This window comes from Nicotiana sylvestris, chromosome 1, assembly GCF_000393655.2.
Source record: "Nicotiana sylvestris chromosome 1, ASM39365v2, whole genome shotgun sequence".
In the NCBI taxonomy this organism is placed as follows: domain Eukaryota; kingdom Viridiplantae; phylum Streptophyta; class Magnoliopsida; order Solanales; family Solanaceae; genus Nicotiana; species Nicotiana sylvestris.
The window spans coordinates 125,719,237-125,791,325 of NC_091057.1; the positions used below are offsets into that span (position 1 = coordinate 125,719,237).

The following is a 72,089-nucleotide window of genomic DNA, read 5'->3' on the forward strand; positions in this document are numbered from 1 at the left end:
CAATCGAAATGGGATTTATTATTAAAGATTTAGAGTCGCCACTTGGGAGATTTATGGTGTCCCAAGTCACCGGTTGAATCCCGAATCAAGGAAAGATTGACTCTGTATTACAGTCCGCGAACCAGAAATCTGAGTAAGGAATTCTGTTAACCCGGGAGAAGGTGTTAGGCATTCTCGAGTTCCGTGGTTCTAGCACGGTCGCTCAACTGATATATTTGGCTTAAATTATCTGAGTTTAACAATTATGAACCTATGTGCAAATTTTAACCTTAACCGCTTTTATTCATTTTTAAAGAAAATTGCAACGTCATTAAAACAAGTCTTGAACCACGTCACATAAATGCACCCATGGTTTTTGGACATACTTTAACATCGTTGGGATTTGGATTAGGGTCACATAACTGCGCACCCGAGTTTAGGGAAGTAATGTTATTAAAATACGCGCCTAAAGAGACTAACGCATTATTATTTTGGGGAAGGCCGTGAAATTCGCTAAACGGCCCGTCCCGAAATCTAAGTATTTTAATATAAACAATTATTGAGGGCCCCGCAATTTATGTGTTTTGTTTAGCGAGGCTCATCTCGTTTTATTATTTTAAAGTGCAAACCTAGAGCAATCTATAGTTTTCTACTTAATTTGTCTCTAAAATAAAAGAAAGGCCCTAATTAATTTGTTATTGGACTGATGCAAACTAAGTAATATTTTTTGCACCAACATCCGACCATTGGGCTCCGATGTGAGCCCAGCAGAGGGAATTTAAAACCAGATATACACCATAAAATCGGCCAAATAGACCTTGGCCCAGGCTTAAATGAGAAAGGGGCCAAAACTGGCATGGGTCGTGCATCAATTATCCTGAGGCCCAGACGTTTAGGGACTAGCCTGTTAAGCCCTGTCTTTTACACTAAATGGAATTTCAATTTAACTAAGAACACAAATCTGATGAATCTACTACTAAAATTGACTAGCCAGTAAAATAAATTCAATGCAACATTAAACATGAGTTGGAAACTGATTTCAGATTTCATGGCTCACGTAAACTGTCTATGATCACGATTTCAAACACGGTGCATACTAGTTCAAATTTCAAATTCCCTACTATGACTCATTTTTATTAAAATGCTGACTCATGAACTTTGATTAAACACTAACGTGACCACATATGAGAATTGAAACTCGAAAATTAAGGATGCTGGACGAAAGTGGATTGCCTAAATTAACCTTACGAATTACATATCTCATATCTAATTTTAACTTTCTGATTTCGAACCCACACACAGCTACTCAAACTCAGAATTATAGATTGACTCACATCATCACTACTAAATATAAAGCTCCCATGATCAGAAGAAGTATCACACTACTTTAACAGTCTACAGCCTAATTAATCACAGCATGAAAATACCATTTATACAGATCTAGGAAAACCGAAAATTAACTAAACTAATAGAAACTATTCTGTTAGTCCAGCATGGAATTATTACAACGAATACTCAACTAAACTCATATGCATTTCTAAATATCTAACACACACTTAACGGTTCAAATGCACAAACTTATAATTAACAGTCCATCAGTACGGTTATTATAGTATAATGAAAGCAGTAAATCAACAATAGGCCTCCACTTCAACAATAGTCCTCCACTTCATTCATTTTCAGCTGGATATTTACATACATCGAGTTTCAGGACATGTACCTGGTATGTAGAACAGAAAAATGGGGTAAGTAATCAGCAACAGCAAACAACAAAATACAGCAGCAGAAAGCCCAACACAGTAGCTTCAACACCTCAACCCAGAAATCCCAGCAACACGGAGAAAACCAGTAAAAATGGAGAAGAAAAATAGTCCGAAAATCTCTCTTTGTTTTCTCTTTCTAGCTTTGAACTCTCTCTGGTGTTCTTCCGCTCTCAATATTTCAAAAAATTTGGTTCTATCTTTTTTACTCTCTCCAAAATGAATTCTGCCCCTGTATATCCAGTGTATCCAGAGTGTATATCGAGTGTATACCGCTCTCTCCGCTCCTTTCTTTTTTCTTCTCCTCTCTTTTTTTTTCTTTCTTTCTTCTCAAATTTTCTCTTCTATTTATAGCAAAATTTTCGAGATTTTTCAGGGTTTTTTTAAAAAAAATATTTTATTATTTTTTAATTAAAAGAAATCCCACCTTTCTTTACTTTTATTTTTTAAATTCCAACTTTAATTACTTTTATCTTATTTAAAATTTCACTTTTTTTACTTTATAAAAGAGAATTCCACTTTATTTAACTTTTCTTAAAAAACAATCCATTTTCTTTTGATTTTCTTTTAAAAATGCTACTTTCTTTTACTTTAAATTTTTTTAATTTTCAGATACCCTTATATTTGTTTTTTAATTCCAACTTTCCTTTACTTTTTATTTTTGTAAAATTTCCACAAAACTTTACTTTTATTTTTTTAATTTTCTACTTTCTTTTACTTTTTAAAAGAGAATTCCACCTACTTTTAGTTTTATTGTTTTTACTCAATACTTCTCTTTTTCTTATTTTTTAAATCACTCCTGAAAATTAAAAAAAAAATATATTTCTGAATTTTTTATTATTATTTTAAAATAAAAATAAAATAATATTAATAGTAATAATTCACCTTTTAAATTTTGTATTTTTACCCTATAATAAAAAGTGTAACAAAGCTAAAAATTGTAGGTTAAAACCCCTAAAATATTTACATATAAGAAGTGATAAAAAATTAAATATTATCAAAAATTAGGTGATCACACCCGTCACCTAGCATGTGCGTCACCTCAACATCAATCACATAATACATAATTCGGGGTTTCATACTCTCAGCACTAAGTTTAAAAGAGTTACTTATCTCAAACCGTGAAGTTCTTTACTCAGCTATGCCCTTGCCTCGTAAATCGGCCTCCGAACGCCTTGAATCTAGCCACAATTAATGTTATTTAGTCAATACAATTTGTAGAAATTAATTCCATGTGAAAATATTAATTGTTTCACAAAAATCTGAAATTTAACTAAAAATCATCCGTGGGGCCCACATCTCGGAATCCGACGAAATTTATGAAATTCGACAACTAATTTAATTACGAGTCCAATCATACCAATTTTACTCAAATCCTATTCCGGATCGATGTTCAAATCTCATAAATACATTTTATGGAATTTTAGAAAATTCCTCCATTTCTCTTGAAATATCAATAATCTAACTCCAAAAATGAAGATTAATTCATGGAATATAATCACAAGGGAGTCAAGAACACTTACCCCAAGTTTTGCGGTGAACTTTGCCTCTGAAAATTGCTCAACCCGAGCTTGGAAGTCCAAAAATGGAAGAAAACTCAGACTGCTCCTCTATACACTGTCCAGAATTTTTGCGGTAATGTTCACACGTCTTACTGTTCACAGTACTGTTCACGGTTACTGTTCACAGTGTTGTTCATAGTAACAGTACTGTTCGCAGTACTCATAGTGCTGTGAAAAAATGCAACAGCTTTTCTTCATGACTTAATCGATTCGTTAACCTTCCGAAATCCACTCGAGGCCCTCGGGACCTCAACAAAATGCATCAACCAGTCTTCAAACATCATACGAACTTAGTCAATGTCTCAAATTACATTGAACAATACTAAAACATGAATCATACCCCAATTCAAACCTATTCAAAACTAATAAATTTCAAATTCTACATTCGATGCCGAAACCTATCAAATCAATTCTGATTGACCTCAAATTTTGCACACAAGTCATAAATGATATAACGAAGTTGTTCCAATTTTCAAAATTGTATTTTGATCCCGATATCAAAAAGTCAACTCCCCGATCAAACTTCCAAACTTAAATTTCTTATTTTCGTCATTTCAAGCCTAATTTAACTATAGACTTCCAAAAAAAAATCCGGACACGCTCCTAAGTCCAAAATCACCATACGGAGCTATTGGAATCATCAAAAATTCATTCTGGGATGATTGACACATATTTTACCATCCGGTCCATTTATTCAACTTAAGCTTCCAAAACATGGATTGTTCTTTCAATTAAATTTTGAATCATCTGAAAATAAAACTTGACCACCCTCGCAAGTCATAATACACAAAACGATGCTACTTAAGACTTCAAATAGCTGAATGGGATGGAATGCTAAAAACGACAGGTCGGGTCGTTACATCCTCCCCCACTTAAACACACATTCGTCCTCGAACGTACCAAGAGTTGTTCCCAATGCCATCAAACCGACGTGTAGCCTTACCATGTACATACCCGGGGGTGATCCTACGTCACCCTATACTATCTAGGTCTGATAAACTCCATATAACTAAAATTTCTTAATTCAACCTGCCCTATAAGCCTTAAAATCCAAATTTCCAACCTCCGAAATTTCCTACAAGATATGAACCCCACATCTATATACTGTATAATTCTGAACAAGTTGTACCAAGTCGTAACCATAACTCAAATACTCCAACTCAAATACCACATATCTCAATGCTCGTAGCAATGCTTTTTAATTTCAGTATTTGCTCAAATTAACCCGATGCCGGCAGTAAACCTCATGCCAAAGAAGACCTCGTTCTAAACCTTCGTACATCGTCGAAAATGAAAGAAACATACAGGAACTCATACCACTCACTATATCAACATGTCATGGAGCTTTCTCTCGCTTAACAAGTACCATAGCCAATTGTTTATGTTGAATTCTAAATTATTTTTCCAGTACGGTATAATCAAATATCATAGTACACGTTCTAGGTCTGTTGATCTTATATTACTAAACACAACAATTCTAGCTATTTCGGTGTAATCCTGCCTTTCCAGCACAGAAAATTATTTAAAACCAACAAATTAGTTTTCGTGAGAAGACCATCTGTGTGTGCATACACATAATTTTCTCAAATTGCCCTGATCAGAAAATATCATAGCATGTAGAGGAAGGAAGCAATTAATCTGATAGACGGTCAAGGATATACGATTTCCACAACAATATAACTAAGCCTCAACTGTGCAATCTGTGCACCCAAAAATGGAAAATGTCTTAAAGAAGAGAACCGTTTCGCAAATTCAATAACCATCACCACAACCGCAATGTTATGAGCTCATCATTCATAGTATAACCAAGACATATGAATCTAATAATAGTAACTAACTCTCCTATAGCTCACACTAACAACAACCGTACGAGAAACTCAATTGCCAATAATATAATCCACATGTCATGGTCATAGGCCTCCCGTCCAAGCATACCATATAGGAGTAATCCAAAATTACACACGTATGTGCTAAATGAAATAGGATTTTCATACTCCTAGACTGGCATAAATAACACGCTATACTGTAGGCATGAGCAAGTTGCGCTATCACAGCTCAAATCGGCAAGTTAACGTAGAATTAGCAACAACCAAGTTTATTCTATAAATTAGCCTCTTTGTAACCTCAAGTATAGCCAAGATAGTTCTCACCAAAGGTACGAATACGATATACATTATAACTTTAAGCTTAACAGTCAACTCTAGGCATATCATAGCCTAAGCTTCTTCCCGAGCATGAATAATTACCCCGATGCTTGCACATGGGTTCAAACCTCACGTATATGCGCACTCACAACGAGTAGCTATAACAATCAATTAGCACAACTAGTGTCTCCACTAAGTTTAAGTAAAATACTCACATCAAGCATGCAACAATTCCTGAAATAGTATACTTCTGGGGACTCCTAGTCTCCAAATTCATAGAACACATGAATCACCGTAATTGATCCCAACTCCAGTACTCAAATGACTAAATCTTCCCTCATGCACGATCATCCCACTAAAAATACTTCTAAAATTATTCTGTTCCACATAGCAATTATTTGAATATCTGCAGTCTATCTTCCAAGTGAGTGCTACAATACCAATGAAACATCCGTAAGTCAAAATACAATGTCCCTTCTGAAATGCACACCCATTCTCGGGAAATATCAAGCAGTAATAACATTGATCTAAATATCTAAAATTGGCCATGTTGTCCAAAATTTGTGTCTTTTTCTTCAAAACTGAACTACTACCTTATACATGCAATTCTCAATCCCACATGACACACACCCATATTAGACCATCATATGAAAAGTACGAGTATTTCATATCAACTCTGGCTCATCAGTAGATTACATTCCCGATTAGTTAAAAATCTTCCATCTGCTCCCTTCCAGGAGGAAATCACAATACACCACGCATTCTTTGCACTGGTAGAAAATATTCGGCTCAAACACTTTGAAATCTATTTGCACATAATCAAGATATCAAAAATAAATTCCTCTAACTCGACCAAGCTGCATAGGTTGCCAAACCCAAGAATATTGTCACCAAAACATCTGTAAAGTATCACCATATCATTATTATAGAAAAGAACTGATCATATTCATTATCGTATTGATCCAACTTACTACCAAGCTATTCTATTTCTTTGATTTCTATCTGAATTACCCTCAAGTCGACACTTTTACTTGACGTACACCATGAACGTTACCCAAGCTCACTACTAGAGTTCCCAACATAAAACCACACTACCCTAAGGCCCATAAGCCATTGTATTCTTCTTAAGCACCCCCGTAAGTATTACAACTGAAATACCCACTATGAAAGTACCTTATGTGAATTTAAAATCGTTCTCTTACCTCCCTTATACTAGAATGTAGAACTCGAAGTCATACAAAATTACCGCAAGTTTCAATACCATCCAATGCAAACAATTGATTCTAGCGGTATACGAATCCGAAAAATTTTCAATTTCTACATATACGTTTCTGAATCCATAAGAATTCTTTCAAGAGTCATCTACTCTGCTCAAATCTAAATTGCACTGTCTAAACAAGCCAAATGGCACATATCCCATTAGCACAACAACACTCAAGGGAGTAACCCTACCTTAACACCACTGGTCGCATTCACGTTCCATGCACATTACATTCTTCACAATTAATAATTTAATCATACCATGATTTTAATATACTCATAAAGGGCAATATGACCAGTATTCAGGAATTTCATTATTCCAATATTCCCCGATTTCAACCTCTGCAGGTCATAACTAACCCATGAGTATGTTTCGAACCAAAACCTAAATTTAACATATAACCATCAAAATCTAATTGTCAATAGCAATATCCCCCACTTGGCTCAAAGCCATAGATCAAAACATTAAATAATTTTCTATACCCATATTCATTTACTATCATAACACCGCAGTGAGACTCAACTAAATTCTTCACAAGCTCATGCAACACAACCTATATGGTTTCTCAAATCGTCCACAAAGCTCACCTTCATTCTCGTGATAGTCAGGTCAGCTTTCTTGACTAATTCAAATTCAAATTCAAATCCCAATACCACTACCCTACCGGTAGTAAAGAAAAAACATTCTCCACACAATATTGTAAGGATCACACATGTGCAGTTTACCTCGCAGGTGATAACCTACCTGTTTAGGTTCAAACTGGCATCTCTCTATGACCTTTCACAGCCACAACTATTAGGCCATTAATTAATCTTTCTGAGTTTGGACTCATCAACAAGACATGAAAATTTTAATTTGTCCCACAATTTCACAACATGAAAGATCCTTCAACACATTCATAACTCGAGACTCTACGTCAAAATCGAGACAGGAGTCATATACTCAAAAGTCCCCTTTTTCACTTTCAACCCATCAGAACACATCCTGCAGTCATCTCGTACTCATCATATCACCATTCAACCGCTCATCGAGCCACATATTTCAACTCATAAAGACGGACACTACCGGACACATAAGTTTAATACACATGTTGTTACAACTGAAACTACTGAGCGTAAGTTACGGTCTACACTTGGCCTCAAGTCCTCCAGACAGGACCATTACCGAAACACAAAATACACATCTCGAATCTCGTTCATGGAATTACAAGCCTTCAATGCACAACTGTTATCGAGCGCTCACATGCACACACGCATGTATGTAAGGAATTCAAAGAGTTACATTTCAAAGCAGAATCAATTCTGCACGATAAGAAAAGAAAGATGTGAAGTTTATCCTAAATACCCTGTAGCCTATCGAAGATAGGTATGGACGCCATCATGTCGATCCGCAAGACTCTACTCGACACTTGCTCATGACTTGTAGAACCTATGAACCTAGGGCTCTGATACCAACTTGTCACAACCCAAAATCTAACTAGTTGTGATGATACCTAACCCATCCCGCTAGGTAAGCCAACTCATCAAGTCTAATACAATATAACTTACTAAGAAAAAATAAATGATCTCTTATACACCTCCCCAGGACTAGTAGTACAAATCATGATCTTCTAAGAATAGAGTTTACAAAGCTGATATAAAAAAACATACATCATCTGTTTGACAAATACATAAACAGAGTTTAAAATTCTAAGGATACCATGAACAAGAGGCAGCTACAACAGTAACGCTGGTACATTTTTCAAGTCAGCTCCCATCGAACACAGCAACGTCGATATCCGAAATCTGCACGCAATGTGCAGGAAGTGTAGTATGAGTACAACCGACCTTATATACTTAATAAGTAACCAACCTAAACTTAGGTTGAAAGTAGTGACGAGCTTGTACCAAGGTCAGAGTCCACACCAATATCCAGTAACATCTCATAACAATATAATTAAAGCATCACAAGGAATAACTCAATAATAAAATGTTCAGCTCGTCCACAGTTCCAAAAAAAATATTTTCTTTTCAAGTATAATATTAAAACTCAATTCTTTTCACCGAAATCACCAAAATATGAGTAAGTCTGAAAATCTTTCCCATAAAACTTTCTTTCAAAATAGGATATTTCATTTTTCAAATGGCATGAGAAAAGTACATCTCTATGCCTATATTTCAATGTGCATGCCAATGCAATACAAAATAGTGACAAAACCATATGCATACTCTTAGAGTATCAATTAACTCAAACCTCTCAGTCACTCAGTCCTCCCAGTCACTCAATCCTCACAGTAACTCATGCCTCACAATGACTCAATCATCCCAAGTCACTCAGCACTCGCACTTAGTAGGTACCTGCGCTCACTAGGGGTGTGCAAACTCCGAAGGGGCTCCTTCATCCCAAGCGCTATAACAAGCCATCTCGGGCATAAATCATTCAGGCCCTCGGCCTCAATTAGTCATAAATTAGTAACAACATGCTGCGGCGTGCAGCCCGATGCCATAATCATCCTCACAATTAGGCCTTCGGCCTCACTCAGTCATCAATCTCTCTAGTCTCTCGGGCTCAAAATGTCATGAAACTCAACCCAAAAATGATGATATAATGTATCAATAATAACAACTGAGACTGAGATATTATATGAATAAATGAATATGATTGAGTATGAAATATCAATGAAATCAGTGAGATGACAGCAATAAACGACCACTATGGGTCCCAACAATATCAGCATAAAGCCTAAACATGATATCTATCATGATGTACAGCTCAATTTACTTATCACATGGTGAAAACACAGATATCAACAAAGTAGGACCACTACACAGTGTCCTGGAAACAATAGAGTCACCATTCACAGGGTGCACGCCCACACGCCCGTCACCTAGCATGTGCGTCACCTCAACATCAATCACATAACACATAATTTGGGGTTTCATACCCTCAGCACTAAGTTTAAAAGAGTTACTTATCTCAAACCGTGAAGTTCTTTACTCCGCTATGCCCTTACCTCGTAAATCAGCCTCCGAACGCCTTGAATCTAGCCACAATTAATGTGATTCAGTCAATACAATTTGTAGAAATTAATTCCATGTGAAAATATTAATCGTTTCGCAAAAATCCGAAATTTAACTAAAAATCACCCATGGGGGCCACATCTCGGAATCCGACGAAATTTACAAAATTCGACAACCCATTCAATTGTGAGTCCAACCATACCAATTTTACTTAAATCCTACTCCAGATCGATGTTCAAATCTCAAAAATACATTTTATGGAATTTTAGAAAATTCCTCCATTTCTCTTGAAATATCAATAATCTAACTCCAAAAATGAAGATTAATTCATGAAATATTATCACAAGGGAGTCAAAAACACTTACCCCAAGTTTTGTGGTGAACTTTGCCTCTGAAAATCGCTCAACCCAAGCTTGGAAGTCCAAAAATGGAAGAAAACTCGAACTGCTCCTCTATACACTGTCCAGAATTTTTGCGGTACTGTTCACGCGTCTTACTGTTTACAATACTGTTCACGGTTACTGTTCATGGTGTTGCTCACAGGAACAGTACTCACAGTGCTGTGAAAAAATGCAGCAGCTTTTCTTCAAGTCTAAATCGATCCATTAGCCTTCTAAAATCCACCCACGGCCCTCGGAACCTCAACAAAATGCATCAACCAGTCTTAAAACATAATACGAACTTAGTCGATGTCTCAAATTACATTGAACAATACTAAAACATGAATCACACCCCAATTCAAGCCTATTCAAAACTAATAAATTCGAAATTCTACATTTGATGCTGAAACCTATCAAATCAATTCCGATTGACCTCAAATTTTGCACACAAGTCATAAATGATATAGCGAAGCTGTTCCACTTTTCAAAATCATATTTCAATCCTGATATCAAAAAGTCAACTCCCCGGTCAAACTTCCAAACTCAAATTTCCTATTTTCACCATTACAATCCTAATTTAACTATAGACTTCCAAAAAGAATTTCGGACACGCTCCTAAGTCCAAAATCACCATACGAAGCTCTTGGAATCATCAAAAATCTATTCTGGGGTAATTTACACATATTTTACCATCCTGTCCATTTATTCAACTTAAGCTTTTAAAATATGAATTGTTCTTTCAATTAAAATTTGAATCATCTGAAAACAAAACTTGACCACTCTCACAAGTCATAATAAACGATTCAACTAATCTTTTGATTTTTCATGAAACTAGCATAAAACACTTAACTATCACCAGCTAGGTCGGAAAACTGAAAATTCAAACTTAACAAATTCACCAAAAATCAGAACTAACGGACAATAACGAACTACTCAACCGACTAAGTCAAAGAACTGAAAGTTCAAACTTAACAAATTCACTCAAAACAGTCGACTTGTTAGGTCGAAAAACCAAAAATCAGAACTAACAGACAATAACGAACTACTCGACCGGCTAGGTCGAAGAACTGAAATTCACATTTATAAAGTAACATGTAATTGAAAACCGATACTACCCTAGCTCCCTTGCCCACAAATAAAAATAATAAGAATAGAAATTAAACCTTAAAACTAATACTAATTACAAAAGCAAACAGAAAAAATCAGAAAAGATAAAAAGGAATTAGGGTTTATACCAATCGAGGGCATTTGACACTATTCGAGCCACGAGAAAATGTCGGGGATGTGAAGAGGCGGCTGTCCTACCTTGGGGCATATGTTTTATTTTGGAAGATGCTAAACTAATAGATTCTGGCATCTTGCCAAAAGGAAACAAGTGCCTTTGGTCAAAAAAAAATTAAAAGATGGAGAAGCAGTAGCGGCGGATAGTAGGGGTCGCCGGAATTCCGGTCGCCGGAGTTTCGGGTTAATACCAATTCCAAATGATAGCCCTTGTCGAGCTATATACTTCTATGTAGGCGTTGGGTGAAGGGGGTGGCTCAATATTCACGGATTTCACACAAAAAAATGCGGCTATGGCTTTCCTAGATTTAAAATTCGTGGATTTTGAGGGGGTTTTGAAAGATTTTGTTTAAAAATATGGAAAGAGGTGGTTGAGAGGAACAAAGGGTGAAATTTTGGGGTGGTTTGGGGATACTGGCGGGCGGCACCGTCGTGGGGAGAGGCGGCGGCGGCTGGGGAAAAGAAGAGAGGAGAAGGGCTTCTTGGGTTTGGGTTATGGAGAAAATGGCAAAAATCTCATTTAAAAGGGCCTTTTATATGCCAAGTGAAATTAAATCTGGGCCATTGGATCAAGGATAAGGGGGGGCTAGGATTTCATCTTGATTTTATTAAACAAAGTGACGTAGTTTCACCTTGAAACTACGTCGTTTTGAAATTCAAAACTACGTCGTTATTCAAAACTACGTCGTTTTGAATTTCTCCTGGCAGCCACTCAATTAAACATGATATTACACTCTTAGCCACCAGATCATTTTAATATTAGCTCATTTTCCCTTAATCCTACTTATTAAATTAATTTTACATAAATAAATTAATTAAACAACTTATGCAAATGATCAATTAACTAGATTAATTCACCAATTGAACAGTTAGTTAATTCCTAAAATACACAAATGAAGAAAGAATTATATATATATTTTCGGCATTTTTATGATAGGAAATATGTAATTAAAGACACAAAAATTTAAGAAATACTAACAAAACACTAAGGACTTTTAGGAGATGTTAAAATAGTGCAAAAATTATGTATTCACAATAGTTGTTGAGTTAATTGTCAACATAGTTGACTGCTTTGAAAATACAAATATATACCAAATAAGGTAGTAGCAGTTGTGCAACGAAGGTTGATATCGACATCACGTTCTAAGAAACAACGCAGGAGTTTTCAATGACCGCATTTGTGGCGACCCTTTTTGTCGCCAGCAAAAGTAAAACTATATTTTGCCAGCCCCGATGGTGCCAACAACAACAACCCAGTAAAATCTCATTAGTGGGGTACGTGGATGATAATGTGTATGTAGACCTTACCCTTACTCGTAAAGAGACTATTTCTGAAAGACCCTCGACTCAAAACGATGATAATGGCGACCTATCTTTAATTTAATTTCTAGCATATTTGTTTACTTTTGTGGCGAGGTTAATTGCCTGAAAAGCTAATAATAAAATAAATTAGCTTACGTGATGAAGAATTTGACCACAAAAAGTAAATAAATGTATCATAAATAGATTTAACGTAGCCATTACTAAAAATAGCGGCATATAATTCGGCAACTTGGTGCTTATTTTTGGTGGCGACTAAAATGGTGGCTATCATTGTCATCGAAAACCATCGGTGTGAATTGAATTTCATGCAAATATTGTAAAGCGACATGATGTATAAACACAATTACTAAATTTTTTTTTTGTGAAGATCTCCTCCTTTTAGCTGTATGATATTACTAATTTTAATTAACATTACAAGTAGTACAAAATATGATATTAGAAACGACAAATCCACCAGATTTTAATTATTTTGCATTAATGATAATTAGCTTAAAATAATTGCTAAAAACATTAAAATAAAAAGGATAGCAAATCATGAAGGGAATTACGCTCCTTGTCACTTGGTCCAACAGTCCATCAAAAAATGCCCACGTTTGAAGTCCTTACCTAATATGGCCCAGGTCGTACATAATCTGAAAATTATTTTTCACCAGTTAGTCCACCCTATTTTTTTCTTTTCTTCGTTCTTCTTCTTCCTCTTTCACGACTTTGCACCCCAAAGTTTCTCTACCATTATATATATTCTTCAATTCTCCTTCCAGATTCAAAGTTGATAATCACTATTAAGATGAGAAGAAAAAAATACCACTTAAGAGAATTATTATTTTTGGAGTCACTATTAAAGGTCATTCGAAGCTTCAATTTCAGAAATTGGATTTTTCGATTTTGTTAGTTGTTTGGATTGAGTATTGGCCCAATTGATTAAGATCGTCAAGGGGAGTTCAAAACTCAAATTTGAAGTGATTTGGAGCAGATTTGAGTTGAATTTCAGGAGATGCCCAAAGAAGAAGAAGAACCAGTGAAGCTCCATTAATATGATTCATTTGTATAATAGTATATAATATTGTATAAGTAATGTATAGTAGTGTATAAATACCTCTTATACATTATTTTATACAAGGCTGATACATTATTTACATGTATTTGGTGGATTTCTTCTTCTTCTTCTTCTTCTTCAACTGCTACACCTATATACATGGTGTATCACTAACATTTTCACTACTGTACTTATACATTTTTATACACTTTTATACAACTATATATATAATATACCTCTTTATATATATATATATTATATACACTTTTATACAACTATATATATAATATACCTCTTTGTATAATATTGTATAAAAGTGTATAAGCATCTCTGACGAATTTTTTTTACGATTTTCACTTGCAATTCTTGATTAAGACTATTCCAAATCTCCACTAAATGACTTCAAATTTTGTATACAGTCTACTTAGACTAATTTTAATAAGTTCAAACAATATCCACTCTAAATTTCTCATAAAATCATATTCAAAAACTAACAAGATTAGCATTAAGAAGATGAGATTTTAGATTTCTCGCGTCTGTTTGAGAATTTTTGTAGTTGTGATAGGTATGTAGAAACTTGAGGAAAAATGAGAATGAAAATATTTCACGCTTGAAGATATAGAGAATAAAAAAACTAGAAAAAAATTCAGATTTAAGCTTATTATTAATATTTGGCTGCACGTTTGCAAATTTGTAAGTGAGCTAAAATAAGGCAAAATCAACTTAGGGCATTATTACGTAATTTTGTCAGTCTAATAAAAACTAAAAAGTACATCATGAAACCTGCAGGGATATCTAACAAACAATATTATATCACTTAATAAATCAATCTTTAACAAATATATATCGAGGTTGACTTGACTTTGCAACGACTGTGCTCCCTCTGAGCATCTTCCTCTGACTTTCCCCATGGATTGTTGGGGTTCTTCTTCTACACAGCTTCGGCTATGCATAATCATAGTCACAAAAATTCTGCATCCGAAATTTCAATCCAACCCAAAGCTGAAGCTTTTTCATCTGAAAAGCCAGGTAATAATATACAATCTCTCAAACTCTATTGCACCTTGAAATGTTTCAATTTCTGTCACTATGCATGTTTTTTAGCTATGGAATTCTATGTTATGTGGGTATGTTGTTACTGAACTAAATTGGCTAGTCTTCTTTGAAATTATAGATTTCTAAGAATTCTGAGCACAAAATATTTAAAAGCTGTGTATTTTAATTGCATCTTTCTTTCCTTTTTAGGCTTAGTGGGTTAGTGAATTAAATCCTGCCTAAGACTTTTACATTATCTTTATGTACTTTAATGTTGTGGAAATACTTAAAATCATGTAATGCTGATCATTGTAGTATCAGATACAAAACTTTTTCTTTTTGGGTTAGTTGAAGTATCATGTTAAATACCTGTTCCTTTTTACTTTTCCAAAAATTCTTTGTGGGTTCATTTTGTGACAACCTAGGCGAATCTCAGATGCCGGATATATAAGTAAACATGTCATAAACTCTAGTGACGCGTTTTAAAGCCGTGTGGGCCTAGACATAAAGCGAGTAATATTACTAGTGGGCTGAACTGTTATATATGATATCATATCAGTATTTTATGATTTAAGGCGGAAAAAAAACGTGCCGATGAATGGGATAAAACAGGATAGTTATGAAACATTGGATTAGTTACTAGGCTTTGCCTTCCTATGGTTAACTATTTGAGTTTGGGTGAGATTGAACCTGAGAAGTTGTTAGATCATTACAATAATTGAGTTTGTTCATTTAAATTGATCTGTTGATTACCTGTTTTGCTTTAAAAGTATCTCTCTTTTGTCTTCAAAAGTAGCTACTGTCTAAATTTTTTTTTTTGCTTAATAAAATCTCACGTTCATTCTAAAATTGGTGATGGGATTATCTATGGCATAAATTAGACAAAATTATATTAGAGTGAGCAAGCTTGAAAAGAAGCCTTAGCCTTTGGCTCCTCGTGCCTCAACTTTTCATGTCAAGTTAACAATTCTAATTTATTGGCACTATGGGGGTGCTTTATTCAAGGTGAAAATAGTTCTAATCTTCGCCGTTCAACCTAATTTGACAAAGAACTTGCAGCAATCCTTGAAAAAACCAAGAAGAGACTTTGAAGGGAACAAATGCTCTTTTGCCATTTCCAAGATTCCTACTTTGCAGATTCTATTGTGGTTTTCTCTTGAAGGAAGTGCATATTATCATCTTTACAATTTCTTACTAGCATTCCTAGCACAGTAATTGTGGCTGCATATGAATGAGGTTATATTATATAATATAGTGATTCTGTCAAAGTTTTTTTTTTTGTGTGTGTGTGTTGGGGGGGGGGGGGCTAGTCACTCCCTTCTCTCCTTTTAAGTAGAGTTGTCATTCCACTTATCAGCACAAGAAATAATACCCCCATGGTAATAGAAAAATTCGTCAGATCAGTTGCACGAATATGGTTCTGAGTCATCACTATAGCTAATATTAAAAGTCATCAATATTTGCATGTTGTACTTCTGAATGTATAGGACGTACACTGAAGAAAACCATTTAGTACTCAAGTCAGGTGTCCTGATGTCATAATCTGGAGTTAGCTGGTAGTACAATTTAATACTCAAGTCAAGAGTCCGGATGTTGTAATCTGGAGATAGCTTAGATAGTACATTTGACTACATCACTCTAAATCAGTCATTTTTGTTAAAGGTGTAAATAGAATCCATGTCAAATAGATACTGTTACTGCCAAAGTTATATATGCTAAAATCATCAATGCTGCTGCATCAAGCAACTGTGACGAATAAAATATCTGCATGTCTAAGCCTGATTAGACAAAAGATTGGCTGTAGTTACCCCTTCCCATCTTCTAATTTGAGATATTTTGTGTTTATCCATTCAATTTCATGAAATGCATGAGAGAACATTATCTTCAGTAACTTATATTGTTATTTTTCCTTCTTTCGATGAACTTTGCAGATTAAAGAGCGTCTTCGTTTAGACCTTTGATCCATGTTCATGATGAGAGCTGAAAAGGCATCGTTCTCCAGTCCTAGATGCCCTTATCATGTATACTTGAGTTATAGAGGCCAAGAGATCAGTATGAACTTCATCAATCTTCTGCACACGGAATTGACACGTGTAGGTCTTCGAACATTCAAGAAACATGGTGAAGCTAGGAAAGGAAAGATTGTTGGATCAGAATTGCAAAAAGCATTCAAGGAAGCGAGAATTTCAATAATTGTATTCTCGGAAGATTATGCATACTCTAGAAGGTGCCTAGATGAACTTGTGAACATCCTGGAAAGGAAGTTCAGTGCCGGTCATATGATTCTACCTGTGTTCTATCATATGGATCCATCCCATGTGAGAAAGCAGAAAGGATCTTATGCAAAAGCGCTTCATAATTATGAAGAGCAGATCATGGGGGGGAAGGGTGAAAGAAGGAATGAGCAGATAGCAAAGGTGAAGATATGGAGAGCATCTCTCAAGGAGGTTGCAAATATGGCAGGGATAGTTCTAGAAGACGGGTAAGCTAAATGAAATTTCGTTTGAAACATAGGTGTTCTTAAGTGTGCGACAAAACCTGCAATTATTTGGATATATATAATATTCTGTTGATTTACGACTTTTATCTTATGACATCAGCGTTGTATCCGGTCATTCGACTTCCATCTTGTTATTGTGACATATGCATTTCAACCAATATGATATATCTGAATGGTCCTTTTTTTCCTGTCAGGGATGAGTTAACGTTTATTCAAGAAATTGTTGAGGACATCTGGGGTAAGATGAGTCGCAAAGTTTTGAGTATTGCCCAATATCCAGTTGGAATATATCACCGCGTGAAAGAGATCAGTTTCTGGTTACAAGATAGCTTGACTGGTGCTCATACATTGATGATTTATGGAGAACCTGGAATAGGGAAAACAACCATTGCCAGAGCTCTTTTTAACCTACATTGTGACAGATTTCAGTACAGCAGTTTTCTTGCAAATATTCGAGAAATTGCAAAAGAAAGCAGCAGTCTAATTAGCCTACAGAAAAATCTGCTTTCAGATCTTTTGAAAGAGGATAGGATTGATCTATATGATATTGATGGGGGAGCTTCTAAGATCAAAGAATGTTTGGTTCACAGAAGGTTTCTTTTGGTTCTTGATGATGTTGATGATTTGGACCAACTGAAAGCATTACTTGATTCAAGAGATTGGATTCCTCCTGGGAGTAAAGTTATTATAACAACTACAAATAAAAGCTTGGTAAACCCTCACGATGCTTGTGTGATGTATGAAGCCAAGAGGTTTGACATTCCTGAGGCGCTTCAGCTCTTCAGCTTGCATACTTTTGGTCAAGACCATCCCGCCAAGGAGTACATGATGCAATCCAAACAGATAGTTAAACATTGTCGAGGGGTTCCTTTAGCTCTTCAAGTTCTAGCCTCTTCGCTACGTGGTGGAAGTATAGATTTATGGGAAGCTGCAATAAATAAATTAGAAAGATATTCTGAATTCCATAAACATAAAATTCTTGAACTAAGCTATGAAGCTTTGCCTGATGACCATGAGAAAAATGTATTTCTTGATATTGCTTGCTTCTTTGTTGGAAAGGACAAAGATTATACAATCAAAATTCTTGATGAATGTGGTTTCCATGCTACTGCTGAAATACAGAATCTCATCGATAGATGTCTTCTGACAGTGACTCCTGAAAACAAGCTAATGATGCACCAGTTACTACAAGAAATGGGTAAAGAGGTCATCTGCCGAGAATCGCCCACAGAACCTGGTAAACGCAGCAGAATCTGGCATCACAAGGATGCCCTCAGTATACTGCAGGAAGAAACTGTATGTCTCACCCATCTTGTAACAATTTGCTACTTTTTCCTGGTGCTCGTGCTCACTTCAATGTTACTTTCCATGTCAGGTTACAGAATCTATTGAGGGGCTCACTCTTAAAATGCGTGGATCAGATGAAAGCAAATCAGACAAACATGAAAATATGTCAAAAAGACCTCACTGTGATGATTCACCGAATACTTCAACATTGATTCTCAAAAACTCATCAAAGAGGCTTTGCCTACGCTTTTTCTCTTGGCGTCAAGTAAATTCTGTTTCGGCAAGATCACAGACTGCACCAAATGAAGCTGGAATAAGTTCTAAAGCATTTTTTAAAATGCAAGAACTGAGATTTCTTGAGCTTGATAATGTGCAGCTTTCTGGCACCTATGAAGGATTTCCAAAGAAATTAAGATGGATGTGCTGGTATCAATTCCAATTAACTTCCTTTCCAAGTGGCTTCCCTCTAGAAAATCTTGTAGTTCTTGAAATGAGCAATAGCAACTTGCACCAAACATGGGAGGGAGCAAAGGTTTGCTGACTTCCACTCTTGTCTAATGTTGTGGTTATTTGTGTCCTGGCAAACATTTTGGTACTTTTTCTTTACTGACTCTTTCTACCTCTCTATCTATTTTTCCTCAGTCTCTCCGATCATTGAAGATACTTGATCTTAGTCACTCACGCCATCTCATGAAGACCCCTGACTTCTCTGGACTGCCGAGTTTAGAAAGAGTTATTCTTGAACATTGCATAGGTTTGGTTAAGGTCCATGAGTCCATTGGAAGACTTCATAAACTTCTTGTTTTAAATCTGAAGGGATGCGAGAGCCTTAGGAAGCTTCCAAGGAAGATGAGGGAAATAAAATCGTTAGAAGAACTAACACTCTGTGGGTGCTCGAAGCTGGAGTTTTCCACGACAATGCGAAATCAATTTTTTTTGCAAGCACTTCTGCAGAATGTGACTAACAGAAATCAACTTGCCTCTAAGGGTGAAAAGCCAATATGTAGTGACTCTCTGGCTGCTAAATCTGTCTATTCAATTTTCTGGTCTTGGATGTCACCGTGGCCAAAGTCAGCACGTTCAATGTCAGAACTCTTTCAGATCACCTTACAAAGTTTGGATATTTCACATTGCAATCTGACTGGCACTTTTATTCCCTATGATCTTTCTGTCTTGTCCTCCTTAAAATATCTGAATTTAAGAGGAAATCCCATTACTACCCTGCCAGAGAGCCTGAAGAGCCTAACTGTGCTGCAGTCCCTTCAGTTAGCTGACTGCACAAAGCTCCAGTGGATCCCGGAACTTCCATTGAGTTTACAATTATTGAATGCACGTAACTGCATATCACTGAATAGAGTAACAAATCTACCCAACTTCATGAGGTCACTTGACTTGCACCTAGAGAATTGTGGAAATCTGGTTGAGGTTCAGGGAGTATTCAAGCTAGATCCTATTGATGATATTGTTGTTGTATCTTGCCTAGATAATTTGGAGGTCCGAGCAGTAGATGTGGAACTTTGCAACTATCTGACCTCAACGAAAAGCAAAGGTCCCGTTCAGGGACTCTATGAATTTGGTATACACAGCATTTTCATTCCTGGAGGCAAGGTTCCTACCGAGTTCAATAATATAAGCACAGGGAGCTCATTAGCTTTCTCTGTGCCTCAACTTCCTAACATCAAGACACAAGGATTAGAGATATGCATTGCTTATGTAGAATGTTATGACGAATGTTTCAGCCAAAGTCACTTCATAAAAGTGAGCAATAAAACCAAGAGGATCAAATGGAATTATGGTCCAACGGTTTTTGGGATTGCAACTCCTGGTAATCCAATGCTATGGTTAAGTCGTTGGAAGTTTGGAGATCAGCTAGAAAAAGGAGATCAAGTTGTTGTCTCCTTAAGCATGAGTTGCTTGGTTAGGGAATTTGGTGCCCATCTTGTATGCAGTGAACAAAGGGAGGAAGACACCCTATCTGAGAATACAAAGGAGGGATGTCGTCGTCCCTGCTATCCACTTCATCATGCAATTGGAGGAGATTTGTCTCCTTATGAGCTAAGCTCAGGCGTCTATCACCTCTCCATTTATTCTTGAATCTTGATTACAGAAAGTTTAGGTTCCCAATTCATTGAAAATGTCAACTTTCCCTCACCCATCAGTGCAAATGCAGGGATTATCAATCTTTGGGTTGTTGAAGTTAAACAGACATTGGGTCCACCAAAGGCAGTTTCTAATCTGTGGTTTAATGGAGAAAGGGGAGTGTAGATTTTGCATCGACTTAGAAAGTTATCTGAGCTATTTGGTGCTGTAATCCATTTTTGTACTTATATTCCATAATAGTATGGTGGCTTATGTGACACTGCTCTGGCCCTGAAGTCTGAAATACTGAATAGATCAACAAGAAGAATGAACTTCCTACCCACAACAACCATCATCAACCACCATAAGGGGTAGCAAGCGGGTCGGGTCGGGTCGGATATGAGCGGGCCAAAAACGGATAATGTAAAAATGAATAAATTATTCGACCAATTCATATTTAATACGGATAGAAAAGGGGTTAAACGGCACATAGTATGGATATCCATATTATCTATCCATATTATCTATGACTTCTTGAATATGATCATTTTTGGGAGAATTCTATTATTCCAAATTTGAGGAATCCTCAATTTGAGTCTTTGCAAATATAAAAGTTAACCATTGTTATTCATTTTTTAAGCGAATAATATGGTTCTTATCTATATTTGACCCATTTTTAAAAAATTCATTATCCAACCCATTTTAAGTGGATAATATGGGTGAATAATTATTTTTTTAATCTATTTTGCCACCACTAACCACAACCCTAAGCGGCACCAACAACCAACACCAACTACCATAAAAAGATATTTTGTTGATATAATATTATAATTAGTATTTAATCTGAAAATTTCTATCTATTAATTTTTAAAATAAAGATAAGTTTTATACCTTCAGATATTCAAAAAATAAACAATCTTATTATTTACTCTTATACATCTTATTCTTCATATATATATCCAGATTCAAGCATTTTAGTTTTAATACACATTTGAATATTTAGATATTTTAATCTTAAAAAAAATAAATGATGTCTAAGTCTAAATATTATTTTAGTTACATAGATCTGTAAATATAATATAAAAATGTTTGTACGATCATTTTATTTTATTGTGGGTTTGATTAAGAGATCATTTCCTCGACTTTAATTGATCGGCTTGATTAGTGGTGGCAAAATGATTTAAAGAAGAGAAATTTTTATAAAGCACTATCTTTTTGTAGTAATTAGTCATCTATAGATACCATTTGCTATATTACGGAATATAGATACATTTTTTGTGGTTATAAGATGTATTATGTATTTAAGCTATTGTATTCATGAATACAGTAGCAAAAATAGGCGTGAATTAGGGAAGTCTAGCTTATCAGTTGTTGTATTCGAGTGTATACGACTGTATTCATGGAGTGAAACATGGGATTACAGCTGGGCAGATTATTGTATTCGACAATATTCACGGCGTGAAATAGGGGATTACACTGTTTTAAAACGGAAAGTGAATCAATTAACGTAATAGACTCCTAATATAACTCAACAAACTCAATTATAACAAATTTTGTATTTTTTTAGTTATAAAAAAGATTCTCAACCGCAAAATACCCAAAAACATAGCAATCTTCAGGGAAATTATATAATACATCTGAATACATAAATTATATTAATTAAAAAAACATATGAATACATTCATGGCATATAGCGAGACAATGAATACAATGAAATAAATAGAATACAGAGGGATACATTGAAATACAATGAGAAAAAAAGACACTGAATACAATGAAATACATGGAATACAACGAGATACATTAAATTACAATGAAAAAAAAAGATAGTGAATACAACAAAATACATAGAAATACAGCGAGATACATTGAAATGCTATACACAAAAGAGCAAAATCATAACAAATCTTATTGAACGTTGTAGCTAATTGTTAATACATTATTGACCCAAAAAATTCAGAAAGCATCAGAAGAATTAGCCAATCTAGTATATCCAGGCTCTGTTGCCAAAGCTATATCAATGTTAATTGTTTTTTTTTTGGCAATCCGCTAGGCAAGCGCCTAGGGCTAGGTTTTTATTAATAAAAGAAAAGAAAAATACAACAATTAGGAAAAGTGCAAATAAGGGGGACAATAGCACCGGTATTGTTACCCATATACCTTGGCTATATAATCACTCCTCTGCGCCTCACATTTCCTTATGATGGCAGCCTCATGTAGAGGATTCATGGTGTAGCTGCCGGCAAAGTCTCACGAGGGCATATAATCTCATAGCCATGTGGATATTATTCCAAAGGCATAGGACCAAGGCAACTCAAACCAGGCTAAGCCTTACCTTACTAATCCTATTGAGGCAAAGAAAAGGCCTCACCTATTAACAAACATGTAAAAAATAAGAACTTGAACGGACCAAATATTCAATAATCATCACAGAGTTTATAACATACTCTGTGATGATATTACAAATGATAATACTTATAAAATGATAAAATAGAATGTAGTAGGAATTAAATTCTTGTCCCTTCTTGTCCATGCTCGCAACTTCTTCAAGTTGTACCTCTTTGTCGTCTTCATCAACCCACTTCAAAATGTATTGAAAAAACATCATTTCTTTTTTGAACGGTTGGACCTTGTGGATGTAGTTGGGGCAGTCTGCTTTTGTTTGACAACTCTCATTGGAAGTCGTCTAACATTTAAAAATTCACTAACCTTGTCGTCCCAACTATTTTTCCTTATATGAGTCTTCTTACCTTTGCCGCTATGCATAGGTGATAAATCTCCTTTTCTTGCTGCCTCTGCCCGGAATGTACTTAAGAGTTCATCTTCCTCTCCCTCTTCATATATATCTCTTCCCAGCTTCACTGAATTTGGCACATCTTGAAATGTACCCTGTGCCATCAAGGCATCTCCATCTTGTATCTTTGCCAGCGTTGCCTTTTTTGTTGTAATTCAATATCTTGCATTTTGTTCCTGATTTTATTCACATGACCAGTGCTAAACACAGTAGGTATTAAAGAATTTACATGTTTGAAATTTACCATTGCATCCAGTAGTTTTCTGTCCTCCGAGCTAATAAATGGCACCTTTAAAATCTGTTGCTGCTGTCCAGTTTTTGGCTTTGAAATTTCTGCATCTGGAGAGCTTGCGATTTGTTGTTGCTTTCCATGATTTGATGTTGTTGCTGCATATTGATCTGCCACACAAATAGCAGCTGAAGTGTTCGCAAAAATCTGCTGCTGTCCAATCGATTTTGCTCCAAAATTGTCTGCATTCAACTGTTGCTGCCCAGGTTTCTCAATTTTCTTTTTTTGACTATTTTGATTGAGATGTCGTTCATTACTTATAGCTGAAATTACTTCATTTGGACTGCCTACCAATTGGTGCTGATGTCGAGGGGTTGTCCTTGTTGTTGCATATTGTTCATTGTCACTCCTAAGAGCTGGAGTATTATTAAAAAACTGCTGCTGCCCAGTGATCGAAACCACATCTGTTCTGCTTTTTGCACCATGCTGTTGAATATTTTTAGGAACAAAAATTAGAGCCTTCGCATTGAGCTTGCTGCTTGAGTTCAATTTTGACGAGCTACCAATTTTTGGCAATGCAGGTGAGCCAACTGAACACAACTCCTCATCTCCACTACATTGCTCACCTTCATCTGTCGACTCCCCCGCAAAATCAGCACCCCAAGCTTCATCATCATCATCCTCTCGTTGGTGCTGCCAAAGTTTGGATTTAATTGCCATCTCCCTCACATTTGCCTTAATAAATTCATTATTGTTTCCAGTTGACAACATTAACTGACCAGGATCCCCACCATACTTTCCAAAAGACTCCAAAGATTGTGATGGTACTTCAAAAACGGAAGAGTTCAAAGTGACCAAAGGTTGTTTAACCATATTAGCATTCGTCATCATCGTAATCTGAGCATTTTTAATGATTTGTTCCAAGTGAGGGCTTGAGAATTGCAGTTTAGGAATATTCAAACTGTGTGCCTTACCCATTAGTTCATCCACCTGGTTTTTCATTGACTCAATTGGCCGAACAGTCACTTTGTCGGCTAATTTCGTACTGTTTTTGCCTTCTCTTTCAATGTTGGTGAAAAGAAATAGTTGCTTGTCCATCCCATCCTCTTTTGGAATTGTTGAATCTAGGTGTTCATCCTCCATACCTGCCAGTGCGTCAAAAACATTTGGGCTGGTCACCAGGTTAGAATCATTTGGTTGAAAACTTGCTGCTTTTTGTCTTGGTGATACCACCTGTTTCGTAGGTGATTTTTTTGCTGAAACCACGTTCCAAACCCCCTCTTTTGGATTTGTATTATTGCCCTTACCTGCACCAACTGATTTACCAGTGTTCACCTCCATAATAATACCCTTTTGCTCATGTCTAACATCAAATTGCCCAAAATTGGTTCGACCCCAGCATTAACTCGAGTACCAGTTGTATTCTGAGCAACATTATCTTCCAATTGTGAAACTGTAAGACCTGGTTGTTTTTCAACATTGTCACTTTGCTCTATCTCTGCTACTGCTGCATTATTTTTGGCAATAAAAGCTCGAACAGTTGCAGCTAATGCATTATCATCCATCAGTTGCCCAGATTCAATAGTAAGAGTTAGTAAAGCTGCATTCACATCCATATGAAACCTTGACAGAAATGTAGCGTCATGAACAACAGCTGCACATTTTGCATCTTCACTAGATGCAGCTCGATCCACGTTTGTTAGCTGCTCACATCTAGCTGGATTCACATCTAGTTGCCCTTTTTCATCAACCACTGTTGTAACTCGAGCATTACTCTACCAACAATCCTAGAGGCATCAGTTGAACCCACAACGACAGCTCGATCACTAGTAACACTCAATGGAACAATAGCTTCCAAATTTGACACCACAATAGCTGAGTGTTTTCCAGGTACTGCATTTTCATATGGAACATGTAAACTCTGTTCAACACCAGCTAATCCTCGATTACCATCTGCCAAACCATTCTCTACGTTACCTATTTTTGCAGAAACCTCATCTTGATCAGCAGTTGCAGCTTCAGACAACTTCTGCTTATCATAGGCTTGCACAATTGGATTCACCACATTAAAGATCCTTGCCAATGCAGTCTTAGCAGGAACATCTCGTGTAGGTTTAGGTGGACCTCTATCGATTATTGAAACTTCACCTCCAGTGGTACCATTACCTGCACGATTCGCCAGATTTCCTCCATCTGTTTGCGATACCTGCTGCAGGACAGAGTTTTCTTTTGGTGCTTCAACTTCCAGTTTACCACTATTGGAATCAGGTAATTCATTAACTCTTTGGCTAGCTCTTTTGTCATTCAAATAAGCCCTTGTATCTCCTTGCAGCTTTTCAACTCCATTCGTCTCAACAACAAGCAGCTCTTGCACAACCATGTTTTCTATTCCAACTCCATCACCTACCTTATCCTTTTCAGTCATCAAACGACATGTTCTTTCCTCATGCCCCTGATGCTTACAAAAAGTGCAAAATTTGGGGAGATTATCATACACCACCTCCTGATAATGTTCAACGAATTTTCCAGTCGACTTATCAACGATGTGCAGCTTCACTCGCTTAGGGTGCTTGTCTAACAGGTCTAATAAAACCTTTACCTTAGCAGCACTTGGCCTTGTTCGATCTTGTGTTGCCTTATCCACTGCAAGAGGCTTTCCTACAGCTGAAGCGATTGACAGTAACGATTTCTTTGCGAAAAAATTCGGCGGCAAATCAGGAAACGAAATCCACACCACAGATTTTGATGTTTCCTCCTTGGGATTAAATCCAATAGTCCATGGAAACGTTCTAAAAAAGAATTCGTCACCTTTATCTTTTATGTAACCAACTGACCTCGACAAGAACTGGACATAATCTTCAAACAAATCGAACCTCACCAGAATATGTCGAAATTCAAGCTGTCCAATATTACACATACTTTTAATGTCGTACTGTTTCGGGACGAGTTTACGCAACTCATGTACATCTGGTTTCCATATGAGAATTTCATAATAACTGCTTGGTGTAATCCCTCTTCAATGGTAAATTGATTTACCTCCTCCATAGTGAATTCTATAATTGGCTCGCCATGAACAAACTTCACAGGAATCAATTCAATTTTTGTCGAAGTAGCATCTGTTTTTAAGGTTTGTACACGAGCAGCATATGATTGTGACATAGCATGGGTAGGCTTTGGATTATTAAATTTTTGGTTTGGCACGATAGCTTCCATGGCTGCTCAAAACGTCACCATATTGACGTGAAGAACAGAAAATAACGACAAAATCTGAAAAATTCTGCTTGCTACAGTACTTCGCGAAATAGAATTTAAGATCTTGAAAAATTGGTTATGAATCATTATATTGACCCTATTTTTTAACAAAAAAAAATAAAAAAATCATAAGAATTAGCCTATGCAGTATGCCCATGTTCCGGGGACAACTGTGAGAAGATATCGAACTGGTACTCATCTTGCATCAATAAATCAAATTCAAAATCAACATCAGCAGGATTATTTTTGTTCCCAAATAGCCCATTGGAGCAAGGCTGTTCAATTGGACCAAGTTCAAGTTGTTGCAGTCGTCGGATGCGGGAGCCGGAGTAATTTCTGAAGTGGGCTTTGCACAAATCCGGTAGAAGGAGGAGGAGATCGGAAATTTTAATGGAACGGGAAAAGAGAATGGGATGTATCAAAGTAGGAAGAGAAAGAAAATAATGTAACTGATTAGCGTATTTAGTGGCTTAGGGCTAGGAGGTAACCAAAATTAAATATTTTGCTATAAACTTAAAAGATATCTATATAATATAATTTTTTTAAATGGTATTTATTTAAAATAAATAAGGTGTTAACATTTGCAATAGGAGTTAAAAATGAATCGATTCCGATAAATTTATCCGTTTTTATATTACCCGCCTATATCCGATCCAACCACGGCCATTTGACAACCCTCGCTTGTTAGATGATGACCCAGATTCATATAGGGTAGGTTGATCGACTCAAGTCATATATTAGTTTAAATTATAAAATGGCACCAATTTGAAGTTCTCGATTGGGGATTGGGGAATTCTGCAAACATATTGCCTTCGAATCCTACTTCTAGTATAATAAATATCACAGTATAAAACCTTACAGGAATTGCGGTTGCGGTGCCAAGCTAAAGCAGTAGTAATTAATGGCGCTCAATATCAATATTACAAGAAGGTTACTGGTATTTCTCATCCTCATTCATGTACTCATAGTTTCTGCAATACTACTATTTATCACTTTCAACCTAAAAGGCAGCAGCAAAGACGACGAGGATGATAAGCTGCCACTTACAGAGTTTTGCGTGAAGCACTATTTTGGTCCGAAGCGGCCCTTGAAACAAACTACTAGTGCTTATAATGCAATTCTCTGCAAAGACTTGTTTCGTCGTCTCACCAGGCTTCTTTGTATTACCGGAGAATTTGATCCTTCATACGTGCGAGCTCTCGGAAAATTTGTTCCTAAATTCAAGGACAACGAACATGCCCTCAACAAATTCCTTAGTAACATAATTCGATGTCCGCCCATTTATCCGTGATGGAAGAAGTTCAAGACTTGCAAAGGTCTTGGCAAAATTTAGGATTTTATGCAGTTCAATTTGATTTTTTTGTATAAGAGCTCGAAACTATATGTGACTAGAAATTCTTTCATGTTTTTAGAATTTGATTATTTTCATACTACAGTTTTTAGGTTTATTTATACGACAAAAATAAATAATCATAGTCTGCAGTTAGCTTTGGTTTTGACATAGTTATAAGTCATGTTTCACTTAAGATACATATTAGACCACACTTCTCCCGAATTCATATTCTGTTTTGTCCATAAGCAGATTAAATTGAATTTTCTTCCCCAAAATTTTGCGAGAGACAGAAATTTTAGATTTGTGGTGATGATATCTACCTGTAAAGCCAATGTTTTTCAGAAATTTATTTTTTATTATGGTGTGGGCTTGGAGTATTTAATTTCCCAATTCAGACCATATAATTTGTCAAGAGAGGTGGTTATTGTATAGCATTAGATGCTCTATGCAGAATATCAAATTGTATGTTCGGAAAGATTAGTGGCCAGTGCCACTGTCGAGTCCAAGCTGCTGATTCCTGAATAAACTAATCAAGAAGGATTAGTTAATTAAGCAGTAGACCCCTTTTATCTTTCTTTTTTATAATCAAACAGCAGAGACTCCCTTGACCATCTTTGATTAATTTAATTCTTTATATGTGATAATAGAGGCAAAAGTAGGTGGACGTTGAGTCAGATTTTGGACTTATGTTCATTGATCCAAGGCTGAGGATTTCACTACTAATTAAATAAAGAATCAGCTTATTAATTTATTAGCAGATAAAGGAACTAGCCTAATTAGCTTTCACTAGTCTGCATTTTCTTCTTGTTATTTCATACATTGGTTTTTTAAAGCATTGTGTAATTATATAACCATTGAATCCTTACTTAGAGAATTGGTCAACTTGATCTGATGGGTTCTGAAAGACCAAAAACATCCTCCTCTTTTGTTTCTCCATGCATTTATCATGTGTTCTTGAGTTTCAGAGGCGAAGACACCCGCAAGACTTTTACTGATCGTCTTTATGCTGCTTTGGTAGGTGCAGGGTGGCGCACGTTTAAGGATGACAATGAGATTGAGAGAGGGGAAAATATTAAGACTGAGTTAGAGCATGCAATCATACATTCGAGGAGTTCAATAATTATCCTCTCAAAGAACTATGCTACTTCCACATGGTGCCTTGATGAACTTGTGAAAATCCTTGAACATAAGAGGACCAAAGGCCATGCAATACTTCCTGTCTTCTATCATGTGGATCCCTCTGAAGTTAAAGATCAGACAAAGAGTTTTGCAGAAGCATTTAGAAGATATGAGCAGCAAATTGAAGCTGAAAGTGATGAAGGAAAGAGGGAGTGGATTGATAAGGTTCAAAAATGGAGAGCAGCTCTTGGAGAGGTTGCAGATTTGGTTGGTGTTACAGTGATCAATCAAGAGGATAGGTAAGGCTTTTTCATAGCCAGTAAATTCTTCATGCTGCAAAGTAATCAAGAATAGGTTGAGATTTTGTTTTCAAATAACTTTTTTGAACTCGTTCCCATAGGCGGATATAGGACTTTTATAAGAAGGGTGCACCACTAAAGAAAGGAGAAAAAAGAAAGTAATAAGTAGGAATTGATCCTTGCTCCTTTAAGTAAATAACTTAGTATTCAACTAAGTGCACCATTTAGTCTCTTTGGAGCATGGGTGTCAACAGATAATATTAGATCAATTCCAGAAACAACAACAACGGCCTCATGCATAAGCCTATGAGTCCGCCCCTGCTCGTTCCTCCTTGCATATAGAGATTTGAGGAATAACTTTTTCTTGTCTTGAGGAAATTATAAAATAGTAAAAGTGAAGCTAAAGCTATTTAAGGAAAAAAGAAAAGGGAGAGAGTAAGGTGAACAATGGGCTCTTCCTCCGCACATTACTATCCTGGGAAACATAAATCTGCTTAAGTCTCAAATATTATTGACGTGTTGGGTTGAGAACTTAAAGCTTAGGATCCTTTCAGTTAGGCATCAAAGTACTTGTATTGTACAGCTGATTTCATTAGAAAGGAAATGGAGTTAGAGGTTAAAGTATTTGTATGAATATGTTGGCATCGCTGGAATTTCATGCCGGTCTAGCTGATTTTCTCTTTCTCTTACTTTTTCACTCTGTTTTTGTAACAAGCAGAGAAATGATCATATATTCTAAATACTTCAGATTCAACAATACAAAAGCCTCTGCTAGTTAGTTTATTCAGATGTGACATTATGCCAATCAATTTGCTTCTTGTCAATTGATTAGGAAGGAGTCAAAGTTCATGGAAGAGATTCTTCAGCTCATTGAGGATAAATTGAACCGCACAATCTCTAGTGTTGCGCCTTACCTGGTTGGGATCAGTTCGCGGGTCAAAAATATTGTGTCATGGTTGCAGAATGGATCAAATGACGATAACATCATTGCAATTTGTGGGATGAGTGGAATTGGGAAGACAACTGTTGCCAAGTATATTTTTTCTACGAACTTTGAAAGATTTGAAGGTAGTAGCTTTCTTGCAAATATCAGAGATATTTCTCAGCAACCTGATGGCTTAATTCGCTTACAGAAACAGCTCCTTTATGATCTTACTGGGAAAAAGAGTAAAATACAGGATATTGATGAAGGGATAATCAAGATAAGAGATGCTATATGTTTTAGGAGAGTTCTAGTCATATTAGATGACATTGATCAACAAGAAGAGCTACACGCTATAATTGGAATGAAAAATTGGTTCTGTCCAGGAAGTAAAATAATTGTCACAACTAAGAATTCAAATTTGCTCCAGGTTCATGGAATTCAAAAAGTCCACGAAGTCAAGGAAATGGGTAATGATGAATCATTGGAGCTTTTCAGTTGGCATTCCTTTGGCGAGGACCATCCAGCTGATGAGTACATGGAACTATCGACCAGGGTGGTAAAGCATTGTGGAGGGCTTCCTCTGGCACTTCCAAGTTTTGGGTTCTTCTCTTCGTGGGAAAAAGATCGATGTATGGAAAAGTGCATTAGACAAGTTGGAAGCGATTCCTGCGAGCCAGATAATTAAAAAACTAAAATTGGGGTATGATTCGTTAAAAGATGACCATGATAAGAATTTGTTCCTTGACATTGCCTGCTTCTTTACAAGAAAGGATAAGGATTACGTTATTGCAGTACTAGACGAATCTTATATTTACACAAGAGTGGGGATTCAGAATCTCGCAGATAGATTCCTGTTGACAATTGAGGGTAACAAGTTGATAATGCATCAAATGCTTCGGGACATGGGCAGAGAAATGGTCCGACAAGAATCACCCAAGAAGCCTGGGAGACGTACCCGGTTGTGGCACTACAAGGATTCATTTAATGTATTGAGAGAAAACATGGTAAGCATTTCCATTCTGGTGTACACTTCCTTTTCTTTTGGAAACTGCTAAGCTCTTTTCAAATTATTATTTTCAGGGCTCAGAGACAATTGAAGGTCTTTTCCTTGACTTGAATATGGTAAAGGAAGACCAATCCTTCACGGGTAGTTCTAGCAGTGGGAGAAAGTTGCCGTTTACCGAAGTTGAGAGTTATCGGTTCGGTTTCTCCAGGCGTCTCATCAAGTTTTCTTCAAAAACCTTAAATGGGATTGAATTGGGAACAGATATCTTTACAGTGATGAACAAGCTAAGACTGCTTCAGATCAGTTATACACATCTAAATGGTGCTTATAAAGATTTTCCCAAGAACCTGAGGTGGCTATATTGGAGAGGTTTTCCTTTAAAGAGTATGCCAAATGATTTTCCATTGGAGAGCTTGGCTGTTCTTGACATGAGGAACAGCTGTTTGGAAAGACTATGGGATGGAAGAAGGGTATGACACTTGTTTTTGTGTTATTAGTTTCCTCCACTTTTAGTGAAAGTGTTACAGAATTAATATGGATAATAACTCATTACTCATCCTTTTCTTCTAATCTTTCTCATATTAGGTGCTTCCGCTGGTAAAAATTCTCAACCTCAGCCATTCTCGTTCTCTTGTCAGAACTCCTGATTTTTCAGGACTGCCAATGCTGGAGAAGCTTCTTCTTAAAGAGTGTGTCAATCTAGTTGAGGTTCATGAATCCATTGGAACCTTAGAGGCTCGGCTCATTTTGTTAAATATCAAAAACTGCAAAAGACTTGAGAAACTACCCAGAGAGATTTGCAAGCTAAAAGTTCTTAAAACCCTCATAATATCTGGTTGCTCAAATCTTGTAGAGTTGCCAAGAGATCTATGGAGGGTGAAATCCTTGACAGTGTTTCTTGCTAATGAAATACCAATGAGTCAACTAGCGGCCTCTACGAGAAAACAGAATGCAACATGGCATGCATTCATCCAGTCTTGGGTTTCTAAGCCGAAAAAGGCTCTACAGCTTCCATGGGTCTCTTTGCCAAACTCTTTGGTTAATTTAAGTCTAGCTGGGTGCAATCTATCTGAGGTTGCTTTTCCGAGGGACTTGAGAAATTTAGTGATGTTGAAGGACCTAAACCTTAGTAAAAATCCAATCAGTTGCCTTCCAGATTGCATCAGAACTCTTTCCAGGCTCAACACACTTGAATTAAATTCTTGTGCAATGCTCAAGTCTCTCATAGACCTACCTCGGGTCCATGATTTGCAGGTGAGATACTGCACTTCCCTGGAAAAAGTAACATATCTATCAGTAGGATGCCGTGCGAAACTTCACCCTTCAACTGGCTGTAAAAATCTCACTTATATGGAGGGAAGCTTCAAGTTAGAAGCCATGAGAGGAGTTGAGAAAACAATGAAGTCATTGGAATTAAGCATGTGGGATTCTGTGGGAAACTCTCAAGTGAAATTGTATAATAACTCAACTAATACAGAGAGTAGAGGACCAGCAAAGGTACTTTCTCCTCTTCCATTTTCTCCTTCCCCCAGAAAGGGTTGGGGGATTTACTTTCATGTATTCAGTCAAACTTCTTCATGTAACATCTGTAGCTATTGGTTATTTGTTTTGCTCGTTTTCTTATTTATTGAGTGTGATTCTTCATGACGCAGGCATTGTTTGAAAGAGGACTGATTAGCCTATTTCTTCCGGGGAGCAAGGTTCCTAATTGGTATTGTCACAAAAATGTAGGAGAAGCTATATCTTTCTCTGTCCCTGCACTTCCAGATCTCAAGATCCAGGGCTTAACTGTGTGCTCAGCCTACACAATTGACTGGAAAGTCTGGATTGAGGGTGTCCAATTCTATTTGATAATCCATAATGAGCAGAAGAACGTGAAACTGATTTATAGCCCGACTTGCTATGGTCTTCCTGAAGCCCACAAAGAAATGTTATGGTTCAGCCGCTGGAAATTTCGGAGTCAGCTGGATGCTGGTGACACACTGAATGTCACAGTGCTTACTATGACTGGTTTTAACATCAAGGAGATCGGTATTCACATAATGCATGGTGAGCAAGTAGACATGGTTTCTGACTCAAACAGTCAAGAAATGCAGCGAGATTATCCTTATCAGGGGATAATCCCTGCCGAACGTCAAGGGCTTGTAGATTTATACTGCTTTGGCCATATGGGGATTGGATTGGACTTCATTTTGCCATATATACCATGAGATCCATGAGTGGGAATATACCCGATCAAATCTTTGGAGGAGTTAGATGGAACATATGATGTCTTCTTAGCCATCTCCACAAGTATATTATTTTCTCTTTGATGCAAATGTAACAGAACTAAATGGAAATCAATCAATCTAGGAGCTGAAGCTCGAAGAAGGTGGCTGCTATATCAGGGAATTACCGAGAAAAATAGTTGTGATTAAGAAAGAGAATTGAGAGAGAAGAGAGTTGTTATTATCTTCAATGTAATGCCTCATTTACATGTTTATCAACTATATAAAGCTCAGCTGACGAATCTAGAATGCTACTGTTATTTGCTAACAACCTGTAACTAATCCTAACAACCTGTAACTAATCCTAACAACCTGTAACTAACATAACTAGCTGCCACGTTATCCTGCTACTGCATTTAAACTCTTTAGCTCTAATTCTTTTCCTCTAACTGCTTGCTTCCTTTACTTGTAAGGCAAACAGCCTTATTGCCTCGTTTGACTAACCTCCTCTCTAAGATGGACTCTGGTTGAGGGAAGTATGGTCTGGATAAATGGAGTACAAGAGGATGGTTGATAGTGTTAGGCACCTCATGGCACTTCTTCAATTGAGAGACATGGAATTTTGGGTGGATAAGAATATCAGCAGACATGAGCAACTTGTAAGCCACTGTACCAATCTTTGCTTCAACAAGATAAGGTCCATAATACTTAGCAGCCAATTTATTGAAAGGTCGTGTAGCCACTGAGATTTGCCAGTAAGGTTGCAGCTTAAGGTAGGCCCAATCACCAACCTCAAACAACCTATCAGATCTATGTTGGTTGGCAATATCCTTCCTTCTTTGTTGGGCTCTAGACAAATGAAACTTTAACAACTGTAGTATGGCCTCTCTTGCTTCAAGGGACTTGTCAACTATCTCAATATCAGTTTCTCCACTCAAGTACGGAAGATGTATAGGGGGCTTTTGACCATATAATGCTTCATAGGGAGTGCATTTGATAGTGGAGTGATCGGTAGTATTATACCATCACTCAGCTAGGGGAAAATACTTGGACCAATCCTTAGGACTATCTGAGCAAAAATACCTCAAATAGGTCTCCAAAGTCATGTTCAACACCTCTGTTTGACCATCAGTTTGTGGATGATATGTTGTGGATCTCTGCAACTGTACTCCTTGAAGTGAGAATAGTTCCTGCCAGAAGGAGCTTAAGAATACTGGATCCCTGGTTTGAATACTTGATCTAAAAAGCACTGAGCCACTGTCTGAGCAGTATAAGGATGCTGCAGACTTAAGAAATGCCCAGACTTAGTTAGCCTATCTACTACCACTAGGATCACCTCTTTACCATGTGACTTTGGAAGACACCTCAATGAAATCTAGACATATGTCAGTCCAGACACTTGTAGGAATTAGGAGAGGTTGCAGCAGACCTGGTGAAGTTTCTTTAAGATTCAAGAAAGAAAATTGAAAAGCCTCTCGTCTGTTTCTCTGTTCCCCTCCCGTTTTTCTTGTGATGAAGCTGTGTTTTTTTATATGCCTAATGAGCTAAGTGCTATTTCATTTGAAGAAGAAATATGTCTTTGACAGACATCACATTTATTCACAAAATCTCTGATATCAATGATAAGAGATTTCCAATGGAACAGTGACTGCAATCTCTTAATAGTAGCATCCATCCCAGAATGGCCTCCCTGAGTAGTACTATGCCAAAGTGTAATTATAGTCTTCCTCAACTGATGATCATTACCCACAACTAACCTAACCTTCCATCTAAGCTCGTTATTACACCAAGTATAGGATTTGTAAGGTTGTGTTTGTAGCTTAGTCATCAGTTCCTGCAAAGCTGGATCATTCATCCAAGAAGTTCTGATCTGTGAATATAATGAATCATTAAGAGTAAGCAAGGATATAGATAATAGTTCAGCATCAGGTTTTCTTGACAGTGCGTCTGCAGCCTTCTTCTCAGATCCTTTCTTGTACTCAATAGAGAAGTCAAATCCCATCAATTTGGATATGCCAGCAACTTGGAAATCAGTATGCACCTGTTGATCCAACAAGTGTTTTAATGCTTTCTGATCTATCTTAGCAATAAAGTGATTGCTAACAAGTAATGTGACCACTTAGTGACAACAAAAATGAGAGCAAGCTGGGAGCTAAGGACTTGCTTATATAAGCAATAGGATGTCCTTGTTTCATCAAATACAGTTTCAATTCCCTTGCCACTAACATCTATTTTTACTATGAAAGGCGTAGAATAATCTGGCATAGCTAACACAGGGACAGAGACCAGGACCTGCTTCAAGTTGTTGAAAGCAGTAGTACCTTCCTCAGTCCATACAAAGTCATCCTTCTTCAACAGATCATGAAGTGGTCTGCATATGGTTCCAAAGCCTTGAATGTACCTTCTATAATAGACTGCAAAACCTAAGAAGCACCTCAATTGTTTGATGTTCATAGGTATAGGCCATTGATGTACAACAATAATCTTTCTTGGATCTGTTGATACACCTTTAGCACTGATAAAATGTCCAAGATATTCAACTTTAGCCACTTCAAATGCACATTTTTGATATTTTGGCATACAATTGATGTTGCTTCATCAAGTCAAACACAGCCCTTACATGATCCACATAAGCAGTTACACTCCTGCTATGGATCAGAATATCATCAAAGAATACCAGCACTGATTTCCTTAATAATGGTCTAAAGACAACATTCATTAAGCTCTGAAATGATGAAGGTGCATTGGTTAGTCCAAAGGGCATTACCAAAATTCATAATGTCCTTCATGAATTTGAAAGCAGTTTTGTGAGTGTCTCCATCAGCCTTTCTCAATTGATGATATCCAGCTCTAAGATCTATTTTAGAAAAGATCTCGGGACCATTTTATTCATCAAGTAAGTCTTTAATAATGGGTATAGGGAATTTGTCCTTGATAGTCATTTGATTCAGACCTCTATAGTCTACACAAAGTCTCCAGCTACCATCGTTCTTTCCCGCTAACACTACTGGAGATGCATAAGACTAGTGCTAGGTTGTATCACTCCTTGATCCAATATTTCTTGCGCTAGTTTTTCAATTATATCTTTCTTTATCTAGGGTATCTATAGGGTCTCTTATTAATAGGATTAGATGCCTCCTTTAAAGGAATCATATGATCATAGGAACCCCTATGAGGAGTTAAAGTAGTAGGCAACTCAAAAATACAAGAGTACTGGCTTATTAGTGCTGCTAGTCTTGCAAAGTGTCAGCACTTGGCATAGCCTGTATACTGTGGCATTGAATGTCTTCATCCTATTAGTTACTAACGACATCATAAAGAATTGGACATGTGCTCCTTCCTTCTTTACCAAATTCTTAGCCTTAGCAGACTTGAGTTGAACACCTGCACCCCTGAGTACATATATCTTCCCTAGGTACATAGATTTAATGGTTCTCTTTCTGAAGTCAAACAATATCCTACCTTGAGTATTCAACCATTGAACACCTAACACAATATCTACATTACCCAATGGTTGGAGTAGGAAATCAGATAAGAATGTTGTACCTTATAGTAACCATTGGAGGTCTTTACAAACTGAAGCAGTCTGCACCTTTCTTCCATCAGCCACACTCACAGATTGTTTTTGGATAGAATAAGCCTTGCAGCCCAGTCTTGCAGCTACTTCCTCATCAATAAAATTATGAGTACTTCCAGTGTCTATCAACACCTGAATGGTCTCCTTTCATGATAGCTTGTAACTCTTATAGTTTGATAACCTGCTACACCCGTAAATGCTTGCAATGAAATAGCCATGAACTCATCTGAGTCTGCCAACAGTTCTTGTGTCTGATTTTCCTATTCTTCCAACTCTATTCCTTCATCTTCTATCACTTCTACCAAGTACAACTGCTTGTTGCCTCTACAGTTGTGGGCTGGTACATACTTGTCATCACAGAAAAACACAATCCCTTTGCTCTTTCTCATCCATTTCAGTTGCACTCAATCTCCTGCGAGGAATTCTAGTATGTTTATTTGTGGTAGGGGTAGGTAATAAGGTAGTTTGAGTTCTTGGATTAGGCTTAAGTCCCCAAGATTGAGCTTGAGCCTCAAATACTTCTTTCTGCAACCTAGCAATCATGTAGGCTTGCAGAAGAGTTTTAGGTGACTGAATTCTAATAGGTTTGTTCAATTATGGTTTTAGGCCTCCCAAGAAACAACTAATGGCATTCTCATTGGACAGATTAACCCCAGTTAACAACCTATTAAATTCACTCTGATAGTCCTTAACTCTACCAATTTGCTGTAAATTCTTTAAGGCCTCCATATGATCGTCAAAACCTTCACCAAACCTCTCATTCAGAGCTAATACATACTCAGTCCATGTAGGTTCTAAAACTGAATTAAATTATGGCCAGAGAATCGAGGAAATTCAAGCCTAGAGTATCGAGTGAAGGAATTATCATTAGAAGTCGTACCTTGGTGGACTTCTCTGATTCTTCCCTCTTATTGGATCTCCATTGAACCAGCTCGACCATAAGCAGATTCTGCACTAACTGGCTCTTTTTTCTTCCCTTTTCGATTCACAGCTCCCATTGTTTCCTTCAATTCCAGCAGTACCTTATCAGTCTATATATTATGTTCATTCAAAATCAGCATTCCGTCCATCAGCTTCTGCAACTGATCTTGAATAGTTGTTAATTTTCCTTCATTTCTTTAACATGTTTCTTTGTATTTTGCTGCGAGTCATGATCTATAATGCCAAAGATAGGTAGCTCTGATACCAATTGATGCAAATGTAACATAACTAAATGGAAATAAATCAATCTAGGAGCTGAATCTCGAAGAAGGTGGCCGCTATATCAGGGAATTACCGAGAAAAATAGTTGTGATTAAGAAAGAGAATTGAGAGAGAAGAAAGTTGTTATTATCTTCAATGTAATGCCTCATTTACATGTTTATCTGTTGAAGTTTGGCAAAATGCCAAAGTCCCACATTGGTTGGGAGTTAAGTTTGGGGGGATTTTTCCCCTATAAAAGAAGGCCTAATGTTTAGGATTGAAACACACCTCTCATTTGCCTTCTCATCTGTTTAAGGCATTTGTATCTTCTCTCTTTAGTATTATTTCACTTGTATTTTTGGAGTGAAATAAAATATTGGTTGTGTCCGAGGAGTAGGCAAAATTAGCCGAACCTCGTAAATTCTGGTGTTCCCTTTATTATTGTTTTATTGTCTTATTTATTATTTGGTGGCTGTCATAATTTTTGGTATAGTAGTTGTGACTTATTCACACTTATATACATTTGGCTTCCGCAACAATTGGTATCAGAGCCAAGGTACTGTCTAAGTATGCTCTGTGGTTGCAGCATAGTCTGATCTTCCACATCAGAAAAGATTTATCTTGGTAACTGAGTCAAGGTTCTGTCTGAGTATGCTCTGTAGTTGCAGCTTAGTCTGATCTTCTACATCAGAAAGGAAATAATCTTGATTTGTGTCGTCAGCTATTAAATAATATTTGTGTCAAATATGGGGGACAATAAACAAGAAGAATCTACATCAAGTGTCAACAATACGTCATCATTGGCATCTTCGCTTATGACAAGAATTGTGTCAAATGCGAAATTTGCGGTAGAAATTTTTGACGGGTCCGGACATTTTGGGATGTGGCAAGGCGAGGTTCTAGATGTCCTTTTTCAACAAGGGCTAGATCTGGCCATTGAAGAAAAGAAACCAGATGTTATTGGAGAAGAAGATTGGAGAATTATCAACCGTGTTGCTTGCGGTACCATTCGATCCTACCTTGCTAGAGAGCAGAAATATCCATACACAAAGGAAACTTCTGCAAGTAAATTATGGAAAGCACTGGAGGATAAATTTTTGAAGAAAAACAGTCAAAATAAATTGTACATGAAGAAGAGACTGTTTCACTTCACCTATGTTCCTGGTACCACGATGAATGAACATATCACCAGTTTCAATAAGTTGGTCACAGATTTGCAAAATATGGATACAACTTATGATGATGGTGACTTGGCCTTAATGTTGTTGGCGTCACTTCCTGATGAGTACGAGCACCTTGAAACTACTCTACTCCATGGAAATGACGAAATTTCTCTCAGAGAAGTTTGTTCAGCTTTGTACAGCTATGAACAAAGAAAGCGAGAAAAACAGAAGGGCGGAGAAGGAGAAGCACTGTTTGTGAGGGGTCGTCCTCAAAATCAAACGAGGACAAAGAAGGGAAGATCCAAGTCAAGATCCAGACCCAGTAAAGATGAATGTGCCTTTTGTCGAGAAAAAGGGCACTGGAAGAAAGACTGTCCGAAGTTGAAGAATAAGGCCAAACATAACAATGGAAAGGCTATTATGGATTCAAATGTAGCTGATTGTGATGATTCAGACTTCTCATTAGTTACAACAGAGTCATCAACATCATCAGACATATGGTTGATGGACTCGGCTTGTAGCTATCATATGTGTCCCAACAGGGACTGGTTCATGGAATTTCAAGAAGGAGAATATGGAGTCATCCACACAGCGGATAACAGCCCTCTTACCTCATATGGCATTGGTTCAATACGATTAAGGAACCATGATGGAATGATCAGAACATTGATAGATGTTCGATATGTACCGGATTTGAAGAAGAATCTCATCTCTGTGGGAGCCCTAGAATCAAAAGGGTTCAAAATCATTGCAGAAAATGGAGTGATGAGAGTATGCTCCGGTGCACTAGTGGTAATGAAGGCTAATCAGAAGAATAATAATATGTACCGCTATCGTGGCAGTACAGTTATTGGGACAGCGACAGTAACATCCAGTGACGACAAAGAGGCAGAAGCAACCAAGCTATGGCACATGCGCTTGGGACATGCTGGAGGAAAATCCTTGAAAACTCTATCAGATCAAGGATTGTTAAAAGGAGTAAAGGCTTGCAACTTGGAGTTTTGTGAGCATTGTGTTAAAGGGAAACAGACAAGGGTTAAATTTGGTACAACGATCCATAATACTAAAGGCATTTTGGATTATGTACACTCTGATGTTTGGGGTCCTTCCAAAACACCTTCATTGGGTGGGAAGCACTATTTTGTAACCTTTGTTGATGATTTTTCCCGAAGAGTATGGGTGTATACAATGAAGAGCAAAGATGAAGTGTTGGGAATTTTTCTCAAATGGAAGACGATGGTGGAGAATCAGACAGGCAGGAGAATCAAGTGTATTCGCACAGACAATGGAGGTGAATACAAAAATGATCATTTCAATAAGGTCTGTGAAAATGATGGCATCATCCGACACTTCACTGTTAGACATACACCACAACAGAATGGAGTGGCAGAACGTATGAACCGGACCTTGCTGGAGAAGGTACGGTGTATGTTGTCCAATGCTGGCTTGGGCAAAGAATTTTGGGCTGAGGCAATTACATATGCATGCCACCTCATTAATCGTCTACCATCTGCTGCTATTGATGGCAAAACACCATTTGAAAAATGGTACGGAAAACCTGCTGTAGATTATAACTCTTTGCACGTGTTTGGCTCAACTGCATATTATCATGTGACAGAGTCAAAATTGGATCCAAGGGCAAAGAAGGCTATTTTTATGGGAATTACTTCTGGAGTCAAAGGATATCGCTTATGGTGTCCTATGACAAAGAAAGTAATATTCAGCAGAGATGTTACCTTTGATGAATTTGCTATGGTAAATAAGGTAACAGAAGATACCAAACAAAATGAAGGTGCTTCTAAGCAGGTGGAGTTTGAGGGAAAATTTATTTTTCCTACACAAGAAGCAGAGGAGGAAACAAATGAAGATTACCCTCTGGAAGGAGAGCCAGTAGAGGAGATTCCAACTCAGGAATCTCAACAACAACTTGAATCAATAGCAACCAGCAGGCCAAAAAGAACAATAACGAAACCTGTTCGTCTCATAGAGACGGTTGCTTGTGCAACCTCAATTGTAGTTGATGATGTTCCTACTACTTATAAAGACGCTGTCCAAAGTTCAGAAGAAGATAAGTGGAGGATTGCCATGAATGATGAAATACAGTCCCTTCATCAGAATCATACATGGAGATTGGCCAATCTCCCGAAGGGAAAGAAAGCAATTGGGTGCAAATGGGTATTTGCAAAGAAGGAAGGATTTCCTAACCAAGTAGATGTTCGCTACAAAGCAAGATTGGTGGCCAAAGGATATGCTCAAAAGGAGGGAATTGATTACAATGAAGTGTTTTCTCCAGTTGTAAAACATTCCTCCATTAGAATTATGTTGGCTTTGGTAGCACAATTGGATTTGGAACTAGTTCAGATGGATGTAAAAACTGCGTTTTTACATGGAAACTTGGAGGAGGAAATCTACATGACTCAGCCAGAAGGATTCAAAGTTGCTGGAAAAGAAAATATGGTGTGCAAACTTGAAAAATCGTTGTACGGATTGAAACAATCTTCTAGACAATGGTACAAGCGATTTGACGAGTTTATGTTGCGGCAAGGGTACAAGAGAAGCAAATACGATCATTGTGTGTATTTGCACAAGCTTAAAGATGGTTCCTTTGTATATCTTCTCCTATATGTTGATGATATGTTGATAGCTTCCAAGAATTTGGAAGAAATTGATAAGTTGAAGATTCAACTGAAGAAGGAGTTCGAGATGAAGGATTTGGGTGAGGCAAAGAAAATTCTTGGCATGGAGATAATTAGAGATAGACGTTCAAAGAAACTCTGTTTATCTCAAAAGGAATATTTGAAGAGAGTACTTCAACGTTTTGGCATAGATGACAAGACTAAGCCAGTTAGTACTCCACTTGCTTCCCATTTTAAGCTAAGTACTACTATGTCGCCAATGGATGAAGCTGAACGAGAGTATATGTCAAAGGTACCATACGCAAATGTTGTTGGTAGCTTGATGTATGCAATGGTTTGCACAAGGCCTGACATTTCACAAGCTGTTGGAGTTATTAGCAGATATATGCACAATCCAGGGAAGGAGCATTGGCAAGCTGTGAAGTGGATTCTACGGTATATTCATAATACTGTAGATGTCGGGTTAGTTTTTGAGCAGGAAGACAATCAGTCTGTAGTTGGATATTGTGACTCAGATTTTGCGGGTGATATGGACAAACGAAGATCAACTACTGGTTATGTGTTTACTTTTGCAAAGGCACCAGTTAGTTGGAAGTCTACTTTGCAGTCAACAGTTGCTTTGTCTACAACAGAGGCAGAATACATGGCTATTACAGATGCTGTGAAAGAGGCAATTTGGCTTCAAGGATTGCTAAAGGAGCTTGGTGTTGAACAAAAAGGTATCACAATTTTTTGTGATAGTCAAAGTGCTATTCAATTAGCGAAGAACCAAGTTTATCATGCAAGGACGAAGCACATTGATGTTCGGTATCATTTCGTACGCGAAATCATAGAAGAAGGTGGAGTCACGGTGAAGAAAATTCATACTACAGAGAATCCTGCTGATATGCTGACAAAGGTGGTGACTGCGGTCAAGTTTCAACATTGTTTGGATTTGATCAACATTGTTGAACACTGAAGATTGAAGATGAAGACACAACCAAAATTTGTTATTGAGAGAGAATTGAAAATGTGGAATTTTGCCAAGGTGGAGATTTGTTGAAGTTTGGCAAAATGCCAAAGTCCCACATTGGTTGGGAGTTAAGTTTGGGGGGATTTTTCCCCTATAAAAGAAGGCCTAATGTTTAGGATTGAAACACACCTCTCATTTGCCTTCTCATCTGTTTAAGGCATTTGTATCTTCTCTCTTTAGTATTATTTCACTTGTATTTTTGGAGTGAAATAAAATATTGGTTGTGTCCGAGGAGTAGGCAAAATTAGCCGAACCTCGTAAATTCTGGTGTTCCCTTTATTATTGTTTTATTGTCTTATTTATTATTTGGTGGCTGTCATAATTTTTGGTATAGTAGTTGTGACTTATTCACATTATATACATTTGGCTTCCGCAACATTATCAACTATATAAAGCTCAGCTGAAGAATCTAGAATGCTATTATTATTTGCTAACAACTTGTAACTAATCCTAACAACCTGTAACTAATATAACTAACTGCTGCCGCGTCCACTTCTTACTCAGCTTCAGCTTCTGCTGATTTTAACTCTTTGGCTCTAATTTCTTGCTTCCTTTACTTGTATCACTCTTGAAATCCTATTTCTAGAAAAAAAACTAATAATGTGGAAGTCCCCTGAGGTCTTCACAGCCCGTTAGGTTCAACAGGAACAAATTATACAATTGCCCGATTGATTCATCAATCTCTATCAGCCTTGTGCGGTAATTGAGAAATAACCTCACAAGATTAGGAAGCTCTTTAAAGTTGGGACTTCTAGAAAGGTAACTTGAATTACTGAGATCAAGGATTCTCAGTCGTCTAAGGAACTATCAGGAACAAATGGAGGTGTTATCTGAAGAACATCGTAATTTAATTAAAATGAAAAGAAATATGTAAAATGGCAGTTTGAATACGTATTGCATAGTACCCTGGTTCCACCCCAAATCTGCTTCAGCCTGCTATAACGCATCTGTACAACAACAAGGCTCTTAGGTGGCAGATCAGCTGGTATCTGTTTGTATGAAAATTTGTGCCAGCATAGCCATCTTAGACTTCAGTGGAATTCCTTGTAACTTCCTCTGAGCTATGTACCATCAAGCTGCAGCAGTCTTAATTCATGCAAATTATTTACCAAGTTCTTATCCATTGTTAACACTTAAAACTGACTTGCTTCAATGAGTCGGCCCTGCCAAAGTGGAATCTTAGCGAACCAAACGATGAGAGTATAACCAACTACTCTGTGGACTTTTACATAATCAAGAAAAGCGACATTTGGACGATAGATGAAAAAGTAAATTCCTTGGAACGAAAATGAAGTGTTTTTTTTTCTTCTTTTTCAGAATATCTCATTACTCCATAATCTTGTCTCAGTTTATTCAGGGAATACCAAAAGTTTTTCTAGTCATAATTACCTTCTTGACTAGTTGATAATCTTGTTCTATTTTATTTGTCCACCTAAAATAAAATGTTATGAAACAATAAAAGAAGAAGAAGAGTATTGCAAAGAAAAGTACAGAGAGAGAATTCTTATTGATTTAGGGTTAATTATAATGGAATAGAAAATCCAGTGAAAAAAAATTCTAGTGAAGAAAAAAGAGCACACATATCTAACAATACGTCTTTCGATTGCCCTGTTAAAAACCTTACAAGGAAAACTCAGTGGGACAAAACCTGTCACACCTCCTTTTTCCGCACCCGCGAGGGTGCAAGGGAGTTTTTCCAATTAAAGGACAATCGAAACGGGATTGGTTTATTTATTTCAGAGTCGCCACTTGGGAGATTTAGGGTGTCCCAAGTCACCAATTTTAATCCCGAATCGAGGAAAAGGATGACTCCATATTACAGTCTGCGTACCAGAAATCCGGATAAGGAATTCTGTTAACCCGGGAGAAGGTGTTAGGCATTCCCGAGTTCCGTGGTTCTAGCACGGTCGCTCAACTGTTATATTCGGCTTGATTATCTGATTTTATACAAATATGAACTTATGTGCAAATTTTAACTTTTTACCGCTTTTATAATTATTATTTTACGAGAATTGCAACGTCGTGAAAATATATCTCGAACCACGTTACATCAATGCACCCGTGGTTATTGACATATCTCGACTCGGTTGAGATTTGGATTTGGGTCACATAAATGTGCACCCGAATTAAGAAAAATAAATTATTAAGACGCGCCTAAAGCAACTAACGTATTGTTATTTTGGGGAAGGCCGTAAAATTTGCTAAACGGCATGTCCCGAATTCTAAGTATTTTAATATATATATATATACATTCAGAGGGCCCCGCAGCTTTGTACATTTTTGTTCGTCGAGGCTCGTCTCATTCTTATTTTTAAAAGGAATTTGCAACGTCATGGACACGCATCTCGAACCACGTCACAATCAATGTACCCGTGATTAGAAACATATTTCGACTCCGTTGAGATTTGGATTTGGGTCACATAAATGTGCACCCGAGTTTAAGAAGGTAAGATTATTAAATACGCGCTTAAAGAGACTATCGCGTTATTATTCCGGGAGGGTCGTGAGATTTGCTAAACGACCCGCCTTGGAAACTGAATGCTTCGATATATACATTTAACGAGGGTCCCGCATCTTGTGCGTTTTTATTTGTCGAGGCTCATCTCGTCCTTATTTTAAAAGGATATCCTATAGCAACTACGTTTCTTGTCGCGTTTGTCTCTACTAATTGAAAACAGAGATAGTCCTAGTTAATTATATGCTTGCAGGTCATTTATAGCAGGATTCAGAATGCTTTAACAGAATAAGAAAACGTGGCTATGCACACGGACAACTGATCGAACATTATGGGCCCAAATCCAGCTCATGCGGGATGGGCCAGACCTGGGCCACTGTTTATCCGATGCGGGCCTGCTTGGTCTGTTTCGTCCTGGGCTCGACCCTCGCAAGGTTGAGAAGTGCAGACTTGCACTGTTTGCTTTTAAAGCAATGGTTTGCCAATTATAAGGAGGCAATTTATCAAAAGGAGCTGAAATCAACTAACATAGATAGTTTGACTCAGTTAAGGATATGCTGAACATAATTAGATGAAGTCTAAGCTACAACCTACTACATTGGGAATATTTTTATTTATCAGCCTACTTATACAAACCAACATTCAACTACTCTACATTGATATTTATTAGGCATGCAGGCTACTTCCAGTATCCAAACAGGGAAGAAAACTATTACACATTACATGATATTCAATATAACTGTCTATGTATAAAAACATTCTTCAGATCTTCTCTTTTGTATTCATGCTCAACTTTCAAATTACATTGACAGTGTATTAGTCGTGTACCTGGTATAGAAAAGCAAAAGAAGAAGGAGAGTGATCAGCTAAGTAGTATGCAACAAACAACAGCAACAACAGACAAACAACAACAACAACACATCAACAACACAACAACAATGCAGTAATAGTCCACAGGCAAACAGCAGCAGTTTCCACCACAAGGAAAACCCAATAGTTGGTCGAGCAACAGTCAAACAATCCCAGAAACATAGTAATGAACCAGCAGAAAACAACAGAGTATTCAATGTAACAACACCAGCAGTTCAACAATCACAAGCAGCTCAACAGGCAACTAACAGCAATTGGCCAAGACAGCTTGACCAACTTGAACTCTTATGTAGTTTTCAGACAGTGTTTGGTTACAAAATTCTGAGACTTTATGTTTCTTATTTTCTCCCAAGACTAAAAAATGTCCAGCCCCTTTTATGTTCTGAAACAGCTCTATTTATAGGCAGAAATGGCAAGCACTCAGCTGCCTTGAACCCCTCTCATCTTTCCTGCCCATAACTTCCTTTCTAAACTAATCAAAATATTCCCCATACCCATCCATTCGACAGGCTTTTAGCCTGTATTTTCTGCCCAACAACATGGGCACCCTTTTTTATTCAATCAGCCCCATGCCACAAAGTTTGGCTCCCCACTATTACCTTATTTTAATCCTAATCCAGTACCCTATTTGTCAGCTCATTTAAACTAATCATTTCTGTTCTTTTTAACACCCAAATTACCCCTGTTAATCCCTGGTTATCACTGTCTTGACCCTTTGCAACAGTAGGGCATTTTTGAACTTCTGAAAGTTCAGATTCAGAGCTTCCCTGGACTGAATCTTGTCAGTCGTTTTGCAATGTAAACAAACCAATTTCAAACAATGTCGGGCATTCAGTCAATGACAGGGTTCAATCAGTCATGTGAAGTTATTAGTCCATTTGATCTTTTAGTCATAGAAAATTAATCGACGACGTTTATCAGGTCGACTATACTAATTATAACCAGATATAACAAGTCGATTAAATAAACAATACGTACGGGGTCCTGAATAACTTCAGCTAACTTTGCGCAATACTGGGAGGCCATACGAATTATTTATATGACGACTAATCTAATCGAACATGGATATCACAGAATGCATTCATACATGCACAGAAACAATCGACCAAATAAAAGGCCTTACAAAGATGGATGAAATCGGAGTGAAAAATACCAGAAATACAAAACAATCATAACAGGTCATGCTAACAAACTCAATTGGTGTTCAAATAAAACAGAAACAAAAAAGGAATACTTACTAAAAATGTTCAAACCAAGCCGACCCAAGTCTGAATTAGATTTGACCATTTGAGGCCAAACAAACTTGAACCGGGATGTTCTCAACCGAGAACACCTTGATTAAGGTCTATTAGACCTCAAGCCCCTATTAAAACTGGTCGGATTCCCCAGGTTCTGGTGTTCTAGGGTTTGGATCTTTAGATTTGAGATTCTAGGAGTTGTGGGTAGATTCGGACCAAACCAAGCTTGGTTTGGTCACGAGGGAAGTCAGGGGGCTGTCTGGCGTGAATCTGGTGTGGTTTGGTGTAGGTCAAAGTTCGACTCGAATCTTCAAATGAAGATTCGAGAAACTAGGGACTGATTCGAAGCACAAGGATAGCAGATCCATGTTCAGGGCAGTGAGGTGGTCCTAGGGTGTTAAGGAGGTGGTCACCGGCGTCCATGCCACCGGTTTTACGGTGAAGGTGTATAGGAGCAGCTAGGGTTTCATAGGGTTCAGGGTTTGGTGAAGAAGACGAGTGAAGGGGGGTTAGGATAGGGGGCGGGGTAGTAAGGTTAGGCCTTATATATGCTTTAGAGTTTTAGATTCTGGCCGTTGGATCAAGGGAGATCTATGGCCAGGATCTATTCCTTTAGGTAGGACGTCGTCGTTTAGGTGGGAAGGTGGTTAAGACCGGGTAGGGAAATAGGTCGGATTAAATTAACGGGTCTTAAGGGCGGGCCTGGATCCGTTGGATCAAAGGGATTGGACGGCTCAGATCAAACGCCTTGAATGGCGTCGTTATGGTTAAATGGGCGATCTGATCAAGACCGTTCATTTAAATCATATCAACGGCTCTAATAGGGACGCTGATACGGCATCGTTTGAGTCAGTGCTTGGGCAGGCCTGGCTTGGACTGGGTCTTGCATTGGCTTTGGGCCTCATTTGGGGCCCAGTCCGATTTCTTCACTTCTTTTTTTTTCTTTTCTTTTTTTTCTGATTTTAAAATACAACTAAATTAAACTGAATTTAAAACACCCATTAATCAACACCTAAACAATTATCACACACATATTAAAATTTTAAAAATGGTTAAATCACAGCCTAGAATAAAAGCTGCATATTTTTGTGAATTTCTTTTAAAGACCGAATTACGGTCCGATTACACACGGCATACTTATTTTGTATTTTTGTTTGATAAGATTCAATGAAAAATGGATAGAAACACAAAGGACTACCAGCACATGTCACGTAAAAATTGAAAATTTGTACGGCGAGGCCATTTGCAATTATTTTGATTTCTTTTGGAGTGATTGTTCGTGAAGCAAAAATCACGTGCTTACAGCTGCCCCTTTTTGCCCGAAGACACGAAGGGTTTTCGCGCAAACATAAAGCGGGCGATTTTTGCTCGTCCGAGTACTCCGTGTGAAGCATTTTTTGAAAAAGATTTGACCGAACCTTTGTTTCAGAGGTTTCCTACATATCCTGGGCTGAACAGGAATCAGGTCAATGTAGTTCGGGAAGTTTTGGTAGCTGGGACTACCGTATGACTGTAGTGTTCGCTGCTGTTGTGCGCTGTTGCATGCTGCTGTAGGATGCTACCGCTCACCGATCTCCTTGTTACATCGTTCTAAAAAGGAAAAACAAAGAAGCTAAGCTAGACTATGGATCATAAGATATCATCTATCTTCAACTTGTTCTTGTCGCTTTGCTTTCTTATCGGCTTGCGCTTTCCTCCGACGCTTTTATTTTTGTGAACTTGGGGGATGACACTGGTCTTTTGCTTTTCTGAATGCCAGTTTTCATCACTTCGCTTGGTCCGCTGGGGACATGGCCTTCTTTATTAAGCCTTTCAGTGGTTCCTCTGGTGGTACGACTCTCTTCATCAGATCTGTTGCGCGGGGCATGATTCGATGTTCCCAAACCGCTTCTTTCAAGGCGCGACCTTTCTTCCTTTTGAATTGCGCGCTTGCCTTTGCAGCCTTCTGCTTCTTGGTGCTGGGGATTTTATTGTTTCCTGCTTGGGGGATCTCTGTTGTAACCTTCCACCTTCTGGTGGGGTTACTGACTCCAAAATCTGTAGTACAAAACTAAAAAGTTGCTTAGATGCAGAATTATGAAATGTATGCCCGCATTTTACTGGCGGGCGACCTAGAGCTGAAATGTATTCCTGCATTTTACTGGTGGGCGACCTAGAACAGAAAGTATTCCCGTATTTTACTGGTGGGCGACCTAGAACATGAATGTATTCCCGCATTTTTACTGGTGGGTGACCTAGAACAGAAAGTATTCCCGTATTTTACTGGTGGGCGACCTAGAACATGAATGTATTCCTGCATTTTACTGGTGGGCGACCTAGAGCTGAAAGTATTCCCGCATTTTACTGGTGGGCGACCTAGAGCTGAAAGTATTCCCACATTTTACTGGTGGGCGACCTAGAACAGAAAGTATTCCCGCATTTTACTAGTGGGCGACCTAGAACATGAATGTATTCCCGCATTTTACTGGTGGGCGACCTAGAGCTGAAAGTATTCCCGCATTTTACTAGTGGGCGACCTAGAGCTGAAAGTATTCCCGCATTTTACTGGTGGGCGACCTAGAGCTGAAAGTTCCCGCATTTTACTGGTGGGCGACCTAGAACAGAAAGTATTCCCGCATTTTACTGGTGGGCGACCTAGAACAAAAAGTATTCCCGCATTTTACTGGTGGGCGACCTAGAACAGAAAAAGTATTCCCGCATTTTACTGGTGGGCGACCTAGAGCTGAAAAGTATTCCCGTATTTTACTGGTGGGCGACCTAGAGCTGAAAAGTATTCCCGCATTTTACTGGTGGGCGACCTAGAGCTGAAAAATATTCCCGCATTTTACTAGTGGGCGACCTAGAGCTGAAAAGTATTCCCGCATTTTACTGGTGGGCGACCTAGAGCTGAAAGAATTCCCGCATTTTACTGGTGGGCGACCTAGAACAGAAAGTATTCCCGCATTTTACTGGTGGGCGACCTAGAACAGAAAGTATTCCCGCATTTTACTGGTGGGTGACCTAGAGCTGAAAAGTATCCCGCATTATACTGGTGGGCGACCTAGAGCTGAAAAATATTCCCGCATTTTACTGGTGGGCGACCTAGAGCTGAAAAGTATTCCCGCATTTTACTGGTGGGCGACCTAGAGCTGAAAAGTATTCCCGCATTTTACTGGTGGGCGACCTAGAGCTGAAAAATATTCCCGCATTTTACTGGTGGGCGACCTAGAGCTGAAAAGTATTCCCGCATTTTACTGGTGGGCGACCTAGAGCTGAAAAGTATTCCCGCATTTTACTGGTGGGCGACCTAGAGCTGAAAAGTATTCCCGCATTTTACTGGTGGGCGACCTAGAACTGAAATGTATTCCCGCATTTTACTGGTGGGCGACCTAGAACTGAAATATATTCCCGCATTTTACTGGTGGGCGACCTAGAGCTGAAAGTATTAAAATTGTTTCCTCGTTCTTCTTGAGAAATTTTTTGACAATCGGCAGAAAATTTTCTGCCCCGGTTTTGGTGATTTCCCTGGCATCGCGTCCTGCTGCCATCATCAATCCTTTGTTTTCCTGTAGCAGACAAAAAGGATTTAGTTAGTTTTAATCATGGTGGGAAGAGGTGTCTTTCCGGTGGATGATTTTTCCTCTCTTTCCCTTTTCTTGCTCTGTGCCCCCATAACTGGTTGGTGGACAAAGTTGCTTGCTGGGGGTTTCCGGCCTGCTGGGGATTGGTTTTCAATTTATCCCCTTTTCTGCTTTCTCTTTACAGTACATGCCGTGGGAGTCTGCTTTTACTCCCGGAAACACTCCCTTTAGGAGTTTACTTCCTCCAAAACTGCAGGGCACAACATTGCATTGCCTGGGGCTAGCCTTTAGGACTGTTGGGGTTACCCTGCATCGGATGAATCCCTCTTCGGTCTCTGGTAGTAAGCTTTGAAAAATCCTCTTCAAGACAAATTTTTAGAAAGAGAAATAAAAAGATAGAAAAGGAGAAAATCTTTCTGAACCAATACTTGGTGGGAAAAGAAATTCAGAAGAACTTATCTGGATGACATGACTAGTCCCCGTGATCATGACGTGCACCATAGATTCCCGACCCAGTCTATTTGTATCAATCGACTTTCCCGATGGTCTGACTTGCTGGGGATAAATGAGTGTCCATTTCTTTGCGAATGTGGACGCTTTTGTTGATCTGTCTTGTCGCCTCATAGTGCCCTTCGAGGGGTTTTCACTAATGGGACTCTCTCTTTTCTCTCAGCTCCCGGCGTCTTATGGTTCCTATGAAGGTTTTCACTGATAAGACTCTCTCATTTCATATCTCTCATCTTTTGTCGTCTTGTGGTGCCTGCAAAGGTTTTCACCGCCAAGACTCTCTCATTTTATTTCTTCATCGAGGAATCGGGGTGTTGTCGATACGACCCTCTCTTCTGGAGATCCCTTTTGACCATCAATTCATTCCCAGTCTTATGATCCTCTTCTTTGCTGGGGATCGGTGTATTATTCTCGGCTTTATTTGCCTGACTTGGCATCTCTTGGATATTGATCGGGAGGTCTTTTGGACGTCGATGTTGGTTTTGGTGTGGGGCTAAAAGAAAAGCTATCAAAAAATGAAATAACTTTGATGGGTGATCCGCTACAACTTTTGGAATCAAACCTTGGTTGGAATTTTAAAACATAACCTCAGCCCCAATTTTCTTGCTTGGGGGATTTTATTTTTTTACTCTATGTTGAGCTGTGTGCGTTACGCACACTGTGCCTATTACGCACACTTATGGGCGTTATGCCCCCCTATGGCCGAGCCGTGAGGCGCCTACGTATCCTCTTTGAGGAATCAGGTCAAACGTAGTTCCCACGGTTTGTAATTTTTACCTTCTTCTCTTTTTTTTTTCTTTTTTTTTTCTTTTTTTTTCTCTTAAAAATTTCTCTTCTTCTTCTTTCTCTTTTCATATCTTTTCCATTAGTGATTCCAAAAGAGGGGTATGAAAGAATAACTTAAGGCTCAAAAGGGGAAACAAGGGTTAAAAGTGTTTGGATAGAAGAAAGAATTGCCTCCGTCATCTCATTATCCAATAAATACCAAATACAAACAAACGAACCAATAATTGTCATAATTAAAGAAATTACGCATAATATCTCTTGATTGCATGATAGCCATGTCGACACATCTCCCCTCGACATCTGTCAAACACAAAGCACCGTTGGACAACACTCTGGTCACAATATAAGGCCCTTGCCAATTTGGGGAGAACTTGCCTTTTGCCTCAACCTGATGCGGGAGGATTCTCTTTAACACCTGCTGCCCTACTTCAAACTTCCTAGGGCGTACCTTCTTATTATATGTTCTCGCCATTCTCTTTTGATACAGCTGACCATGGCACACTGCTGCCAATCTTTTCTCGTCTATCAAGCTCAATTGTTCCAATCAAGCTTTGACCCATTCATTGTCATCAATCTCGGCTTCAGCGACAATCCGGAGGGATGGAATTTTGACCTCCGCTGGTATTACAGCCTCAGTTCCGTACACCAACAAATAAGGCGTTGCACCTACGGAAGTCCGGACGGTAGTGCGGTAACCCAACAAAGCAAAGGGTAATCTCTCGTGCCATTGTTTAGATCCTTCCACCATCTTTTGCAGTATCTTCTTGATGTTCTTATTGGCTGCTTCGACCGCTCCATTCGCCTTGGGACGATATGGGGTGGAATTGCGGTGTGTAATCTTGAATTGTTGGCATACTTCTCTCATCAGGGTGTTGTTAAGATACGCACCGTTATCCGTGATGATCACTTTTGGGATCCCAAATCTGCAAATGATATGGGAGTGCACAAAATCCACCACTGCCTTTTTAGTTACCGACTTGAAAGTTTTAGCCTCAACCCATTTGGTGAAGTAGTCAATAGTTACTAGAATGAACCTATGACCGTTGGATGCTGTTGGCTCGATAGGTCCAATGACATCCATGCCCCATGCCACAAACGGCCAGGGTGCCGACATCGTGTGTAACTCTGTTGGCGGGGAATGAATCAGATCTCCATGTATCTGACACTGATGGCACTTTCTTACGAAAGAGATACAGTCATTCTCCATGGTAAGCCAATAATACCCTGCTCGAAGGATCTTCCTTGCCAATACATATCCGCTCATATGTGGCCCGCAAACTCCAGCGTGTACCTCTGCCATAACCGTCGTGGCTTGACCGGCATCTATGCATCTCAAAAATCCCAAATCCGGGGTTCTTTTGTACAAAACTCCTGCGCTGAGGAAGAAACTATTTGACAAACGCCAAAAGGCTCTTTTTTGGTCTCCAGTGGCCTGTTCCGGATATGTCCCCATTCTGAGGTATTCTTTGATATCATGAAACCAGGGCTCGCCGTCCGCTTCCTCTTCCATCGTGTTGCAATAAGTGTGCTGATCATGAACCTGGATGTGCAGAGGGTCAACATACATTCTGTCAGGGTGGTGCAACATTGATGCTAAGGTAGCCAATGCGTTCGCAACCTCGTTATGAACTCTCGGGATATGTCTGAATTCCACTGATCGAAATCGCTTGCTCAGATCGTGCAAGCATTGTCGATATGGTATGAGTTTTAGATCCCATGTTTCCCATTCACCCTGAATCTGATGCACCAAGAGGTCCGAGTCTCCCAAGACCAAGACGTCTTGGACATCCATGTCTGCAGCTAATCGCAGACCCAAAATGCAAGCTTCATACTCGGCCATATTATTGGTGCAATAGAAGCGTAGTTGAGCCGTAACAGGATAATGGCGCCCTGTTTCCGAAATGAGTACCGCTCCTATTCTGACCCCTTTCGCGTTCGCAGCTCCATCGAAGAAAAGCTTCCAACCCGGTTCCTCGGGTAACTCCAGCTCGTTTGTATGCATCACCTCTTCGTCGGGAAAATACGTTCTTAAAGGCTCGTATTTTTCATCAACGGGATTCTCTGCCAAATGGTCGGCCAGCGCCTGGGCTTTCATGGTTGTCCTCGTCACATAGACGATATCGAACTCTGTGAGCAGAATTTGCCATTTTGCCAACCTCCCTGTGGGCATAGGTTTCTGGAAGATATACTTCAATGGGTCCAAACGGGATATGAGATAAGTAGTATACGAGGACAGGTAGTGTTTCAACTTCTGAGCTACCCAAGTTAGGGCGCAACATGTTTTCTCGAGTTGAGTGTACTTGACCTCATATACTGTGAATTTCTTGCTAAGATAGTAGATGGCCTGCTCCTTCCTTCCTGTGTCGTCATGTTGCCCCAGTACACAACCAAATGAATTTTCAAGGACCGTCAGATAAATAATTAAGGGCTTCCCTGGCTTAGCCAGGACCAACACGGGTGGATTAGACAAGTACCCTTTGATTTGGTCGAAAGCCTCTTGACATTATGTCGTCCAACTTACCGCAGCATCCTTTTTCAGCAACCGAAATATGGACTCACAAGTTGCTGTGAGTTGAGCGATGAACATGCTGATGTAATTGAGCCTACCCATCAAGCTCATTACCTCTGTTTTGTTCTTTGGCGGTGGCAAATCTCGGATGGATTCGATCTTTGATGGGTCCAGCTCAATACCCCGTCGACTGACGATGAATCCTAACAGCTTTCCTGATGGAACCCCGAATACGAATTTGGTTGGGTTAAGCTTGATATCATACCTTCGGAGTCTTTGGAAGAATCTCCTTAGGTCTGCTACATGGTCTTCCTGGCGCCAAGACTTTATGATCACATCATCCACGTACACCTCAATTTCTTTGTGTATCATGTCGTGAAACACAGCAGTCATTGCTCGCATGTATATTGCCCCGACATTCTTCAATCCGAACGGCATTACCCGATAGCAGTAAGTTCCCCATGGCGTAATAAAAGCTGTCTTTTCCGCATCTTCCTCATCCATCAGGATCTGATGATAACCCGCATAGCAATCCACAAAGGATCCGATCTCGCGCCCAGTGCAATTATCGTTCTGGATATGAATGTTGGGCAACGGAAAATTGTCCTTGGGACTTGCTTTGTTGAGGTTGCGGTAGTCGACGCACACCCTGATTTTTCCATCCTTCTTTGGAACTGGTACCACATTGGCCAACCACTCGGGATATCGAGTGACCTGAATGACCTTTGCCTGCAACTGCTTAATCACCTCTTCTTTGATCTTTACACTCATTTCTGTTTTAAATTTCCTTAGCTTTTGCTTGACCGGAGGGTATGCCGGGTCAGTGGGCAATTTGTGAACCACTAAATTGGTGCTTAATCCCGGCATATCATCATATGACCATGCAAAAACATCTTTGAATTCCACGAGGGTTTTGATCAATTCTTCCCTGACATTCGGTTTAATATGGATGTTGATTTTGGTTTCTCGGATATTATCGGCGTCCCCTAGATTCACAGCCTCAGTGTCATTTAGGTTAGGTTTGGGTTTTTCTTCGAATTGGCACAGTTCTCGGTTTATCTCTTCGAATGCTTTATCCTCGTCATATTCGGATTCATCGTCACAAACGACCTTTTGTATCATTGAGTTGGATTCAGATTGATTTATTAGACTAGGTCGAAGATCCGCTGTGCATGCCATGTCATTAGAACCAGTAAAAAGAGAACTGTTCAGAAAGAAAAAGAACAAAAAAAAATTAAAATGGGACCAAAGAAGAGAACTTTATTAAACTTGCGGGATAAAAGGGTTCACATTTTTACAAAAAGTAAACTTTAGATTACACCCTGGAATAATCCGAACAAAACAAAACAAACAAAACATAAATCAAAGCCTACTACCAAGACTCCCCTCGGACAGGAAGATGAGTAACTGTCCAATTGTTGGTTTTGGCCTCAGGCCCCACAAACTGTATCTCTGCTCTGCTGGAACCTTCTCCAGCTTCTACCATACTAACATCAGCGAATAGCTTCTCGATACTCTGATTCAGGTCCCCATCCATACCAATCAATGGTCCTAGAATCTTCGGGACTGGCGACCCCTTGGCACTTTCTCTGACAAAAGACCTTGAGAGACGTGGCACCGGTTTGGGCAGAAACCAAACCCTCTTCTTCATTTTTTGCGTTTGCTTACATCTGCTGCGGTTGGTTTGAACCCCAATCCGAAAGTTTCTAGATTTTTAGGCAGGGAGACAGGTTGGACAATCCCCTGAAGCTCGACTCCCAGGCCCTTTCCCGGCACAAATCCATTACCCAGCATTTCCGAGACCATCATGACTGTCGCGGCAGCTACCCTAGGGTGCGGGATGATTTCTCCTTCAGAAATTTTGTTTGCCGACACTGTATCGAAAATCTGGTAGACCCAAGGACCTTTGTCATCATCGGTCTCTATGAAAGGTACAATGGCGCCACCCATGGTACACGCCGTGTCCTCGTCGTGTAGCACGACCTCTTGTCTTTCCCACTCGAACTTCACCATCTGATGTAGGGTGGAGGGCACTGCTTTGGCTGCATGAATCCATGGTCGTCCTAACAGAAGGTTATAAGATACTGTGGCATCTAACACCTGGAACTCCATGGTGAACAGGACTAGACCGATGGTCAATTCAAGTACAACATCCCATACAGTGGCTGTTCCATTTCCGTCAAATCCTCGGACACAGATGCTATTCTTGTGGATTCTTCCGTGGTCGATATTTAACTGGTTCAGAGTGGATAATGGGCAGATATTGGCACTTGACCCGTTATCCACCAATACCTGAGTAACTACCGAGTTTTCACATTTGACAGTTAGGTAGAGAGCTTTATTATGCTATGTACCTTCCATCGGTAGGTCATCATCTGAGAATGTTACCCTGTTCACCTCGAAAATCTTGTTAGCAATGGTTTCCAGGTGGTTTATAGAAATCTCGTTGGGCACATGAGCTTCGTTCAATATCTTCATCAAGGCCCGACGATGCTCCTCAGAATGGATCAGTAATGACAGCAGCGATATCTGGGCCGGTGTTTTCCTCAGCTGTTCGACCACAGAGTAGTCCTGCACTTTCATCTTTCTCAGGAACTCCTCAGCCTCTTCTTCGGACACAGGTTCCTTGGTTGCAGCCGGGTTGGTTCTTCTTAGCTCCACCGGAGCAAAACACCGACCTGATCGAGTCAGCCCTTGCGCTTCACAACTAACTTCCTCCACCTGTTTTCCTTTGTACATCACCACTGCCTTCTCGTATTTCCAAGGCACAACCTTGCTATCAATCATCGGCAGCTGGACCACAGGTTTTATGGTGACCAGATCCCTGTACACCCCTTTCAACACAACTGCGGGTGTGGGTGGAGCTCCTGATATTACCAACTTGTTTGGCTCGAGTTTGCTTGTTATGGCGGACGGGCTCTTTCCCAATATCACTACTGGCTTGACGCCTTCTTTCTGCGACTGTACCCCGGTTCCTCCACTGGTTGATCCTTCTTTCGGAGCGGCCTGGATCATCATAACTGTCTGTGAAGGTTTTCTCAACTCTCATCCCTCATACACCAACTCGATCATGTGAGTCTCATGGTGCGCTGGCAGTGGGTTCTGGTTGATGTTAGGAGCCTCCGGTGTCTGGACCTCGATCTTATTGGTGTCAATAAGATCCTATATGGCATGCCTCAATTTCCAACACTTTTCGGTATCATGCCCCAGCATCCCTGAGCAGTATTCACAACTTATTGATCGATCCAAATTTTGGGGTGGGGGATTTGGTTCTCGAGTCTGGACAGGACTAACCAAACCCAACTGCCTCAATTTGTGGAACAAAGCAGTGTAGGTTTCTCCTAACTCCGTGAAAGTTCTGTGTTTCTGTAGCCTGTCATTCCTAGCATCTGGATTTCCCCGAAATCCTGCCCTTGGCGGGTTTCTATACGCCCTCGGTGGGGTATAGGCGTTTGGTGGTGGTGCATATATGTTCTGGGGGGCCGGCGTGCGCCATTGCGGGCGAACCGGAGGCTGAGTGTATGCCTGGGCCTGGTGTACGGAGCAATGTGGTTCTCGAGGCGGATAGAAATGTTGTGGTGGGTTGTACGGGTAGTTTGGCCTGTGAGGTCTGGGTTGGTTGTAGTGTGGCTCGCCAGCCCTGGACCAACTGCCTGCCTCGATCGTGGCGATTTCTTCTTTCTTTCTTCTTCCCAACGCACCTCCGATGCCGCTCTGAATAGCCTGGGTCGTTGCCTTGAGTGCCGAGTAGTTCAGGATTTTGTCAGACCTCAGACCCTCTTCTATCATGACCCCTATCTTGACCACCTCGTTGAAGGATTTTCCAACCGTTGTCACCAAGTGACCAAAGTAGGTTGGATCCAATGTTTGTAAGAAATAGTCCACCATCTCTCCCTCTCTCATGGGAGGATCGACTCTGGCCGCTTGCTCTCTCCAGCGGAACCCGTATTCGCGAAAACTTTCCTCGGGTTTCTTCCCAGTCCTCAACAACGTGAGGCGGTCAGGGACTATCTCGAGATTGTACTGGAAATGACCCACGAAAGCCTGCGCCAGATCATCCCAAGTGTACCACCTACTGGAATCCTGCCTGGTATACCATTCTAGTGCAGATCCGCTCAGACTTTGGCCGAAATAAGCTATTAGCATCTCATCTTTGCCGTCTGCCCCTCTCATTTTGCTACAAAATCCCCGCAAATGTGCCATGGGATCACCGTGCCCTTCATATAAATCAAACTTAGGCATCTTGAACCCAACCGGGAGTTGGACGTCCGGGAAAGGGCACAGATCTTTGTAAGCCACGCTGACTTGGTTGCCCAATCCGTGCAGGTTCCTGAAGGACTGCTCCAGGCTTTTGAACTTCTTCAATACCTCATCCTGTTCAGGGGTTTTAACCGGCTTTTCAATCTCTGCTGGTACCTCCAAGTGCGGATTGTAGGCCTGTGGTTCGGGGGCATGGAATGTAGGCTCAGGGGGTAGTACTGCGTATCGTGGGCCTGAAATAATGGCTCACTGGTCGTTCTTTGCAAGGTGGCTGATGTGGGTCCCACAAAAGTGGGAATATTTGGTGTTGGGAGAGGTTGATGGGGTGGTGGAGATTGGGAATCATGATGGCTTCTTTCTTGATGATAGCGGGGATTTGGGAGGCTTGTGGAAGGGCCGGAGTGAGGGTATTCCGGCATGTGCCCCAGTGGCTCAGGGCTCTTTTGTGCTTTGGTTAAAGCTAGCTGCATTGCATTCATCTCTAGTCCCATCCTTTCAATCTTTTCCATCGCTTCTTTTAACAACTGGCTCATCGGCCTTTCTTCCTCGTTACTATTCTCTGAAGTAGTCATGCTTATTGCTACCGGTCCTTTGGATCTGGTTTGGTAAGGGTGTGTTGCCAGAATTCTTTAACAACTAACTGTCTGGATTCAGACAACAACAAACTTTGTTAGCGTTAGAGTTTAACAGATTTGATCACAACACAAAGAGGATGCAATGCTCCTAGGCAGTTAACCGTTTCTACATGCTTTGTTTCAAACAAACATGCGTCGTTCCGGCTTGCTCATTTGTCCCTTTTTAAAGTATTTTGGAAACCCTGTATTTTATTTTTGTATTTTCTTTTCTTTCTTTATTAAAAACGGTCGAATCTTATGGGGATTGCCTACGTATCACGTCCCCACGCGAATCAGACCAGGCGTAGTTCTGCCACAAAGTAAAGACACATAAAATTCTTCTGGAGTCACTTAATTTCATTATCAAAATTTGCTATTACACATTACTTAAACAAAATAGCAACAGTACAGACTCCACAATTTTTACTTGATTTGACTAAAAGGAAAGAAGACAACATATGGGGAAAGCACAAAGCCAAATGAACAGGACTCGCCCGAAGATTAATTTTCCAATTTATGGGCCCACGAGGCATCTTTCGGCCCTTTCGCGGCCCTAGGTGTAAGGTCTTTCTGCAAGCTTCTCAATTCGTTCATGATCTGGTGGACGCAGCCCATGATGGAAACAAGGAGGGTCTTCCGTGGTATTTGCTCACATGCTAAGCATTTCATGTAGATGTAATGCCCAATTTCGTCGATCCTTCCTCGAATGTTGTCCCTTTCAATGAACAATTGCCCGATTTGTCGGTTTTTTAGTCCCAGTGCCTGAGCATTGTCGGCAAGTTGATCCTGGAACAACTCCATTTGTCTCTCCATGCAGGCCATTGCATCGTAATAACGTCTTCTGTCAGCCTGAGCGTCTCGTGCTTGTTTGATGATCCGATCATGTAGAGTGGAGTTCGTTTCCCTTAATATTCCGATGCTCATTTCATAATCCCTTATGACCTGTTGCAGGCGCTGCCTCCGGGCCATTGTACCTTTTGCCCATTTGACCTTCCTCCTTGCTATGCAAGCTTCTGATTGTTCTAATTCTTCTTGGCTTTGGATGACCTGATTTCTCAAACTTGCTATTAATCTTTCGTCGGAGCGATGCTTCTGTCGGTCAATGTTACTCTTATTGGCTTGGCGAAGGCGGGCCTTCAGGGTCTGGTTCTCTTGGGCTAGCTTGTTTCTTTCAGCCTGCTCCGAGGCGACTTGCACGTTGTGTTCAAATACAAGCCTTTCAACTTGACGCTTTAGCTTCCCGATTTCAGCTTGGTAACCTTCCTCTTTTGCGAGCCAGCCCCATTGTTCTTGTGATGACTCAACAAAATCTTGGAGGTGAGGCCTTTTGGTGGGCCGCTCCGCAATGTTCTTCTTATTATGCCAAGCAAGATAGGCTGGTGAGACTTTACCTCTGGATATATCACCTACCCGAGTATTTGCCGTCAGGTACTGGCATTCTCCCCATATGCAACGAACTGTCTTTTCAGGAAATTGGCCGTCACTGCTGACCTCGACTGTATAAGTGCTGAGATCTTCGTCCGGGTGCACCACCTGACACCTTCCCAATTGCCTCATCACCTTGTAAGGAGCATAAGGCTGAATACCTCTTAGTCCCATTAAGAGGAAATGAGGACCAGTGGCGGGCATGTATACAATTTCTTCCACAGGAAGCCAACCCAATGTCCAATTTATTTGTTCTGCAATGATGGTACGGAGATAGGATATCCATTCTTCAAACCCTTCTGGTAATCGGAATCCTGAAACCCTCAGGTTATAACCTTCGATGCAGTCTTCGTTTGTAGACATGTAGCGCATACACTGAGGATGGCGACACAAGTGTTCGATCATCCACATCTGTAATAACAGGTTGCACCCTTTGAAGAAATATGCCCCGGCCTTACAAGCCGTGAGGGCTCGGTATATTTCCGACACTATCATAGGAGCAAGGATGCTTTTATCATTGGTAATTAGGACTTTGATGATTCCTGCCACCTTCAGATCGATATTTCTATCTTTTCGGGGAAACACCACAATGCCCAAGAATGCCACCATGAAAGCGAACCGCCTATGCTCATTCCACTTTGCCAGATTTTCTCTACTGCAGACACCACTTTCCGGATCATTGAATCCTCCTATGTGCCCGTACCTCTGGTATATGAATTGCAGGGTAGAAAACCTCTATCCAGTTAAGCGTATGGGACTCCCTTGCTTATCTTCAACAGATCCATGAATTTGTGTGAATTCACAGCTCTTGGAGCGATCAGGTATTTGTGTCTCAAACCTTCAGTGACGTCCATGTAACCTGCCACTTCTTCTAAGGTTGGGGTGAGTTCAAAATCCGAGAAGCGGAATACGTTGTGGGCCGGGTCCCAAAATGTAACCAAAGCCTTTATGATGTCGCATTAGGGCCTGACATTCAACAGATTAGCCAGACCTCCCAGGTGCAGTTTGATCTTGTCTTGCTCTGACTTTTCCAAATCCTCCCACCATAATCGCACCTCCAGAGGGATTTTGCTCCTAACTGTTACTGGCAAACTTGGACTTATGCTCATTCTGCATCTTTATTGGGGTGATTAAGCAAAGATCCAGACTCATTGGACTCAAATACCAAATTGACACACCTTTCTTTCCTAGAAAAACGAAATTTGGTTGTTTCTGAAAAGCATGATGTCACCTTGGCTATTTTAAAACTTTGTTCTTTTGGATTGTACCTATATAATTTTTGAAAAAGTAAGTTGAGCCCGATGGGGGTTGCCTACGTATCTCGCACCCTGCGAGAATCAAACTGACGTAGTTTGGGCCAAATTTTGGAAACCATATGACAAACCATTTTTCCTTTTCCGTTCAAAAATGAAACAAAGATTCTTTTTTTTTCTAAATTAATGAGGAACATTTGTTTATTTTCTCAAAATTCCGGCCGAGTTTCAACCGTTTTGGGGTATTGGTTTTTCTGAAAATAATTGCTTCCTTAACCGTTACTTCCTCTCCTTTTTTCTTTTTCACAACATTCCCGATATTCAAAAGTCGGTCAGCATGCAAGTCTGAAACAAGTAAATGCATGAAGCAAACAGGATGTAGCAGGATGGTCTTTCATTTTAGGTTGCTAGTCCTAGACGGACCCAACCCCTGTGTTGAGTCCCCTAAGTTAAATGCAACGTGATGCAAATAAGCGTTCCTACTAGGGATCCGGCATGAAGTCATGTTATACTAGGCTGTAAAACCTAGGTGTTTGTTCTAGACCTGGCTTACCCGAGCGGACAACTCGAGCCGAGGATGGGAGCTGTGTACCGGTAACCAAAAGGCCATCCGGTTTTGCAACTCCTCCGAATCCTCATTCTATTTTGGTATATGACACTAACAGAAAGAAGTCACGGCCAGCGTGCACTCCTCAAGAGAGAGAAGAGAGGGGTTTCGGCACAGTTTATATATACAGTCCAAGTAATATCAAAGCGGTAAGAGCAACATTTTGCACATTTAGGCTAAAACATATAATAAAATCAGATAGTAAATAAAGCCAAATAATAACAATTATTCTAAGCTCGAATTCTTAACCCTGAACCAGTGGTTCTGGGTCATAACAGAGCTCCCCAGCAGAGTCGCCAGAGCTGTCACACCTCCTTTTTACGCACCCGCGAGGGTACAAGGGAGTTTTTCCAATTAAAGGACAATCGAAACGGGATTTATTTATTTCATTTCAGATTCGCCACTTGGGAGATTTAGGGTGTCCTAAGTCACCAATTTTAATCCCGAATCGAGGAAAAGGATGACTCCATATTACAGTCTGCGTACCAGAAATACGGATAAGGAATTCTGTTAACCCGGGAGAAGGTGTTAGGCATTCCTGAGTTCCGTAGTTCTAGCACGGTCGCTCAACTATTATATTCGGCTTGATTATCTGATTTTATACAAATATGAACATATGTGCTAATTTTAACTCCTGGCTGTTTTTATTATTATTTTTTACGAGAATTGCAACGTCGTGAAAATATATCTAGAACCACGTTACATCAATGCACCCGTGGTTATTGACATATCTCGACTCGGTTGAGATTTGAATTTGGGTCACATAAATGTGCACCCGAATTAAGAAAAATAAATTATTAAGACGCGCCTAAAGCAACTAACGTAGTGTTATTTTGGGGAAGGTCGCAAAATTCGCTAAACGGCATGTCCTGAATTCTAAGTATTTTAATATATATACACATTCAGAGGGCCCCGCAGCTTTGTACATTTTTGTTCGTCGAGGCTCGTCTCATTCTTATTTTTAAAAGGAATTTGCAACGTCATGGACACGCATCTCAAACCACGTCACAATCAATGTACCCGTGATTAGAAATATATTTCGACTCCGTTGAGATTTGGATTTGGGTCACAAAAATGTGCACCCGAGTTTAAGAAGGTAAGATTATTAAATACAAAGATACTATCGCGTTATTATTCCGGGAGGGTCGTGAGATTTGCTAAACGACCCGCCTTGGAAACTGAATGCTTCGATATATACATTTAATGAGGGCCCCGCATCTTGTGCGTTTTTATTTGTCGAGGCTCATCTCGTCCTTATTTTAAAAGGATATCCTATAGCAACTATGTTTCTTGTTGCGTTTGTCTCTACTAATTGAAAACAGAGATAGTCCTAGTTAATTATATGCTTGCAGGTCATTTATAGCAAGATTCAGAATGCTTTAACAGAATAAGAAAATGTGGCTACGCACACGGACAACTGATCGAACATTAAGGGCCCAAATCCAACTCATGCGGGATGGGCCAGACCTGGGCCACTGTTTATCCGATGCGGGCCTGCTTGGTCTGTTTCGTCCTGGGCTCGACCCTCGCAAGGTTGAGAAGTGAAGACTTGTACTGTTTGCTTTTAAAGCAATGGTTTGCCAATTATAAGGAGGCAATTTATCAAAAGGATCTGAAATCAACTAACATAGATAGTTTGACTCAGTTAAGGATATGCTGAACATAATTAGATGAAGTCTAAGCTACAACCTACTGCATTGGGAATATTTTTATTTATCAGCCTACTTATACAAACCAACATTCAACTACTCTACATTGATATTTATTAGGCATGCAGGCTACTTCCAGTATCCAAACAGGGAAGAAAACTATTACACATTACATGATATTCAATATAACTGTCTATGTATAAAAACATTCTTCAGATCTTCTCTTTTGTATTCATGCTCAACTTTCAAATTACATTGACAGTGTATTGGTCGTGTACCTGGTATAGAAAAGCAAAAGAAGAAGGAGAGTGATCAGCTGAGTAGTATGCAACAAACAACAGCAACAACAGACAAACAACAACAACACAGCAACAACACAACAACAATGCAGTAATAGTCCACAGGCAAACAGCAGCAGTTTCCACCAAAAGGAAAACCCAATAGTTGGTCGAGCAACAGTCAAACAATCCCAGAAACAGAGTAATGAACCAGCAGAAAACAACAGAGTATTCAATGTAACAACACCAGCAGTTCAAAAATCACAAGCAGCTCAACATGCAACTAATAGCAATTGGCCAAGACAGCTTGACCAACTTGAACTCTTATGTAGTTTTCAGACAGTGTTTGGTTACAAAATTCTGAGACTTTATGTTTCTTATTTTCTCCCAAGACTAAAAAATGTCCAGCCCCTTTTATGTTCTGAAACAGCTCTATTTATAGGCAGAAATGGCAAGCACTCAGCTGCCTTGAACCCCTCCCCTCTTTCCTGCCCATAACTTCCTTTCTAAACTAATCAAAATATTCCCCATACCCATCCATTCGACAGGATTTTAGCTTGTATTTTCTGCCCAACAACATGGGCACCCCTTTTTTATTCAATCAGCCCCATGCCACAAAGTTTGGCTCCCCACTATTACCTTATTTTAATCCTAATCTAGTACCCTATTTGTCAGCTCATTTAAACTAATCATTTCTGTTCTTTTTAACACCCAAATTACCCCTGTTAATCCCTGGTTATCACTGTCTTGACCCTTTGCAACAGTAGGGCATTTTTGAACTTCTGAAAGTTCAGATTCAGAGCTGCCCTGGACTGAATCTTGTCAGTCGTTTTGCAATGCAAACAAACCAATTTCAAACAATGTCGGGCATTCAGTCAATGACAGGGTTCAATCAGTCATGTGAAGTTATTAGTCCATTTGATCCTTTAGTCATAGAAAATTAATCGACGACGTTTATCAGGTCGACTATACTAATTATAACCAGATATAACAAGTCGATTAAATAAACAATACGTACGGGGTCCTGAATAACTTCAGCTAACTTTGCGCAATACTGGGAGGCCATACGAATTATTTATATGACGACTAATCTAATCGAACATGGATATCACAGAATGCATTCAGACATGCGCAGAAACAATCGACCAAATAAAAGGCCTTACAAAGATGGAAGAAATCGGAATGAGAAATACCAGAAATACAAAACAATCATAACAGGTCATGCTAACAAACTCAATTGGTGTTCAAATAAAACAGAAACAAAAAAGGAAAACTTACTAAAAATGTTCAAACCAAGTGTCACACCTCCTTTTTGCGCGCCCCGCCCCGAGGGGTAAGAAATGCGCGGGTGAAGTTTTTCCAATTTAAGTGACAATATTCGAAATGGGATTATTTATTTAATTCAGAGTCGCCACTTGGGAAAGGTTTGGCTTTTGGTGTCCCAAGTCACCGGTTTATCTTGAATCCCAAATCGAGGAGATTTTCGACTTTTCCAAATGAAGTCTGCGAACCAGAAATTCTAAGTAAGGAATTCTGTTGACCCGAGGGAAGGTGTTAGGCACCCTCGAATCCCGTGGTTCTAGCACGGTCGCTTAAATTGTTATAATGGCTAAATATCTGATTTAAATACATGTTGTGACTTATGTGCTTTTATTAAGTTTTAACCGCTTTTATTATTATCATTTATTTTACAGAATTGCAACGTCGTGAAAATGCATATCGAACCACGTCACATCAATGCACCCGTAGTTGTTAACACATTTTTGACTCCGTTGAGACTTGAATTTGGGTCACATCAATGTGCACCCGATTTTGTTATTATTTTGTAGAAAAAGCCATGAAATTTATTAAATGGCCTATCTTGAGTTCTAGATAATTATCATGGTTATTTATGGAGGGCCCCGCAATTGTTGCACTTTTATTTGGCGAGGCTCATCTCTATTTTTAGAAAAGATATCCTAAAGTGGCTACATTTCTAATGCGTTTGTCTCTAAAACTAGAAGAAAAGGTACGTGCTAATTCAACTATAGGCTTTTGCCTAATTCGGATTCTTATCAATTTCTGATTGATTATTTACAAAGTGGAGGGATGTCATAACTCATGAAACATACTTTAATTGGGCCAAGAAATTACACTCGAGATTGACCCAACATTATACTTGTGTCCAAACATTTCTTGAATTGAAATTTACTAGACTGATTGGGGCCGAATTAAAGGAATTAACTACTAGGCATTGTCACTAACGGGATTTGAATATAATATTATGTACTGCCTAACGAGTTATGATAAAAGAAAACTAAAATGAACAAATAAACATTTGTGCAAGGTGGAAATATTCTATTCTATGCATGTCGCTCAGTTGAACGGGAATCCTAGTCAAAATCTATACTAATTCTCCATGCCCTCTCTGTATTGTGTCATTATATTTTTGTACCAGCAAACAACTACAAACTAAGAAGCTAGAGGCTAAACTTGATGGAGTATTATCTAATTAATCTTTCCTTACATGAATCACACTAATCAATTTATACAATCTGAAGTCAGTATATCACAAACATTTACAAGCAAATATCTAAATCTTCTTCAGGAAACTCCTTTCATTTCATGCTTTTGAATTGTTACGGTTAACACCAAAGTTGGGTTTGAAATGTGTACCTGGAAACACTGAAAATGCAAAGGAGAAGAAGAAAAGGATGGGGAAATCAGCAGCAGCAAGAAACTAAATAGCAGCAGCAGCAGGGCAAGATAGCAGCAGGCAAAGCAATATAGCAAGAAGCAAGCTCGAGTGCAGAAACGCAACTATGGCCAACAGAAAGCAATAGACGAATAAAAGTAAAACCCAGTGGAGTAGAATCAGAACTCCGGACAGACTAAACCAGTGGTAAACCAATGAAAACACTCGACTGATAGACACAACTGGAATTTCAAAGAATCAGAATTGATTTGAACAAGTTGAAACAATTGAAACCCAATAATAATAGGAGGAAAAACGTTTCTAATTGTTGGTTGTATCCCTTCTATCCCTTAATCTCTCTCTATCTATGTATATCTGTTTTGTATGTATTTCAGCTCTCCTTTCCAAACTCCTCACAGTGTGTGTATTTTTCTTTTTTCAGTTCTAATTCTCTCTCTGTATATTTATCTCTCTCATTCTGTCCCAGGTCTCCCTCTTTTATAAGCCTCAAAACTATCCCTTTTAACAGCTTGTTTTCAGAATCCCCCAGTACCCCTCCCATGTGCCTTCCATTTTCAATTCCAACTTTAGCTAATTAAGTATTAAACCCATCATTCCCTCGGCAGGCTTAAAATTTAAAAGGTTTAATATTTCTTAAACTAAAGCAAAGTATGGGGCAGTAGAATATGTTGACAGCATATGCTGTCAGACCATTTTAAAATTAAACAAGGACCTTTATGCAGGCCACAGGCTGTGCACAATGCACATGAGGTGCACCAGTGCAAATGCTTGTGCAAGAGTGCACATGCCCTCCAATTCAGCATTTAAAACAAACATCCCTTTTACATTATTGATCCAAATCAACAGCTATAAGTAAACAAAACTGGTTCTGAATTGATTCAACAAATGTTCAACAGAAGCAAATCGATTTACTATGCTCAGACAGTTGAAATTAATTGACGACACATGTCGACTCGACTATATTAGTATTAACATACACAAACGTAGCCAAAAATCAGACATTCAGAAGTATGGGACACATGAATCAACTTATACTGATTAAAACAGAATTGTACTTCGAGGAATCAGTTAGTCAGTACAAATTGGAATACAACCAATACGCATGCCGTATCAGAATAGGAGGAGAGGGATTCAGACAAACACAGATGTTCAAACAAAGTGGACAAACAAAAGTTGATAAAAATTAAAACAAATATGAACAGTCTTTTAAAACAAATCATACGGACTAAAAACAAATAAAGGAAAAGAAAGCAGACTTACCTTAAAACTTGAAAAGTTTTAACAGTTTGAACTTGGATTTGGACAAACTTTCTTAAGGCTGAATGGACTTTAATCGAAGTGTTTCTCAGATGAGAAACACTTTGATTGAAGTCCATTAGACCTTAATCTCTTCGGTTGAACCGGTATGAACCAGTGACGAAGGACACAAAACCTTTCAAACTTAGATCTGGGATTCAGGCTTCCCTGATCAGATTCGGACCAAACCAAGTATGGTTTGGTCACTAGGGGGGTCTGGGGAGTATCTGGTGTGAAGCTAGGGTTGAACCGTGTAGATCGAGTTTCGACTCGAACCTTCAAATGAAGATTCGATAAGGTGGGGAGGGATTCGAGCTACAGGGTTAATGGATTCATGGTCAGGATGGCAAGGGGGTTCTAGGGTGTTAAGGGGAAGGTCACCGGCGTCCATGCCGTCGGTTTTCATGGTGGAGGATACAGGGGCGGCTCAAGGGTTTGATGGGGATGAGGTTGAAGACGGGAGCTAGGGTATCTGATGGGGGGCAGGGTAAGGTTATAGGCTTATATATGGAATAGGCGGCTGATCTCAGCCATCGGATTAACTGGGATCAATGGCTTGGATCTAAAGGCCTCGGGGAAACGATGTCGTTTCAACTAAAGGGGGTTCGGGTTGGTCCGGGTGGAAACGGGTCGGGTTCTGTTCGTGGGTATAGGAAATGTGATCTTGGCCGTTGATCAATTTGAGATCAACGGCCCAGATCAACCTGTACCAAAACGACGTCGTTTGGATTCTCTGGGCATCAGGTGGTGTTGGACCGGGCAGGCCTGGGTTTTGGGCTGTTTGTTTGGGCCAATTTTGTTAAAATTGGCCCAAGTCCGGGAGGAAAAGGGGTCCTTTCAATATATTTTTTTCTTTTTTTTTCTTTTTTCTTTTTCTTATTTATTTTAAAACTAAGCCAAAAAATCAAATTAAAATTAAACACACACTCAATACAATTATTTGCACACACACTAAAATATTTCAAACAGGTAAAGTTAATCAAAATAAAATCACGGACGAAGATGCCCATTCGTGATTTTCTTATTCAACGACCGGATTACGGTTCGAATTATGCAGGACACATATATTTTTTGAATTTTGTTTTAATAAAGTAAATAAATAAAAATGGGCCGAAGTCACAAATAAATCAACAAGGTGCCGCACAGAAATCCAAAATTTGTACAGCAGGGCCAATTATTATTTTTTATTTCCTTTTGGAGCGATTGTCGTGCGAAACAAAAATCACGTGCTCACAGCTGCCCCTCTTTGTTAGGAAACACGAAGTGTTTTCGTGCAAAGATAAAGTGAGAGTGTATGAGCGATTTTTGCCTATAGACCACTCCGTATGAAGCATGTTTTTAAAAGATCTGACCGAATCTTGCTTCAAAGATTTCCTACATATCCTGGGCTAAACAGGAATCAGGTCAATGTAGTTCGGGAAGTTTTGGTAGCTGGGACTACCATGGGATTGCAATGCTTGCTGCTACTGCTGCTGTTGTTGTCACTGCTACGTCACTGACCGCCTTATTACAACCAAACGAAAATTAGAAACTGAACTAACTACTTATATGTATGTCAACTGCTAGTTACAAGATTCCTATCTATGATTCTTTTACGACTTGATCTTGGGTCTTAGCTGATTTTGCTTGTAGACTCTGATTTGAATCTTGATGCTTGCGAGTTGCGGCGACTTGTTTAATCTCCGGGATACCGAATAAAATGTGACTGGCAGAGTTCAGGACCTTAGTCAAATGTTGGAGTCGATCTGCTTTCCCTTTACTCTGATATCTCGGGATATCTTCTTTTGTCTTTTTTCTTCTTTGATTCCGAACTGGGATTTATCTCGTGGGTCATTTCGATCCATGTGGCTCGAGGTCAGACCTGCGGGAGAAAACAAACAAACGAACGAAATTTTCTGCCCCAGTTTCACTAGGAAAATTTCGTTAATTATTCACCAGGAAGTTCATAAAATTGATGAAAGAGGATATGCATGCTCAGTTCAGGGTTGGAGTCCTAACACCGGCTAGCTGGGGAGAGGTTCGGTTTGGGGTTTAAAACCCTAATGCCGAACAAAGGAAGAATTCAGTTTAGGGTTCTAAAACCCTAATGCTGATTGCATGGAAAAGCTCAGTTTAGGGTTTAAAACCCTAATGCTGGCTGGAAGAAAAGGTTCAGTTTAGGGTTTAAAACCCTAATGCTGACTAAATGGAAAATTCAGTTTAGGGTTTAAAACTGTAATGCTGATTGCATGGAAAAGCTCAGTTTAGAGTTTAAAACTCTAATGCTGGCTGAAAGGAAAAAGTTTAGTTTAGGGTTTAAAACCCTAATGCTGACTAGAAGGAAAATTCAGTTTAGGGTTTAAAACCCTAATGCTGATTTCATGGAAAAGCTCAGTTTAGAGTTTAAAACTCTAATGCTGGCTGAAAGGAAAAAGTTCAGTTTAGGGTTTAAAACCCTAATGCTGACTAAAAGGAAAATTCAGTTTAGGGTTTAAAACCCTAATGCTGATTGCATAGAAAAGCTCAGTTTAGAGTTTAAAACTCTAATGCTGGCTGAAAGGAAAAAGTTCAGTTTAGGGTTTAAAACCCTAATGCTGACTGCATGGAAAAGCTCAGTTTAGAGTTTAAAACTCTAATGCTGGCTGAAAGGAAAAAGTTCAGTTTAGGGTTTAAAACCCTAATGCTGACCAAAAGGAAAATTCAGTTTAGGGTTTAAAACCCTAATGCTGACTGCATGGAAAAGCTCAG

General features: G+C 39.1%; 1 protein-coding gene and 1 pseudogene across 1 annotated transcript; both read left to right on the top strand.

The window, feature by feature from the left end:
- Window positions 1–14,574: 14,574 nt before the first annotated feature.
- On the top strand, window positions 14,575–20,904 carry LOC104222336 (disease resistance protein RPV1-like). Its single transcript, XM_009773565.2, has 5 exons — window positions 14,575–14,754; window positions 16,692–17,242; window positions 17,455–18,556; window positions 18,636–19,079; window positions 19,190–20,904. Exons 2-5 carry the CDS (start codon window positions 16,725–16,727, stop codon window positions 20,639–20,641), a joined length of 3,516 nt encoding a protein of 1,171 aa, XP_009771867.1. The 5' UTR covers window positions 14,575–14,754; window positions 16,692–16,724; the 3' UTR covers window positions 20,642–20,904.
- A 6,834-nt stretch (window positions 20,905–27,738) lies between these two features.
- Window positions 27,739–33,793, top strand: LOC104222335 (disease resistance protein RPV1-like; annotated as a pseudogene).
- The last annotated feature ends 38,296 nt before the right edge of the window (window positions 33,794–72,089 follow it).

Coding starts and splice junctions, on each gene's coding strand:
- LOC104222336 (XM_009773565.2), top strand. CDS start 16,725: ATGTTCATGATGAGAGCTGAAAAGGCATCGTTCTCCAGTCCTAGATGC. Junction 17,243..17,454: donor GGGATAGTTCTAGAAGACGG/GTAAGCTAAATG, acceptor TTTTCCTGTCAG/GGATGAGTTAACGTTTATTC. Junction 18,557..18,635: donor GTATACTGCAGGAAGAAACT/GTATGTCTCACC, acceptor TTTCCATGTCAG/GTTACAGAATCTATTGAGGG.